Source organism: Pituophis catenifer, unplaced genomic scaffold, assembly GCF_029215685.1.
Source record: "Pituophis catenifer annectens isolate HBS135680 unplaced genomic scaffold, rPitCat1.0.hap2 SCAF_3, whole genome shotgun sequence".
Taxonomy (NCBI): domain Eukaryota; kingdom Metazoa; phylum Chordata; class Lepidosauria; order Squamata; family Colubridae; genus Pituophis; species Pituophis catenifer.
Window position 1 is genome coordinate 174821888 of NW_027256883.1, and position 60948 is coordinate 174882835.

The window sequence follows — 60948 nt, forward strand, 5'->3', positions numbered from 1 at the left end:
TGAGCCCTGATTTTTTCCTTCTAGCCGATCAGCTGGGACTCAGGAGGCAGAGAATAGATTGGGGGCGGGACCAGGCAGAGGTGGTATTTACCAGTTCTCTGAACTACTCAAAATTTCCACTACCGGTTCACAAGAACTGGGGAGAACCGGTAGCAACCGACCACTGTACATAATACATAGTAGCTTTCTTCTAACAATCATGAGTAGTAGACATCCCTCTTGGTTGAATAGAAATAAATCCCCAAATAGCAGCATTATACCATTTTACAGCAGTAAGCAAGCCCTAAAGCTCACCAGTAGTGTGATAAAATCAAAAGTTTTCTCCTTTTCTCCTAAATCATTCCTGCCCTAATACATGTCTCTACCAATCCCTCAAGATAGTACTCTTTTAGGCACCTCCCATTTCTGTTCCTTCCTTTCTCCTGTGTATATAATATAGCTTGCTAAACAGGTTTGATGAAACAGTGCAAATACCAGGCGATATGTCTTGCATATTTCTCATAGGTATTTATCCTGCACATTGGCATGCACATATCTTCTCTACTGTATAAGAAAATTACTGGGCCTGTTGTTAACCCCACTGAATTCAATGGGCTTTATGTAGACTTTTATGAATTAATTAATTAATTAATTAATTAATTTATTTATTTATTTATTTATTTATTTATTTATTTATTTATTTATTTATATGCCGCCCTTCTCCGGAGACTCAGGGCAGCTTACAATGCGTTAAGCAATAGCCTTCATACTTTTGTATATTTTATACAAAGTCAGCTTATTGCCCCCACAAACCTTAGAAAGGATGGAAGGCTGAGTCGACCTTGAGCCTGGTGAGAATTGAACTCGCAGTAATTGCAGGCAGCTAGATGTTAAATGCTACCTTAGTAGAAGGCATTAGCCTCCTACACCACTCAGGCTCCTTCACTGCTATGAATCACAGAGTCATAGCAGTAAGGTTTGGAAGTTACCTCGATTATCTAGTCCAGGGGTGTCAAACTCGTGATGACACATCGTCACGTGACTTATCACAACTTTTTCTCCCTTCGCTAACCCGGGGGTGAGCATGGCCAGCGTATGACACATCCAGCTCAGGGGCTGCAAGTTTGACACCCCTGACCTAATCTAATTCCTTGCCCACAGCAAGAATCCACTACTATATCATTTTTGATAGATCCCAAATATGCTTTTTGAAAAGGCAACCAGACTTTGTTTTTTCTTGAAAATGTTTTGCTTCTCATCCAAGAAGCTTCTTCAGTTCAAGAAGCTGAAAAAGCTTCTTTGATGAGAAACAAAATGTCTTCAAAGAAAAACAAAGAAAGTCTAGTTGCCTTTTGAAAAACTCCTTTGAGACAACCATGACCTGGATAACTGAGAATCTTCATAGACATGCTTGACAGATGACCATCCGAACTCTTAATTACCTCTATAAATAGAGACTCCATCACTTCTCAAAGCAATCTGTTTCATTATTGAATAGAGCGAAATCAGGAATTTCCCATTGGGAAATCTTTTCTAATGTCCAATCTAAACCTTATTCTGTTTAAAACCACAATGTATTGTCCTGTGTTCTGGAACAATCCTGAACACTTCTGCCCCATATGTCAGTCCTTCAGATACTTGAAGACAGTTATCCTATCTCTTCTTCTTCAGGTTAAGCATATTCAATGCTTCCAATCAGGTCTCATAATGTTCTCCTTGCAGTCATCCTGTCATATTGATTGCCATTCTCTGGATAGGCTCCACTTTGTTTGCCAAGGAAAAAAATAATGTCAAAACTGAAATGCAGCCTGATGCATGCAACATAGAGGAATGATAGCTTTCCTTGATTGTCACATTAGATTACCACTGACATATCATAGCATTTTTTTCCCAGTTGCATCACACTGTTGGTTCAAATTCAGCCTATAAACCACTAAGGTGTTGAAATTCATCTTACTAGTTTCTGCCCATTGTTCCAGCTTCTCAGGATCCTGTATTGTAAATGAATTGGCAGGATAAATATTTAGAAGGAAGGGAGTAGAATGTTTGTACTCACAAAAACACTTCCCTTCTTCATACCTCAGATGAATTTTTGTCATACTACAGAAGCAATGCATAACAAAAACATTCTGATTCCCTGCCTTTCTGAAGACCAGTAATGGAGAATTCGGGACAAGGAAGCAGATCCACAGAATGGCTGCAATATGGGTATGAGAAGCTTTGGTGCAATTCCAGTTGTGTACTGCAGCCTCACGTGCATCTGCAGTAAATCTCCTGCATGGTTGCATCTTGTATCTAAATATATATGTATCTGAAAAGTTTGCAATTACACGTGACATGTGCAAACAAATCAGAATCATATTGATGTGCCATCTAATCATAATTAATCAAATAGGCAGTAACAGGATAAAATACAACCACATGATGCAAAAATCACTCCCCAAATATTGCCAGTTCCTCAGATGTTCCTAGTTCCTCTTTCACTTGCTATTCTGGTGCCACAGATCCAAAGAAACCTATAGTTTAATTTGCTGAACCAATTTGTAAGAAATCTGGAGATTTATCCAGGAACAGTGCAGTTGCTGAGGAAAGAATGGCCACAAGAGATTCTTCTCATTAGCTATGATTTCTGGGATACTCCCACCTGGCACTTTGGCACCAATGCTGGATCACCTATTGTCCTGTCAATCACACTATTGTCACAAATGAGCAGCCAAGTCAATTTATTTATTTATTATTTATTTATTAATCAAATTTCTATACCGCCCTACTCCCAAAGGACTCAGGGCTGTGAACAGCCAAGATAAAATACAGATAATACAAATATTAAAAGTCCCTTAAAATTATTAAATATTTTGGCCGAAACACAGATTAAAACACCCAATTTATAAAATCAAACGAATTAAAAATTTAAAAGAGGAGAGTTAGGCCAGGCCAGCCTGCTGAAGTTTACTTCCAGCTTGATTGCTGGATTATGTGATTGCAATCACAAAATTGCAACTCCAGAGGAATTGCAAAATCCTGTTTTGAAACTAACTGTAGAAGTCTGTTTTCCCATTGGCAGGAGTGACTGCCTCATCCTGCTTTCCTAGCTTCTCTTTCCTGAAATTGCCAAACTGCCATCATACAACAGTGAAGGAATAGCTTTGGTGTTTTCCTCTCTCATTGACCATTTTGCTGCACTCCTTCAAAACAAGTGCATTGGTGCGGGGGACTTTATATGTCACAGAATGTAGTAGACATAGTAGACATAGAATTTCTGGTTATATTTCTTTCATAAAATGGTAACACACCAATAAGATGCTACTTCTCTTAGATCAAGTCATGATGGCCTGAATGATCACACCTCCAGAGGGCTCCTTAAGGGCTCCATCTCAGCTTGGAGGGAAATATCAGGAGTTGGAGTTATCAGGAACTTGGATGAAGGACTTGGGGTGACAGTTATAAAGTTTGCAGATGACACAAAGCTAGATGACTTTAGATAAAAATGAGAAGGTTCCACAGGATATAGATAAGTTTTAGCAGTGACCATACATTAACAGGATACAATTTTAAAGAAAGAAATATAAAATTCTGGACCTGGGACGAAAAAATGCAAATATAGTTATGGGTATCCTTGCTGTACCACGAATTAAACAAGAGCTTGCAATTTGATGCAACTATTAAAAATATAAAATTTATATTAACAAAAGCACAGAGCTTGGATCCGGTCAGAGACACCAGTTAAAAAAAGAACGGGAAAATTGGAACAAGAAGGTGCCAAGAGGGTAAAAATGTTTGCAAACAAACACTATGAGAAATGATTAAAAGATTTGAGTATGTTTAGCTTACAGAAAAGATTGAAGGGAGATAATAGACATCTTAAGATACCTGAAGGATTGTCACATAGAAGAAGGTTTGAACTTATTACTTATTGCTTCAAAAAAGAAGAACAGAACTAGCACGTTAAAATTACAAGGAAGAAGGTTCATGTTAGACATCAAGAAGTATTTCCTGATTATAAAGGTAGTCCTTGACTTAGAACCATTAGTTTAGTGACAGTCTGAAATTATAATGGCACTTTAAAAAGTGATTTATGACCATTTTGCACAGAACCATTGCAGCATCCTGATGGTCACATGATCAAAATTCAGATGCTTGGTAACTGGTATGTATATATATATATATATATATATATATATGATGGTTGCAGTGTCCTGAGGTCATGTGATCACTTTTTGCGAACTTCTGACAAGCAAAGTCAATGGGGAAGCCAGATTCACTAAACAACTGTATTACTAACAATTGCAATAAGAAAGATCATAAAATGGAACAAAACTCACCTAACAACTGTCTTGCTTAGCAATGGAAATTTTGGGCTCAATTGTGGTGATAAGTCAAGGACCACTTGTACAAGTCGATAGCCAATAGAATAGGCTATCACATCATATAGGGAGTTCTCTTTCGCTATAGAGAGATCTTTAAACAATAGCTAGATGGTCATTTCTCAGAGATACTCAGTGGTTCCTGCTCTAGCAGGGGGCTGGACTAAATAATTTCTGAAGTCACTCCCATTTCTATAATTCTCTGATTCTAAAAAGAGAAGGAAAACAACACAGTGAATAGATGCTGATTTTTGTACTCCCATTGTGCTGCTTGGTCATCTGGAGTTCTTCTCAGCAGCTACAGTGAGACAAGTCTAGGCTATCATGAAATTGCTTCACAGACCTTGGGAAGGATTTAATGAATGACAACCAGGCTGTGAATATGCCCTTAGAGTTTTTAAGTTGTTTGTTTTTACTTTGCCTTTTTAATTATAGTTATTCTGTAAACTGCCAGCAGTTGTAATAGATTGAGGCAGCCTGCAAATCCCTAAACAAACACATGTAAGTTTGTTTGATCTTAAGTTTGATCTGTGAATTCATAACAGAAAGCATTATTCGGTAAAATTCTCTGTTGTTCCCTAGACTAAGAAGTTTCTGAAGATTGCAGAAATAGTGTCTTTCAAAGATTGATTATCTGTATCTGAATTCACAAATCTGAACAATGCAGAAATCAATGTATAATTATTAGTTCTCAGACTATTTTGCTGGAAAATGTTATATAGATGATCTCTTTCCTTTTCCTGATTTCAGAGCTGCTGCATTGATTTTCTAAGCATTGGTTTAGACACTACTTGTCTAAAAAGTGTTCTTACATAGATTCTGTTGTGGAAGGTTGGGTTGTTACTTTGGTAATGGAGCACTTGGTTAGTGTGGATGGTTTTATGATAAACTTATGTTTCTAATTTGCCATCATTGCCTCTGCTGATGTGGATATCCAGGAAGGATAGTGTATTGTTGTTTTATTCTTCCCTTGTGAATTTTATTCCTTGGAATAAGTTGTTGGCTGCTTCTTGTGTCTTGTCCTGTTTCTTTTTTATTATGACAGGTGTCATCTACATACTGGATCCATATTTTGGGTTGTATATGTGGGAGAGCTATAATTTTAGACATTGCATTAGAGTCTGCTATGAGACCTGAAAGTGGTGATCCCATGGGTGTTTCTCTGATTGGTGATATATTTGTCCATCAAACTTAAATATACGTGCAAGATTCTTCTTGCAGTTGGAACAATGCTTAAAATGAAACTTACATTCTGATTGACAGTTCAGTCAGGTTTACCAAGAAATAATAGCCATTTCAATATAAATGGAACTTCCCCCCCCCCCAAATTCTAAGTGTTTCAAGTAGTCCTTGCAAATTATGGTTGTAAGAAAAAGCTGTAAGCATATGAAACATTTCTCAACATTGCATCTTAAACAGCAGGTAATGTTTCATAAATATTTAATGTCTTGAGAAATTAATGCTTTAGCTTGTTAATTTTCTAAAATATGCAGTATGACAGCATGTTTTGGTTAACAGATGTCTTTCACATTGATGCACTTTCTGCTGATGAAGTGAAGTGGAAAGGAATTGACCTCATAGCTGCATAAATATATTTTGTTCTTTAAGAACTATAACTACTACAATCTCATGTTTAACTTTTATAAACAAACACCCTATTTTAAGAGATAAATATAACTAATCCATTGTAAATGATCATTCTGGCTTAAATAAGTTTAGTGCTTTTTTAGGACTGGTCCAAATTAAATCTAATCCAGCATTTCTCATCCATCTGTAGTTTCTACATATTCCCTGGTTTCCCAATTAGAAGGCCTAGTCCATCTCACTGAAAACCTCTGAAGGACTGGGGGGGGGGGGTTGTTGCTTTAATCAAGCATTCTACATAAAAGTCTCCAGAGATGAAAGGTGGACAGAAACCTTGGCAATAGACAAATTGGGAATCATTGCCTATTTCTGCTTACCTCTGTATTTAATAACTGAAAAATGCTAAAATAGTAAAAATGTATAATCTCAAATTAAAGCAGTTTTTGTCTGTTATATTTTGTTATAAATATATTCTTTTGTGAATTCAAGAATTATTTCCTCTGTGCATATTTAGCGGGCAGTTTAAATGATGAGTAATGATTTTCAGTGCACATGGAAATAGGCATTGGAAACTAATATCTCATCTTTCCAAGTCTTTTACTCAGCATGGAATATGATCAGGCCAAAATGCTCATTAAATTGTGTGTAGCAAACACAAAGTGCCAGTGAATCCAACAGGTACTTTGCTTCCCCTATGACAGTGATGGCTAACCTTTTCCGGACCAAGTGCCCAAAGCGCACGTGTGCAAACCCCCAAAATGCAATGGGTGTGCCCCCCCCCCACACACCTTCCATGCATATGTGCGACAGAGACCAAAAGACCAGCTGGCCGGCGGGAGGCATGCGCACATGCATGGCGGAGCTGAACTGAGGCGACGGCTTGTGTGCCCAGGGAGAGGGCCCTGCGTGCCACCTTTGGCACATGTGCCATAGGTTCACCATCATGGCCCTATGGCATACTTAAAATACCGGAGGCCCTTTACTCTGGCACAATGTCTTGAAGGCCGATACAGGACGGTTCCTTACCTGGAGAAAAAAGATGCTCCTGTATCTCTGGACACCGAAACAACAAAACTTGTGTTTCTCCAGTGCCTGTATTACAGACATTTATTTAGCCGCAGCTCACCAGTACTGCACAAATACCTAGAGAGCAAGGACAATTCTACAGTTCCTTGCTGCTTTCAGATACCAACCCTACTGCAAATTCCAGTGTTGCCAGGTTCTGAGCAGTAGCACTTAAAATTCATCAGATGATGACTGAGCCATAAACTAGACATAATGAGCATCACCTTTATCAAACTACAATGGTCTCTAATTTTATAGTCTTCCACATACTATTCTTTATGCTCTCCTACAGGATTTAATGCCTCTACCCCTCCTTTTAGATTTGTGTGTGTGTGTGTGTGTGTGTGTTTATCGAACTATCCTAAAAATACGAGTTCCAGGTGTAGCTATAAAAGAAGAGACAGACATTGTGATCTCCGGAACTTAAATTATATTATCCACTTAGCTTTCGTTAGCCTCTGAAACATCGTCAGAGTGTATAAACTACCATTGAAGAGATATTCACCTTTATGCATCATTGATCAATTTGGCCATTGCGCGCGTGATAGGCCCACTTCCCACCTATAATTAGCTCTGTCATTTTTACTTCAGACATGTTAATCGATGGAGGCTTAGCTCCTGTTGCTTCCTCCCCTATCGCGCACCGCTTGGGCTGCCCATCTCCAGGGAATGATGCCTCCATCGATTAACAGGTCTGAAGTAAAAACAACAGAGCTAATTATAGGTGGGAGGCGGGTGGATGGGTCTATCACGCACGCAATGGCCAAATTGATCAATGATGCATAAAGGCGAATATCTCTTCAATTGTAGTTTTTATACTGACGATGTTAGCAGAGGCCAACGAAAGCTAAGTGGATAATATATTTTAAGTTCCTGAGATAGCGGTGTCTGTCTCTTCTTTTATATATGTTCTAGTTTTTCATAATGTTTTTTTCTTTTACTGATGAATCTACTATGCTTTTTAATTGATTGTACCCCACTCTCCTTATGCTGGTCTACGACCATAATACAGATTTGTTTCAATACATTATATTTTCTCTCTAAATGGAAAGAGAAGCTGTATATTCTTTTGTGGTTTCATCCTAATCTGGGCATATGTAATAGGAAGTTTAAAATCGCTACTTTTGTTTTTAAATCTCTACTTTTTATTCTGAATAGACTGTTCAGCTGTCACAAAATGACCATATCAGTACATTTGAGAAATAACTCTATTTGTGTTTTAAAGTGCCCCGTACAATTGTTCCTTTGAAGTGCAACAAGGCTTCACAGTCAGCTCAGTTTTCTTGAGATGAGTTCATATTTCCACAATAGATTTTTCTGATAAATGTATGATGATTTTGCTTGTTTCAACTATGTTTCCTAACCATCAAAATTGTCCTAAAATAGGCTTAATTAAATTTTTAAAACCTATCTAATATCTTCTCAAAGGCCAGGGGAAGAAGAAAACTGTGGAGCCACAGATGTATACTGTATAGCAGGGCTGTCAAACTTGTGGCCCTCGGGTCAGATGCATCACACTGTCCACGCCCATGCCCAGTTTAGCAAAGGGGGAAAAAGTCCCAATATGTCATGTGACACCGCCATGATGACGCAAGTTTTACACCCCTGCTGTATAGGGCACCATCCTTTTTTTTTTTTTTTCCAACATTGCCTTGTCTCTGCAGCTTTTGGCTCAAAGTGTTAATTGTGTCCCCTGACCAAAACTCTGTGTGCTATTACAGCAAAATGATAAAACATGCATTATCGCATACATCAGAATACAACTCCACCCCTTACATATTTGTGTGTCACATCCTGATACAAGTACAAAAGTGTGTGTCACAGTGTAATCACAATGTAATGAACTATTCCCCCTCCCAAATCTTCGTCCCTGGCAGCTGACTGAGACACAGGTCTCTGCAGAGGATAAATGATATCACTTCACAAATGCTGCAACTTAATATTTATCTCAGATTCCAGGGTAAAAATATGCAAAGGTGTCATGTGGTGACGATGTCGTATTATACATTTAGTTCTTTTGGCATGAATCCAGTTTGCTGCAGTTCCTCCTGTCTCTGCTGCAAGTTAATCTTTATGATAGTATCATTGTCCAACAGGAGTGAAATTGGGAATTTCAGTAGCAACTACTGAATTCTCACATCTATCTTAATGTCACATTTTCACACCATATTTGTACTTCATTGAAATAATTTAAAAGCTGAGTGAAAATATCCTTCAATGGACATTTTACAGGTTTTTTTTAGAGAAGAGACTTACCATTTGTTGTAATAACATCAGTTTATTTCATTGGTTTGTTAGCATTTCAAGATAGCAATAAGTATTTTGGCAATCTAGGTGCCGTTTATCTTCTCCACATTGTCATGGATCTAACGATGTTTGGGATCTGTGTTTCTTAAACATTTTGCTCTCAGGACTCTTCTTCCTTTTAGAAATTATGGAGGATCCCAAAAGAGCTTTTGTCTTTACAGATTATAATTACAATAACAACAATATTAAAAATTAAAATTCCTAGAATATGCGTTCCTACAATAATATTTAATCATGTAAAAATCTGTATTAAGCCTATTAGATATTGACATATATAAAATATTTTTTATGAAAACCCTCTTTTTAAGAAAAAAAGTAACTACAGTTAGTCCTCGACTTACAACCATAATTGAGCCCAACATTTCTGTAGATGTGAGACAGTTGTTAAGTGGGTTTTGCCCCATTTTATGACTTTTGTTGTTAAGTGAATTATTGCAGTTGTTAAATTAGTAACATAGTTGTTAAATGAATCTGGCTTCCCCATGGACTTTGCTTGTCAGAAGGTCGCAAAAGATGATCACATGACCCCGGGACACTGCAACTGTCATAAATATGAACCAATTGTCAAGCATGCAAATGTAAATCATGTGACCATGGGGATGCTGCAACAATCATAAGTGTGAAAATGGTCATAAGTCACTTTTTTCAGTGCAGTTGTAACTTTGAATGGTCAATAAATGAAATGTAAGTCGAGGACTACTTGTAATAATAAGATTAACATTATTTTAAATTTTCGCAAATATCTTGAATATCAAATAATTATCAAATAATTTTGATTTTGTGGACCCCTGAGAAAATCTTGGGGACTCCAGGGATTCTCAGAGCCCACTTTAAGAAATGCTGTTCTACATAATATGTGATATCTATGTGAGCATGACATATCTGATATTTGCATAATAGGCAAATGTCCAAGTCAGGACATTAAATATAATGATTCATAATAAACATTGTCATTTCCTGCTTGACAAGCAGATTTTCCTTCATCCCTATATTTCAGCCTGACTATATCCATGATAGCGAACCTATGGCACACAGTGCCCTCTCTGTGGGCACGCAAGCTGTCATCCCAGTTCAGCTCCGCTGTGCATGTGTGTGTGCCTCTCACTGGCCAGCTGGTCTTTGTGTCTTTGCTGGGCATGCGCGGGAGGTTGTGCAGGGGGTATGCATGCATGAGCATGAGTGGGACGCATGCACGGGGGCCATGTGCGCATTGCATTTTGGGGGTTCAGGCACGCATGCATTCACACATGTGAGCATTTTGGGCACTTGGTCCGGAAATGGTTACCCATCACTGGGCTATATGAAGAATTTCCAGGGACTGCTATCTTTCACAAAGAGATTCACCAATGCCCAAGTCCAGGCATTTTGACTTCTTCTAGTCCAAGGGCCACATTGTCAGCCCTTTGCAGGTTCAACAAACCACAGGTAAGCCAGGAGTGTTCTTTACTGTAGTAAGGTATAATAAGAGAAATTTGGAAACTGGTGTTTTTCTATACCCCATCTTATATAAATAATCATTGAGTTTCTTCTCATACTTGTTTTAATAATAATAACTTTATTGTCATTGTACGTGTATACACAGTATACCCATACAGCGAAATTCACTTAACACCCAAAGACCAGGTCCAACACACATAACAATCCCCAAACACACTCCCACCCACCACAATTTCTCACCCCTAAACTGCTTTAGTTTCTAGACCAGAGTTTTTCAACCTTGATGTTTTTAAGATGTGTGGACTTCAAGTCCCAGAATTCCCCAGCTAGCATGCTGCCAGGGAAATTCTGAAAGTTGAAATCCACATGTCTTAAAATGTCAAAGTTGAGAAACATTGCATAGACCATAGGTAGTCTTTAACCATTTGTTTAATGTCTGTACAAAGTTACAACAGCACTGAGAATAGTTACTGATGGCTAGTCGTCCCACTTTTGCAGCATCCATCCCCATGGTCATGTGATCAAAATTCAGGTGCTTGGCAACCAGCAGGTTGCAGCATTCCAGAGTCATTTGCAACTTTCCCAGCCTGCTTCTGACAAACAAAGTCAATGGGGGAAGCTATATTTGTTTAACAACTATGTTTTTAATTAACTATAGTGATTCACTTAACAACCATGGCAAAAAAAGTAGTAAAATTAGATATGACTTACTCAACAGCTGTCTTGTTTAGCAAGTGAAATTCTAGTCCAAATTGTGGTTGTAAGCCAAGGACTACTTGTACATAATTGTTTTTCTAAGTCCCTCATCAATGATTCTTTCAGGATCATGTCTAGATTCCTTCACACATAAAATATTCCTAGGGAAGCTGCCCTGCAAAATATGAATGGGATCAGGTCAACAAAATTTGATTTTACTTATTGATAGGTCCCAGTTTGTGTGAGTTGGAAGAAAAGTTTCCAATTTCATCTCCTTGAGTATGGGTTCCCCACAGGATTGTGTCTTGAGTCCGTTACTGTTCACCTTGATGACCCATGACTGCTGTGTCAAGACTGCTACGAATCATATTGTGAAGTGTGTGGATAACACAGCAGTGGTAGGTCTTATCCAGGATGACAGTGAAGATTCCCTATAGGGAAGAGGTAAAGGCTTTGGTGGACTGGTGCAATAAAAATAACCTGGTTTTGAATGAATCTTAATAAAACAAAGGAGATTGTTGTTGATTTTAGAAAGCCAGCATAATCATACTCCACTTTGTATCAAGGCTGCAGTAATGGAGGTGGTCAACAGTATTAAGTATCTGGGGGTGCAGATACTACAAATTTGATGGTCTCTTCATACATTACCTTTGGTGAAGCATGCAAACCAGTGTTTGCATTTCTTGCATCAAATGAGGAGAGCACATCTTTCTCCTCCTGTCCTGGCCACTTTTTACAAAAGCACAATTGAGGTTTCGAAGTATTTATATCAGGATTGCTAGATTCTGTAACAGTTTTGTTTCTTATACCACCTGTCTTGTAAATTTGCAGGATTCTTTTTTCCTCCGCCATGTATATGTATACATTCAAACTAGATTGTGATGTGTCTCTATGTCATATACTGTATGTGTGTGTAAGTGAGTATGTGCATAATGGTTATCCTTTGAGAGATAAATGCAACAATATTTTATTTTAATGTATGCTGATTACTGTACATTTAAAGTGACAATAAAGTTCTGTTCTATCCTATCCTATCCTATCCTATCCTATCCTATCCTATCCTATCCTATCCTATCCTATCCTATCCTATCCTATCCTATCCTATCCTATTCATATGCCATGCCATGTAGTCAGGGGTGGGTTCTACTTACCTTTACTACCGGTTTGCAATGGGAGCGCTTGCTTTGCTCATACGCACTTGTACACTTCTGCGCATGCGCAGAAGCTTCTGCACATGCACAGATCATCCATTATGACGTCTAGGCGGGTGGGTGGAGCCTTCTACCTTCTACCACTTTTACTACCGGTTCACAAGAACCGGATAGAACCGGGAGCAACCCACCACTGCACGTAGCGCTTTGGAATGTTTGGAGGTGCTCATGAAAGCACCTGTCTAAAGCTCTTTGAAGCAACTGTTCCTCTTCCCTTGACTGTGTGATTATTTTCTGCAGCTGCATTGTGCTCTCACAAAAAGACACATTTGCTTTAGGTCATTCCTACAAACAGTACCTATGCTTGTGTACCCTGAAGCACCTGCTTCGCCAGCGCTAGTATATATTATATTCATCATTTTTCCTTTTAATGACATTAAACATGACAATTTGGTGATAACTTTCGGATGGCACATGATGGCCACATTTCAGATTTTCGGAGGCTTCTGAAGATCTTAAAACCTCCACTTCTTAACTTCTGCTATGGCTGAGTTCTAATGCATGCATGAAACTTTTTAAAAAAGAAAATACAGCCATTTTTCTTTAAAAATGCACATTTAGAAATGTTGCTTCTGAACCTTTAACAAACAGACAAGGTTATAAAGTTAAATAAATATTGACCTGGCAGGCTGGAGAATCTGTGTTGCTAACAAATACATAGACGTTTACTTGGTTTTAATCTGAACATCTGGACAGTGTGCTTGTTGTTGGTGGGTTTTTTTGTTTTTGTTTTTGTTTTTTTTTGCAGTTTTCCGGTGAAGCCCTATAAAGCTTGTAGTCATATTTGGGACGTGGCACTGCCCTGGGGAAGACCTTCATCAGTTCAGAGGTAAAGAACTGTTTTGGGCTTAACAATGACTTATTGTAGCAGCAAGGAAAGAATGTGACGGAAGGAGTGCTGTGGGGTGTGGCCAGGCAACAGCAGCCAGCCCTCTACCTGCTCAGGTGGTTTAGCTTTAAAGCAGCTGAAAAGAGAGTTCCTCAGACTAACACCTGCTGGAGCTCTGCGTGCTAGGTGGTAACCGAGAAAACTGGAAATATGTTTTGCTAAACGGAGGAGCTAAGAAACATTAGGGAAAGCAGAAATAAGGATGAAGAAGCATAATTCGGTTCAAGGAACTTTTAGCCGACTCTTTGGGAAAAAGCATGCCAGCAACAATTCCACCAGCTCTCTCTTTGTCACCAACCCTCCTTGGATCTTCACGCAAGAGATCAACTCTGACAGCCTGAAAACCTCAGGTCAGTATGGCTTCTTCGAGTTTTCAAGGGAGAGTGGGAAGGAAAAGGAGAATTGATTTGTACTTTAGCTGTGGACTTTCACTTGAACAGGCTCTGTACTGTAGAACTGATTCAGCTATTAGAACTTTTACTGGGATGGCAGTGGTGTGTACATGTTTAATTTGTACTCCAAGAGATCTATATTAAGCAACAATTCAGCTAGAAATCTACACTAAGTATTTGGTAAGAATGACTGGATGAAATGGAAACATGTTGTAACCTGTAAAACCAAGCGAGCAGCCTGGTTCCTTGCACCGTCTGAAATAATTAAACATAAGAATGAGTACAGCAGATTCCAATTGTAGCTCCTGTAAAAGCACTGTTTAAAGAGCAGAATGAGAAGCTGATTTCCTGAATCAATTTAATAAAATGTTTGTCATTTCATATGGGATTAGAATTGTTCTGATTGCAGCCATCAGGAGACCTTTAGATGGATATGTGCTAGTGGCCTCTGGTAATGACAGCAAAAGACTTGTTCTGTAGGTGGTAATTCTCTCTTGTAGCCTGTAATTGTGGTAAAATAGCCTTCAGGCTCTGATGGGTGGGTACTAACTCTGGATTCACTTGGAATGCAGAGTGTCCATGATATAGGATTAATCTGGAAAATTTAAGATCTCTTTCACCAAGTTAATCATGCAACACTTAATTGCTTCAGCTAGGAACTGTCCAGACAAATTGAATGCAAAGGCCAATGGAATAGATGGAAACTGCATATTAAAATTCTTCATGCCTTTAAAGGTTACCAAATTATGCAACTTGTGCCCATATGTTAGCTCCAGAGATAAAATGTTTTGCTTCCATAGTATACAGTATATACTGTGAGTATTTCAGTATCCAGGAATGTTGCTTCTTGTTTAGGGCTTCTGGTTCTGAGCTGCAAAAATTTGGACAATCATCAGATGGCAGCAAAGAGTTAGAGGTTTCTTTGCCACTTTCCTGATTTTTGCAGCCCAGATCTGAGAACCCCCTTTTTCTTTTTTCTTTTTTGGTCAAAAAAAGAGAGAAAGAAAGAGCAAACCCAATGAAATTAAAGAAATGGGAAATTTTATCCTTTGACTTATTACCTAATTAACTAAAATAGAGCTTGCTAATTACACACTTAAAACTATTTCAGTTTGAGATAATATCTGTTGACATTTGATCTATTCTAGGTATAACAGTTAGAGATATATGTTTTGAGATGTCCCGATTACATTCAGACATTCTTTCTTTGGTGGGCTGGTAAGCTGTCAAGATTGAATAGATGTGCATATTTTGACTGAAGAGCTAAGGAATTAAATTTACAAAGGACATCTTTGTTGCCATTCTTCACATTCCCTATCGGTAGTTCTTATTCCTGTCCAGATACACTTTCAACCCTCAGCCGTAAGGTATACATATGATAATATGTCTGTAAAAATGAAAACACAGTTGAATCATGAGAGGCTTTAGTATAACCTATAACTTTGAACAGCCTAGGGGGCAATGCAATGTCTAAGAGGAAGGACTTCTGACTGCTTGCCATGCAGCCTAATTATGGAATTAGTCCTGAAAAAATATTTAGAGGGCTCTGCTTCCTTCTTACACTTAATTTTTAACCCAGGATCCACTTTCCTGTGTCATTCCAAAATAAGCTCAAGAAGAAATGAGGAAGAGTGGATCAATGTTTGTTTTCATTCTTTGTTGCACAAATATCTAAAACTGGTTCCATGCTCTGTTTGTAATATATACAAAGCCGAGCAATCTGTCCGCTACACATGTTTCCATCTTGTGTCAAGATAATTCAGTCTATGCGATATCAAATCTTCCCTGTGCAAGGAAGAAGAGCAAAATGGAGTGAAATATAAATGTATCAATGCATAGATCAATGCACTCTTTTTCACAAAAGGGAATTATAGCTGCCACAGGGAAATGAGATTTAAAAAGGCAGTATCTAGGATGTGGCTCAATGTAAGCAAAATTGCTAACGTGATTTTAAGTTCATATCAAGGATGGAATAAACAAAGGAGTCCTAAAAATTATTCTACTTTAAATTTCTTTGTAAATATTTAAGAGACAGTTTTTGCTAACAAGATTTCTAGTTGTTTACCTGAGATCTTTGTGTTGATCTTAAAACAGAAGTGAACTTTTTTTTTTGCCAGCAAGGACCGTGTATAGTGTGGATAATGAGTTGAGCAAGTCTGTGTGCACTGGGCAAGGTTGACAAAGGGAATCAAATGTAATGCCTCCTTCCTATCTATCACATACAAAAATGCACAAAACATGCAGTTTGAGCTCTCTCTTTAGGGAGGTGAGGCAATAATACTCAGTTGGAAAAATAACAGCATCCCTCTTTTACCTTTTGCTTTTGAGTCCTATAAAGCCATTCATAGAAACATTGAAAATTGATGGCAGAGAAAGACTTAGTGGTCCATTGAGTCTGCCCTTTAGGTTTGGGTTTTTTTTTTCTGATTTATTTATTGTTTTTAATTGTTGTTGTTGTTTTAATTTTTGTCAGATGATGGCCATGTGTTTATCTCAAGAATGTTTAAACTCAGTTATTGATATCCTACTGCCTTTGCTGGAAGTCGGTTCCAAGCTTCCACTATTCTTTCTGAGAAGCAATACTTTCTAACATTACTTTGTCCTTCCTGCCAGCCTGAGGTTATGTCATGGGTATCCACAGATATGTATATGGTACATAGACTGACCTGCATGCCTTCAGCTGATCTGCTGGCTTAGCTATATTACTCCAATACTGGTATAGAAATAAAATTCAGTCGGTTGTTTTCTTGTATTTCCAATAATTGTCTCTGTATTCTTCTACTGCTAACATTGGACTGCACATCTTTTGAAAGAGAATATGTTATTGCTATATTTCTATGATCCCCTTTCCCAATTTGCATACTTTATTTGTCACGTTTCCTCAGCCAGTTCATATACCACTGAGAATTTCGAATTTGCATACTGAGGTTGAGGACATTTGCTCTATATGATATAACAATGCTCTGGTCCATCCATGCTTGTGATTAGCATGGAGTAGTGTGGAAAATTACATCCAAAGCTTTGGTGCTTTCTTTGAGAAAGCTACCTATCTGAGTTAAATGAATAGGTAAGCATAACACAGAAGATGCTCCATGCCTATATATTAAACAGCTCCTTGAATGAAATGTTTACAACATTTTTATGCTGCATGGACTAAAAAAATAGTTGAATTCAGCTTGAACCTCACCTTAGTTTTGCATAAATGAATTGCAAAGTAAACACAAGTTACCCAACTTGCAATGGGTGTGGACTTGTGGGTGTCACTGACTCAAAGATTTTTGGATCTAGTCTCTGGCCCTTCCCTCTCTCCTATACTTCCCTTAAAGCTATGGATGTATTCAGCATAAAATACAGCTACACCTCTCATGCGTAATGCAGAAAAATGACACAACAATGTTCTACATATCTGAAAAATATCCCTTACCTACCAAATTAATTATATAGCGATTAGGAAGATGTTGTCACTTTTGCAAAGACAACCCATCAGGAATGTCCAATTTTGTAAAAAGATCCTTGTAAGTTCTCGATTTAACTTTTCTTCCATCTTATCTCCATCTTATCTCTGAGAAACTAGTTGAAATATAGCCAAGTTTATCACTGATGAATTATTTCCACAAATGTTCCTGGGATGTAAACCATTCTGTTGGTTGGTGCAATGTGTCTCAAAGTTGTCAAGTTTGACATGTTTGGACTTCAATTCCTAGAACTCTGCCAGCATGCTTACTGGGGAATTTTAAAAGTTGACAAACTTCTTAAAGATGTCAAGTTTGAGAAACACTAATTTAGTGGTTAATTTTTAACCTTGACAGCACACTGAGGGGAAAACTGAGTTTTCATTTTACAATTTAATTCCAGTAGTATAAAATCCTGAACGTTTTGAACTGACTTGAATAAGTTTTGTAAGAATAACTGATAAATCCTCTTAACTACCAAATTCTATTTGTCCTTTTGCATTCCAAGTCAAATAAGCCCTCAAATGAGCCATTTAGGCAGCTCTGAATTTATATACACAGTACATCTATCTCCTAATACTCATCTTCGCTTGTGGGAGTTATTCTCATTGATTCCTTATTTACTGCTTTCATTCTGCATAACCTTAGAGTTAGAGGTTACAATTAGAGAGTTCTTTGGAAGATGTTGATAACGTATGGGATACAAACATTAGAATTCAAGATTGTTTCCCAACTAAATACTACTACCAATGAATCTAGAGCATTAGGCAAACACATGCACAGCATTTTCAGTGCCAATCACAACCAGAGGCTTACCTAATTAATGACAGATCTCAAAGTGTAGCATGGCTAGGAATTCTGAGAGCAGCCTACATTTATTTCCAACAAAGCTGGCTCCCTTTTAGCAAAAACTGATATAAGCTATATCATACCAAAAATTGTTAGAACCACAAGTCCATTCTGATACATTTGTATGAAATGAGATGATGCAATTCAACATTGTTGACTAAAAATCAGCAAATCACATATCTTAAATTAGGCTTTTGCTTTTAAATGTTCTTCTGAGTCTGGTGCAAGAATTATTTTTCATAATGATAAGAGGAAGAACAGTTACCAAAATGATGGCCATAGATACAGATTGTCCCACCTTCCCAAAGAGGTCAATCTCCACCTGTCAACTTTAAAAAAAAGTATAAAGAGACGGACAGCGTTTTTACTGCCTATAAATGAGCATGTCCTTGGAATTTATTGGAAATTTTGTTATATACTGTATTAAATAAATTATTTTTTGCAGTCCTTATAATAAATACTATTAATTAGAGCTTTGGGGTTCTTGTTCTTTGAGTTAAATGTTTCCTGGCTAAATTGTAAAGAGAAAAGTCTAACATCTGATTAAATTCATATAAAAGAGGCATATCTTTGTCATTCCAATATTTCATCTCAACCTCAAGAAGATGGCTTTAAAAAATCTCTAAAGAAGGCTGTTTGTGAATCCTTACTTTAAATAAAGATTAATTGACTTGAATTAATTGTGTTGCCATATTCGTGGTGCATTAATCCCCTAACAGTTTGATGTGCCTATTAATTTTTACTGCTTTACTGCTCTAAAAATGAAAAAAGGATCAAAAATTCCAGTTCTGAAATAAAATCATTACATCACCATCATAACAACTCTGCATCTTCTTGATCACTGAAAGAAATCTATTAAATGCTGTGCTCTCTGGGTGCAAAAATATTCTCTATCACCCCCTGTTTTATGCAAAGTAGACCAATCAACTGATGTTTGAAGAAATGAAGTTGCTTTATAGAAGTTAGAGCTGACGGGGATTCTTGCTTCTTTTCAGTGTAAGAACATTTCATAGTTTTGGCAGTCTTTGGGTGAGAGATTTACAGACTGTCTACAACCTCTAAGGTATACATAGTGTCCAAAACCAAAGAATAAACTAACTGACTTATCTCATGTTCTTCCATTTGAATAATCAGCTGACTAACAATATTGAACTTCGCCATGCCCATATTGCTGTCAAATTTTTACACAACATATTCTTTGGTTTACTGGAGTATTTTAATCTAATCTCTCAGATTTCTGGCCTTCTTATTCTTTGCTACCTGATAAGGAAGAGGTCTTCGAGACATTCTTATTTTAAATTATTATAACAAGGGGATATGTTTAGTTTAGCAAATCATAGGGGCAGATCAGCCTTCCTCAACCTGGTGCCTTGCAAATGTGTTTTGTAATCAGCATGCACAACTATCTTGGTTCAATAGAAGTTGTTGTCCAGTTCACCTTCAAGACACCAGATTGAGAATGACTAAAGTCTTCACGTGTGGGAAAATTCATTCCTTTTATATTTCTTTCTTCAACTTCTAACTCCAAATATCCTTTATTCCCATTTCAAATTCATCTTTTTCTTTGCCAGGTTTTATTTTGCATTCCTGGAATGAAAAGGCTCTCTTTCCAAAGTTTTTCTAGTCTGAATTCCTCTCAGAGAAATGTTGCAGTAAAAGCAGGCATTGAGCATCTTTAAATATATCATTGTATTATATATTTAGCAACCTTGTTTATGAATATATATACCATATTTTTCCAAAAATAAGACCTCCCCCGATAATAAGCCCTCCCCGAAAATAAATCCTCCCCAAAAATAAGCCCTCCCATGAAAATAAGCCCTCCCCAAAAATATTGGGGTGCAGCCAGTCACCACCATTTCCTCTGGTTAGGGAGACAGAGCTGGAAATCAGGTAAGATGGCAAGAGGAGCCCCTTCTTGCTCCACACACCAGAAAATAATAAGACCTCCCCAAAAATAAGGCCAAGCTCTTATTTCAGGGTTCAAAAAATATAAGACAGGATCTTATTTTCGGGGAAACATGGTATGTATGTATATATATATTTGTTTTCTGAGGTTTTCGCGGGTGTTTGTATGTAGGTCTTTGGTTATTCGGGTTTTCTCCCGCGTAAAATTGGAGGTTTCTTGGCAACATTTCGACGAAGTCTCATTCGTCATCTTCAGGCTGGTGTTCTCGGCTTCGTGCTTCTAGGAGCAATGTGTGTGATCGCAGCTGTTTCTTCCTTTTAACTGCCAGTGGAGGTGTGAACTGATTGGGTGGGAGCTCGGCTGTGTTCTGATTGGGCAGAGGTGTGTTCTGATTGGTTGGGGGTTTGGCTGTGCTCTGATTGGCTGGGTGTGTGTTTTGTTTAGGTGGGGGCTTGGTTGTGCTCGGGTCAGTCTGAGTAGCAGGGGGATTTGAGCTGGTGAGCTGTGTTGCTGTTGTTTGGCTAAACAACAGCAACAGCAACACAAACAACAGCAACACAGCTCACCAGCTCAAATTTGGCATCCTGTGGCTTCCTCAACTCCCCCCATTATTTGTGGATGCATTTCGATTTCCAAGATCATATGTATTCTAACTACTCAGAGTTAACCTTTTTAAAAAATCGTACAATTTGCATAGATACTGTCTTCCAGTAAATGAACAAACTGTGTTCAATGGCTGGTTACTTTAGACTAACTTAATCAGAGATGGGAACAGATTGGTAAATATAATTTGTGCCTGGCTTTCCCGGAGAACTATGAAGCTAGCTGTGGTTAATAAGTTGCAATACAGAAGCAATAAAGAAGTTACCTGAATAGAATCTATGTGGGCAGCGGAGATTGAATGATAGGCGAAGGAAAAAAAGCAGCTCCCATGGGGTGGGGATTGTTACACCTGGAAAATCTTTTGATTATGCAAGGAAGAGATAAGGAATGCCTTGTAGTATATGAAACATACAGATCTCCATGTACAATTAGTGCACTTAGTAAACTGAGTGTGAATCTAGTCTTAGATGTAGGCTGGACAATACACGTATTGCAAATGTAATGACTATTGACGGTGGTCTTGCCTTACAGGGCAATCCTATGCATGTTTGCTTACAAAGAAATCCCATCATAGGCCTTAATAATATGATGCAGGTAACCCTGAGGAATCCTCAACTTATAACCACAACTGAGCCCAAAATTCCTGTTGATAAATGAGACAGTCCTTAAGTGTGTTTTGCCTCATTTTACAACCTTTCTTGCCATAGTTGTTAAGTGAATCACGGCAGTTGTGAAGTTAGTAACACAGTTGTTAAGTGAATCTGGCCTCCCCACTGACTTTGTTCATCAGAAGGTCGCAAAAGGTGATCACATGACCCAATGACCACATGCAGGACACTGCAACCATCATAAATATGCCAAGCATCTGAATTTTGATCACATGACTGGGGATGCTACAAGGGTCATAAGCAGGGGTGAAATGCTCCTGATTCAGACTGGATCAGCCGATCCAGTAGCGATGGTGGCGGGTGGTTTGGAGAACTGGAAGCAAAAATCCTTGCCTCCCCCCCATGCCCAGCTGAGCCGCGTGATAATCAGAGGCTTTTTTTTTTTACTTTTAAAAACATTTTTTTCTACAACCTCTACATCTGAAAAAATGCTTTTAAAAATAAAAAAAAAGTCTCTGATGATCATGCGGTTCAGCTGGGATCGTCAGAGGCTTTTAAAAGCATTTTTTCTACAACCTCTTCAGCCGAACAGGTTGTAGAAAAAAAAATGCCTTTAAAAGCCTCTGACGATCCCAGCTGAGTTGCCTGATCTTCAGAGGCTTTTAAAAGCATTTTTTTCTGCAACCTCTTAAGGTTGTAGAAAAAATGCTTTTAAGAATAAAAAAAAAAAAGTTGGTCATGCCCACCCAATCACATTACCTCCACCACCACCAAGCCACCCCTACAGAACCGGTAGTAACAAATTTTACATTTCACCACTGGTCGTAAGTATGAAAAAAGATCATAAGTCACTTTTTTCAATGCTGTTGTAACTTTGAACTGTCACCAAATGAACTGTTGTAAGTTGAAGATTTCCCTCTTACACTGTCTTATTGCTGTGATATCACCCCCCTAGAGGATTCTAAAGCCCATTCTAGGATATATTTTCTGGTTTGGTAAAATTAGCTATTGTGTGGCAAGTTAGCAACTACGTATGATTTATTAGGCACAGCTTGGTTGTAAGCTGTGAGAAATGGACATCCAAATGAAAACTTGTCAAGCTTTTAGAAAATTTCCAAAAATAAATAAAGGAGGTGATGAACTGCAATTTGGGGATGTGTTGAAAGTATCATACAACCAACTCATTCCATGTCAGTTTGGGTTGACTGACTTCTTAGAATGCAGTTAATTTGGACAACTGTTTTGAAAATGTTTCTATTTTGGTTGTATATTTATTCTTTCTCAAATGTTTTGCATTATTTTTTGTGCCACTGAACCCTTCTTAATTTTAACTCTAGCACTGATTGTCCGATCTATATCAATAACTACTTAGATCCTAATATTTTCTGATATTAGGTGCAACTTGATACACAGCAATCCCAGAATTCCCTGTATGGAATAGCCACCCTGAGAATCCACCTTTAGAAAATATTAGAGAATTGTGACCCTTTGGATATTTCCTGACCAGATTCCTTAGTGCCTTTAACAGTAGCAGAGCTTCTTATGGTCTTGAAAAGCTCTTGAAAATTCAGGGAAATAGTCAGAGATGTATCTGCCTTGAAAGTAGCTCATAATGAATTGTCAAACATCAGGAGTTGACCACAGGAAATGTTTTATGACATTTTGTGTTATGTCATAAAAAGCTTCTTGATAATTTTATGTCGTAAAATGTTTTATAATAATCTTATGCCATAAAATGTTTAATAAAATTTGCCAAGTTTCAATTCCATGGGAATTGCCCTATGATACACCATTTTAATCTGTTAAAATTTACGGACATAAGAATTTTAGTAGTATATAGATGATTGTCAGGTATCAATAGACCCGTGATCGTGAACCTATGGCACGTGTACCAGAGGTGGCATGCAGCGCCCTCTCTATGGACACGGAAACCATCGCCCCAGTTCAGCTCTGCCACACATATGCAGTTACCTCCAGTTGGCCAGCTGGTCTTCGGGTCTCTGCCACCATGTGCGGAGGATGGAGCGCATGCAGCGGGAACACCTGCACATGCACGGGGAGAAGGGCACATGCAGGGGAAACATGTGTATGTGTGGGGGCGGGGCGCTTGCACCGGGCGCACACGCATTGCAGTTTGGGGGTTTGGGTACGCTTTGGGCACTCAGTCTCGAAAAGGTTAGCCATCATTGTAATAGACCATTAGAGCAACTGGCACTTAACTCTTTTTATCCTACCATTATCTATATTCCCTATCCTCTTCCTACCATTTCATCATTTTTATCATTTGCAGAAATTAGTATTTATTTTGAATTGAAAGGATCTTTCAAATGCTTTGCATTTCTGCTCTTTGTGAGTCTACCCTGTTAGCTTGCCCTTGCTATGAAATACTAAACTTAGTTTTGGATGGTAAGAAAACACTGGAACAGTGCCAGTTAAGATATCAGTTAAATGAGATTAAAATATATATCATTCATGAGAAAAGAATAATATTTTATACAAGAAATAAGGTGTTGATGGTGCTACAAATTGTTTGCTGGTTTTCAAAGCTTATTTTGGCTATCTAGATGGAAATTTGGTCCAAGAATTCATAAGTTAAAGGGAGAGATGAATTTAGTGTGTATGATCTTTATTGACATGACAACCCAGAAGAACAGGTATTTGAAGAATTTCAGGTGCATGCTCATTGTTATAGAAGAAATACTCAGATATGTATTTCCATAAGAAATACATTTCTTCCAGCTCTTTCCTAATTAGAAAGGGCTACATCTGCTAAACAGAATAAAACCAATTTTTGAGAGACAAGTAGAGACAAGTATTTTGCAGATGTTTCCACTTCTTTTGTATGTTTGTATAAGTGCGTGCAAATCATAACTTTTCCTATTTATATCATGACCCAGATGCTTAAAATGGGCGGAGCTTAAAATGGTGCAGTGGTGCTTTAATTTATCTGACAAAAACAGCAAGAGCATACAGATTTGCTGGTGGGTGGAGAGGGAGAGAAAGCACACATATGCAAATGCCCTTTATGTTATGAAATTATATTTAATTCTTTGTCTATTTCCGACTTTGAATCAATAATGGAATTGCAGTGGGCAAGGATTTTTCTGCTTCCTTTACTGCTGATCGTGCATACTCTGTATGTTTCCCTTCTTTTAATGTGCTTTAATGTTTACTTTCTTTGCAACAACTTCCTGCAGAGCTTTCCAACAGAGGTGGGGCTTATAGATTATGAGTGTGTCTGCTGATCATACTTGTTAATTCATGCTGTTCACCTGAGAAGCTTGTTAAAGTAAATTATGGGCTGTATTAACTACTGGAAAACACAGCTCAGAGAGGTATGATTATGTGGCAAGAATGTGAGGCTGGAAGCTAAGATGTCCACAGGTTCTGATTCGAGAATGTTCCAACATGATCAAGATTTCTTCCTTCCTGTTTTAATAGGCATTTAATTGTGTTTAGATCCTAATTGTCATTGCAAAAAACATCTGGAAAATGTGAGGTCTTGAGAATAAATATGATCTAATCTATATTATTGTCTTTCTGAACATGTTTTTTTCAGTCATTTTGAACATTCATGATGATGCTAGCAACAAGGTGATAATGTTCCCCAAACAATCCCTTTCTATGAAACAATAATTCACATCACACAGCTGTGTATACTAAATTGAAGTATACTTCAATAAAATATAAGTCTGAGGACACATAGTAAAAGAGAAAGAGCAAAAGGGCCTGTCTTTCAGAAAACTGGTAAAATACAAGAAGTTTGTCCTTGGCGTTATGTTGGTTCAGGACAGTCTACACCATTCGTTCTCATCTGTCAGGCCCAAACCCAAGAATGACATGTGGTCATTCTTCTAAGCTTAGTTCTTTATTGTTTAACACTGTAGACAAAATCTTGCCAGACTAAGGACTCTGCTATCTTCATCTGCAACAGAGGTCTTCAAACTTGGCAGCTTTAAGACTTGTGAACTTCAACTCCCAGAATTCTCCAGCCAGCATAGCTGCCAAGTTTGAAGACCTCTTATCTACAATATACATTGTGAACTATTAGGAAGGGGCTGACTTCATCCTCTTTCTCACATGATATCTGAGCTGAGTTGCCCCTTAGTCCTCTGAAATACACCATGTCCCTCCTGGGAGTCCACCTTCTTACTATAATCCATCACATTTTCTTAATTCCTATTCCTCATATTCCCACTTTTTGTTGCTGTTTAATTTTATTTTCCTCATATTTTGGGCCCTGTAGTTTTGGCTACAGAAAAATAGATAAATTTGAGAGCTGAAAAAGGAAAGAAAAATGGAATATTCTGGTTCCTGCAGTCTTTCCTCCATTTTGCTAACCTCTCCCTTGTGATTTCCTTCCCTTCTCCCTCAAGAATCATGAGCTTGCCTCATTTCAGGAGCATGTCAGTCCCTGCTGAGCTATTTTGGGATGTCCTCCCAAAGGCATTTTTTCTGAATATTTATCAGGTGATGGAGATTTCTACAAATCTTAGATTCCTGTCATGTCTTCAAAGTGGGCTGGGTCAAAACATAGACACCACAGAGTTTCCAGGAATGCTATTTTATTGTTGCAGTGTATAAATAACAGAATCTTGTCCAAGTTTCTCTCTGTCTCATCTTATACAAAACAAGAGTAAGTCGGGGTTATTTTGAGTTTCATACTTCCTTCTGTCTCGGTATTTCCAAGACCCCTTTTAATGCCTTGCTTATACTTTTCCTGAGGTCAGATTTAAATTCCTTTATATTTCTCATAGATTGTTCTAGGAAGGTATGCAAAAAGATAAGGGTGGCTTCTCCAAATCTTCAATATATTTATATTATTCAATTAGCACTATTAGTTTGGATATGTAACCAAGTGTAAAACAAAGGAAGAGATACTAAAATTTAGGTTGCTGATGTTTGATAGGTTAAACAAACTGGGCCAAGTAGCTGCCATCCAGATATACCAAACCTCCACCATCTAGACTAGTTTTCTTAACCTCAGCAAGTTTAAGATGCTGGCTAGATAATTTTGGGAAGTAGAAGTCGCTGTCTTAAAATTGCTGAAGTTTAGAACTCTGATCTAGAATGCCAACCCAATATGATCAAAGATTATGCTAGCATGGCATTCTAGAAGTTGTAATTCCAACCCACTTCATCTTCAGAGGTACCAGATTGTAAAAGGTTAATTTAAATCAACATTTAAATTTAATTTAAATGATAAAATATATCATTTACAAAAACATGTATATGTTTTTAATGTCTTTTTATGGGGCTATTTGAATAAACAGATTATATTAATTCATTATAAACTATGCAATCTAATACATATTAATTTGAAACTATTATTTATTTTAATGAAATAATTATGCACATGTAAAATTGTAGCCAAATAAGTAGTTAAAGTATCCCAATTTTAAAAATGCATTAATAGAACTTCTTATAAAATAGTAGGTGGCAAACCTAACTTTAAAATTTTCATTTCCTTGTTGGTTTTGCAGACAAATGAATTTGTCTTCTAAAGTAATGCCTACTGCTATTTATGTGCTAGGATCGTTTCAAAAAATTACATATATTTAAGTACACGGACATACATATTCAGAAATAGGCTTGGTTTACTCATTTGCAAATATAGAAACATATAACTGAATTAATCAATCTATTAAAAGGCTAAATCACATATATTAAGGCTATAAATATAGATTTTCTTGGAAATAAAGCCCTGAATTCTACTTGTAGACTTACACAGGATTATGGTTCCTTTAGTTAAAGTTCCTTGAGTAATTTAACAGATTTAAATCTGTATTTCTTCTGTCAAATTGTCAGCCAATTTTGAACTCCAGTTGAGAACTTAAGATGAGATACTATAGTGTAAAAATAGATCTAATTATTGTTTTTTAAAAAGGTACCAATTCAGGAGGAGAAGACCCTTTAAGGTGAAAACTAAGGAACTAAGGGCTAAATTATTTGGCAGAATATTAAAGACAAGTCTATTCTTTGATATGCTGTTACATTTTTATAATTGTGAATACTCTCGGTCCTGGTACCAAAACATAACTGCCTCTGATCCGCAGACTCTGAATTGCGTGCTGTACTGCTAAAAGTTTTGTGTATGTAACCTTTAACTGTGCAAAATAGTGCATCATAGGGCAAAACCTTTTCAATTAAGGTACCTAAATGAACTAATTTACACAATGCATCCAAAATCTGGGATCCATAACACCTGGGTAATTGAAATTTGGCAAATTTTGTAAAACATGTTATGACATAAAAATATTATAAAGCATTTTGTGACATATATGTGTGACATATGACATATTATGACATATGACAAGTGTCATAAAACATTTCCTCTGGTTAACTCCTGATATTTGACTGTGCTATACAGTTCAACATGGGCTACTTTCAAGGCAGATACATCTATGAATATCTCCCTGCATATTTTAAGAACCTTTCAAGTCCATTAGACGCTCTGCCATTATTGAAGGCATTGAGAAATCTGGTCAGGAAATATGTCTGAAATAATGATCCAAGGGGTTACAGGTTGTCTAGTTGTGTCAGGCATGAATAACCAGACCCATACATGAAGAATTCAAGCTAAGTATTTTATTAAGTTTTGCCTATCATACAAGAATCTCCTCAGTGTAAGAGATTGATGGAAGTTCTAAGGGGGATAAGTCGGTCCTAGCCCTTTTGTGGTTGTGCAGGGATTCCAGGCTAACTCCATACTTGATCCCTCCTCTCTGCTAGGCTGGGTGCTTTCCAGCAAGGAAATAGGATTCCCAAGCAATAGGAATCATTTCATCTATATGCCCAGTTCATCTTGAAATTGGTCTTCATGAGATATTACTATATTGGGATAATGGATTTATTTTATCCAGCGAATGAACCAGGGTGAGCATTTCCAGGAATTTATACGTATTGTTGTTGTGACTATGAAAGATTGCCTTCTAATTTTTACTGTTCTCCAATGCCTTACTTAGTAAACAAAATGAAACATCAAGATAAAGAGCAGGTCTCTTTCAGTGAAATCTCATCCTTTGAATGCACTGAATCCATATCTATGATCCTGCTTGATGTTTCCTTCAAAGACGCCAGACAAAAAGCACTATGGTGGATCCAGGTTGTAAACTTGCAGAACTGAAACACTGCCCTTCAGTGTTCTGAGCATAATTAAATGACCAAGATCTGTTGAGGTGATAAAAGCAGCTAAAGCACTTGCGTATGAGAAGAGAGTCCCTGTCTTTGGGATTCTGCATTATCAATGGAAGGATATAAAGGAAACACTGAACTTTGGGTTTGGGGAATGTGGTCAATAGCAGGTTGTTGCTTGTTCTTTGACACCACAGTTTGATTGGTTGATCTGCCAATACCTGTCAGATAAGATAATGGGTAAAAAGTGGCGGAGTCATCAGTAGGATTAGCTACTGATTAGAGCCGAGGTGGCGCAGTGGTTAGAATGCAGCACTGCAGGCTACTTCAGCTGACTGCTAGCTACAGTTCGGCAGTTCAAATCTCTCTGGCTAAAGGCTGACTCAGCCTTCCATCCTTCCGAGGTCGGTAAAATGAGGATTATTGGGGGCAATATGCTGACTTGTAAATCACTTAGAGAGGGCTGTAAAAGCACTATGAAGCAGTATATAAATCTAAGTGCTATTGCTACTCTACTTTAGACAGGGGTGGGTTCTACTTACCTTTACTACCTGTTCTATAGAACCGGTGCAAACCAGGGGCAACCCACCACTGACTTTAGATGGAAGGCTGATAAGAATAGGAACACATGTTTTCAGCACACTTGAAAAAGCTTTTTTGATTTCATTCTTTTTTCTGTTGCCACTAGGGATTAATCTGTCCTCCATACTGCAAATGGTATTAAACTGAAAGTCTTATAGCTTAAAACATCTATTCTCATTTTTTCAACTTTCTTGCTTCTCCTGTACCTCCTGTTTTTATATCATCTTTCCTGCTAGGACACTCTGAAAAACTCAAATTTGCATATGTTCTTGCTATTTCTGTTAATCATATTAGAAATATCACCCAGCAACATTTGGACTTTTTTCTCATAAACCAACAGGGATACAATGGTTTTTCAGAAACATGGGATACTTTGAAATTGTAATGCAGTGTCTGATACTTCTGACTGGGATGCAATTGCAAATGCCCACATTCCCAGCCAGCCAGCTAGCTAGGTAGAATTGTAAATAAGGGTGTGTTATTTTGATAGGGATATATTGATTTGCATCTCTTTTAACTCACAAATCATCATTGGTGCTTATAAGGAAGTAACCAACTTTGATTTTATTTTTTCTCACAAGGATTAGTTTGTAAATAATATGGTTTGATCTTTAAGCAAGGACTGAATATCAGAATAAGACAGACGTATGGCATGTAGCTGTTATAGAAACTGTTCATCTACCAATATAAAAACTAAGCAGGTATATACAAAAGCATGAAGGCTATTGCTTAATGCATTGTAAGCCGCCCTGAGTCTCCGGAGAAGGGCGGCATATAAATCAAACCAATCAATCAATCAATCAATAATAGTTCCAAGAGTGAGTGTCCATTAGAATCTCTATATACTTCTAAAACTCTCATATTTGTTTGTTTGTAATGGTGCCTCAAAGCAGGGGAAGAATTTTTAAACCAATGAGCTAATTTACAAAATGTGTCTTAAATCCTGGATTTGCTCCCCATGGGAGCAAAATTTGGGGAAGTTGTAGCCTCTTTAGCACTGCTGTGCTACTGCTGCTTCAGTTCTACTGCCACACTGCCAAGGTCAGCCACAGTCATGTGATCGTCATTTCCATTTCCATGTCCATTCCTGACAGCTTCCTGATAGCAAACTCTTTGCTTATGGGAAGTTCGCAGGGTGAAAGTCAATGAGGACACTGGCAGGTAAGGTCGCAAACTGTTTGAGTAAGTTTACTCCACCAGTGAACTGTTTCCCAGTTCCTCTGCCCTTGTGCTACACTGGCTACTCATACACCCCTTTGCTCATTCCCCTACCCAACTGGTGGCCTTGGACATGCAACTTCTTACCAGCTTCATCATCCTGAAAGTTAATGTGAAAGCCTGCAGGAACTGTAAAGTCAATTGGGATTGCTGACACTCCCTGCCACCTGCCCACTAGCAAGGGAAATTGGTCGCCAAAAGGAAGCACAAAATTGAATGCTCCAATCAGTCCACTCTCTTCTATTTGTTTCCCTCCTACTTTTCTTCTAATAATAGCAAGCAGAAACACCATCAATTAGTTCTGGGAGGAGAAAGATTCCCTGCCCAGTTGCTTATGCAGAACAAACGTTGATGTTATGGTGACCAGGCACATGGCAATAGGGTGCTTTTGGAAATGGAAATAGTTCCACACCATAGCCCAAGAGGAAGTCTTTACAGTCTTTTCTTTGGATCAGGAATTGAGCTCATAGTTAACCAGCTCAGTTTTTAATTTCCACACAAGTTCTACAATGGTTGTAAGGATGCAAGGCTGAGAATGAAAGGCTTTACATATTTGCTGGTTCATCTTGTATCATATTGATATAATCACAGAGAGGCTTCTGAGTACATGTTGAGGTTGTATTTTATGGCAAGTTTAGGCTGCATCTTTAGAATGATTCTAATGATTTTTAGATTCTATGCATAAAATAATTTGAAGTGGCCTCCAAGTGTTTGTGAAACCATGGTGACCTTTGATGTGCTTCTGTTTTTAATGCCCGTTAGTTAAGGTCCTCTGTCAAAGGTATCTGCTATATCTCATGGATAATTATTATTACAAACTATTTAGGTGGTAGGAATTGCTAGATGAAAAAACACAGAGTGGAATAATGTATGAAGTTGAGAGCTCATCTCAAACACAACATTTGGTCTTCGTTCCTTTGCTTATTTACTTATATTCTTTGTTTTGTTTTAGGTGAACTGGATGGCATTTATTATGGCGGTAATCGCTTTGGGTCAGTGACAGATTCTGGAACAGCCACACTTAAACCACGTCCAAGAGTCCGCCCTCTGCTCACTTTCTTACCTCTAGTGAGTATTTGCTACACATTACATGCTGTTGCATGGTATCCATCCATCTGACAATTTTATTGTTCTTGTAAAGGAAGATTTATTTGTTTCTGTTTAAAGATTTTCAGCTTAATATAGCTGCTTTGAAAGTAAGATGGGGGTTTTATTGGAGGAGAAGAGGGAAGTGAGAAAATTCCAAAGCTTTCATATATCAAACAGATGTTTATAAGTGAGATCATATATACTAGTTTTATGTGAATGAAGGGAATAATCACAATCAACATAAAATATAAATTGATGTTATGGGAACTGAAAAGGGCTTCAGTTCTCATATTACATACATGCTGAAAATAATTTAGAACCAGACCAGGTTCTTCTAAATAAAGAGAGTTGAAAAATTCTTTCTTTTTGCAACAGTAGTTGGAATGAGAGACCCTTTTCATCAAGACTAAAGGGGACACAAATGTTACAATCTTCAGCCCACTTCCTAGGGTTTTGATTCTGCTCAGGGTGTACTATTGCAGTATCGTGCTTTTTCTCTGCATTCATGCAATTAATGTCTCAGCTTGGCTTGTCCTTAAAGTATTAGAAAAATCTTTGAGTATGACTTTAGTAGATGCTGCAACCCCTTTGGATTGCAACAGGATTTTTCAAACAGGAATGTTTGAAGAACTATTTTGAGCATCAATTATAGCTATCAGCTTGCATGACTGGACTAGCATCCTTTCTGCAAATACCATGAAATTTATTGCAGAACATATGGTTCATAGGTATGTTGAAGGGATCATTATTAGGTACATCACTACTTGATCATCTAGTTTTCAAAATGAATCAGATAAATGATGAAAGCTGTGGCAAGAAAAAACAAAAGGGCTTTCGCCTGACTCTTCTTTATAACAATTTTAGGAAGATAATCAAGTTATTTTGAGTTGTATTGTCTTCAGTGTATTTAGTTTTGCTAGAAAACGATTACTATTAGATAGATAAGCCTCCGAACAACTTGGACCAATATATTTAAATTTGGAAACAAGCAGAGATGAAGCAGAGATGTTCTGATACCATGAATGTTAAAGGTGCATGTATGTATAGAATTAAAAAAAAAAAACATTTTTTTTTCAAGAGAGATTTGACAAATTTCTCTTTTCAAACCAGACTGGCGATCAGCTATCTGACTTTCATTTTGTGACAGGTCTATATAACTGATACATCCTATTAACCTTGTCACAAAGCTGCCTCAGTAACTATTCTTAAAGAACATCTCTTTCCATCATCTCATTCCCTACTAAACATGGAGGTGGCTTATGCTCATCATAGTTCTTTGGATGTTAAGTTAGTGTTCGTTTTTTTCCCTGATATAAGCCTTGTAGTATGAGTGAATTTGGCCTTGGAGTATTGGCTAAAGGAATTTGGGATGTTCAGTATGGAGACAAAAAAGAGAAGGAAAGACAAGATAGCCATGTTCAGGGCCATAAAGGGAAACTACAGTGAAAATGATCAAAAAGTGCTTTCAATGACCACATAAAATAATGTCAGAAATAATTATTAAAATAACTATAAACTGCATCCATCTAGATTTCATTTAAAGTAAAACTTACTAAGAAATTTGCAATAGCAGAAAAATGTACCTGTGAAGGTTGTTGGTTTTTAAGAAAAGGCTGGACAACTTACTTTCGTGGTTGGTTTATTTGATTTTCCTGCACATGATAGAGGTTGATCCTTCTGGTCCCTTCATTGACAATGTGGTCAATGATACAATCAGATCTGTCTACCTTTCACTGGCTATTTTAGGCTGTTGAATGCCTCTATGTCTACTGCCATCCATTCCCCGGGCAGGTGTTGTTGTTGTTGTTGTTGTTGTTGTTGTTGTTGTTGTTGCAGGAATATTTTGATTTTGGCAGCAGGAGAGTCTGGTCCTTTTCCTCTGGACTCAAAAGCTATCTCTCCTGACTCCTCCTGGCAGTCCTACAGATAGGGTAGCATGTAGAGTGGGAAGGAGGAGAGATGGGGAACTGATATTTTCTGTCAATGGACATCTGATGACATGGCAATCTGGTGGTGAAAGAGTTTGCTGCGTACAACCAGGACCTGTGAGCCAGCTTGAGAAGCAGCTGACTAGCACTGCTGGGTTACCATGAAATGGGAGATCCTGCTTCATTACATGGTTTCCACTGCACCCATCAGACTGTTTTAGACACAAGTTATGCAGTCTCTCTCCCTGAAGTGGGAAAGCACCTTCCCACTACAGCTACAACCTCAGATCTGCAGGATGGGTGAGGCACCCTGGTAAAGCAATTGACAAGGGAGAATTGCAAAGTGTGGTGGGGGGGAGGGTTCCACTTGCCCTCATAACAGCCACTTCTCTCCCTATAAAGTTTGGGCTTATCCTTTGGGAGAACAATTTAGTGCTATTCCAAAATAGAGCTATTCATAAATCAGTTTGATCCTTGTTTAAAAGGAGCCAGAGTATCAGCTGCACACCTGTACAAAAACACTTAAGTAAAAACAGAGCAAGCCTTAACAAGTCTAAACACCTGTCAAAGCTCACCTCCTGTCCAGATACAATCCACGTTAAAGAAAATGATTGGTGGATGCCCCCCCTACCTCCAACAGCTGATGAGATTTGGTGGAAAACTAAACAGGGGTAGAAAACCAGTTGCTTTCTTTAACTTTTTCCACATTAAAACTGTAAGGACCGCACCCCTTCCTTGCCTCATTACTGAAGCAAAATAGGACTTGGAATTGAAGGTAGTGCAAAGTCGGCAACCATACTTTACTGCCAGCTGAAGGATTAGAGACATGATAGATGTAACATCATTGCTGACAGATGTAACTATCAGAATATTGGTATTCTAGGAATAAGGCTATCTAGAAAGAAAATAGCGTGGAAAGTAGTGATACAGATCTAGTAAGTTGTACGTTAAGTTAAAGGGCCTGGTAGCTCAGCAGACTGATAGCATTGTGATTAACATCAGCTGTCTGCAATTACTGTAAGTTCGAATCTCACCAAGCTCAAGGTTGACTCAGCCTTCCATCCTTTCTAAGGTAGGTAAATTGAGGACTCAGTTTGTGGGGGCAATAAGCTGACTTTGTATAAATATACAAAAGTATGAAGGCTATTGCTTAACACATTGTAAGCCGCCCTGAGTCTCCGGAGAAGGGCGGCATATAAATCAAATTAAAAAAATAAAATAAAAAAAGGGAATGACCTGGTTCACATACATAATTAATTTAATCAACAACCTTTCCTTGTTCGTACATAACCACACTAAAAACTTGCTCTGGCAATATCAATTTTTCTACTATGACTGCATGATATTGCCTTTTTTTTTTTTTTTTTTTGCATTCCTCGTCAATTATAGACTTGAATCATCCTTTGCTCTACCTAAAGCAATGTTTTCCTCTTTATTCATCATCCAAGAGAAGCCTCAAGACATTATAAATCTGTTGGGCTTTGTCAATTATTATGTGAGAGAAAATGAAATGACCGTTGTTGATCAGGAAGAGAGGAATCAGCAATATGAACAATGAATTACATGCCAATATCATTTTCTGCCAACTCAAGGATAAATAGTGCTAAATCAGCAACAGGGGAAAAAAGGCTAATTGCAGGTTTCAGACTTTTTCTGACTTTCAGAGACAGACTGTACTTTTGTGCCTAACCCTATGTCCAGAGCAGCCTGCAAGTTTTGCAATGTTCACATAACACACTGTGTCCAAACAAATCAATTATATTGTTGCTTAGCATGATGGTCTGGTTCGCAAAATATAGATATGCAGATTGGAAGTGACTGGTGCTCATTAACCTTAAGGATGGAGGCACTTACGGGGATGTGAGGTATGTGCACAAATGATGCAAATTATGTAATTGAGGCAAATTACAAAATTCACATTTGAATGATGAAGTTACAATATCTGTGTGACATTATAGTCTACAAATTACCAGGCTCCAATTATCATACTTCAGACACATTATACAAAGACTTAATTCTCTGGAGAATTCTATAATGCTGGGAAACGTGCAAGGAAAAAAGAATATAATAACCAACAGCAAAGTGGATGGAGTAGATGGACTCAATTAGAGTAGTTAAGGGAGCACCATGAAAGCACCATAGAAGACCTAAAGTACAATGTTGGGGACAGATCCTCCTGTAGAATATTTATCTATATGGTTGCTAGGAATTGACAACTTGCTCTAATTTTTGACACCAATAAACTGAATTTACCTACTCTCAGACTTTGACAGGCTCTGAACTTTAACCTCAGTCACAAAGCTTCTTTCCTATCTTCTTACAAGTTTACTGGACAATATTAGGCATTAAATAAGGCAGGAGATATTTGCTTGCCTTACTTGTTGCCTCTGGTTCCTGATGTCTATTCTTTTCTACTCCAACTTCTGTGACCCTTACCCAGTGAAATCAAATGTTTCTAACAAAGAAACAGCATTTGAAAATTTGGAGGAACTTCTTTCTTAGGGCACAGGAATGGCAGGGGAAAAAAAATCTGTTTTCTTTTCTTTCTTTCTTTTTTTCTCCTAATTTTTCAGAGAATTGCTCTGCCCCCTGAAAATGTGCACATGCTTCAAAAATATTTGTGGATATGTGTAGAGTGAATCAAAAAAGTCAAAATGGTAGCTGTGAACCCAAGATCAAAGTCCTGCCTACTTTTTATTTGTGTTGCAAGCTTTCAGTTATGCGGGTCACAGCCACTATCTTGACTGCTTTACACACACACAAACACACAACAGATGCTCCCTGACTTGGAATAAATGCAACTAAGAGCACGATTCTGAAGAGGAAATGGCTCATAATAAATACTTTTGCATTCCTTTCAGCTGTTTCTTCTACTCAAAAGTATTTGGTTACTTTTAACTTTAAAAAATTGGCACTTCACTATATGTACACATATTTACCTCTCAATTCATGTAATTCTACAAGAGGAAGTGTACAGTGTTTTCTTTTTGATGTTGCTTAGCAAATATGAAAATATTCTTATCTTTTTCCTTATGCATTTGCTTTGTATGTAGTATGCATAACAAATGAGCAGCTTTCTAGACTGAGATGTGGATATATGTGGTACTACCCTCTTATTTTAAACAGGTCTGACTGGGCGTTAGTTTTTGCTTTACCTTTATTATTAGTCAATGGGCATTAAAAAAAATACAGGTTTGAATGAGTCAGCAACACATTAGTTATTTTCTCTTGTCAGTGTCTACTTCTTCTTCTTTACATAAAGTTTATATTAATTCAGTATGCTATACTTGGGATATTGTTTGAAGTCTGTTCCAAGATTTTATTTAGAACATAGCAGGAACAATGTTAAACTATTAAAAATAAATAAACAAACTTGCACCAGCTGCCAATTATTTTCTAGCCATACTTCAGAGTCATAACTTGCCTTTTTAAACTCTGAATAGCATTGGCTATTGAAGATTTGAACCAGTGGTGGAATTCAAATTTTTTTCACTACTGGTTCTGTGGTGGTGATTTGGTGGGCGTGGCGTGGCTTGGTGGGTGTGGCAGAGGAAGGATACTGCAAAATCTCCATTCCCATCCCACTCCAGGGGAAGGATACTGCAAAATCCTCATTCCCACCCCACTCCTGGGGGAAGGATATTGCAAATTCTCCATTCCCACCCCACTCTGGGGCCAGCAAGAGGTGGTATTTGCTGGTTCACTGAACTACTCAAAATTTCTGCTACTGGTTCTCCAGAACCTGTCAGAACCTGCTGAATAGCACCCCTGGTTTGAACTCCTTTTCCTGGGCTTTATTCCTTGTGCCTCATCTCTAGTATTAAGGACATATGTAAGGGAGCAAAGTTTCCTGCATTGTGGCTCCATATGTGAAGTCTCTTCCCAAAATATGTTTACATGCGTCCAATTCTTTTCTCTACCACAATGTTTCTCAATCTTGGCAGCTTTAAAACATGTGGACTTCAATTCCCAGAATTCCCCAGCCAAATATTTTTTGTATATTTTCAATTTTATAACAAAATAAAGTTCTTTGCTTAACTAAGCAAAGAAACTGAAAAGCAAGGTATGGCAGGCATTTGCTTACTGAAACAAGGAATTAATTATCTAAGGGAAGTTAATATCACTCAGCAGACATGAGATGCCTTTGAAATGTTCTTTGGTAAGAAAATCACAGCTCTACCCAATGTGACATCACCACAGAGAAAAGATGTCACATTGGGTAGAGCTGTAATTTCTGTGTTTACTTGGCATATTTACATGTGCTATGACTTTCACATTTGTTTTCTATTTTCCATTTAAAAAGTGGCAGGAAACCAGGAGATGGAGATCTAATCCTCCCTTAGGTATGCTTAGGAAAGCTGGCTGGATGACTTTGGCCCAGTCATTTTCTCTCAGACCAATCTACCTCACAACATTGTTGATGTGAAGAAATAGGAGGCAGGAGCATTAACTATGTTTACCATTTTGAGGTTTCCCCCAAAAAATAAGGCTAGGATAAAAGTCTAATCAATAAATAAATTCTGGGGCAATTCACTTTCAAATTATGGCAGGTTTGGAGATTCCCAAAAAGCATCAGTAACTACATATATAGAAATCATATGCATATATCTGCCTATATATACAATTCATGACCATATTCAGACTTAGATTTTCAGACTTACTAAATAATGTAAATGACTAACATATCTTCAACAATTGCTTGTAATAAAAAAAATATGTATGTGTATAATGTGTGTGTGTGTGTGTGCGTGCACTGTATGTGTGTGTGCCTCTCTGTGGGTGTATGTGTGTGTATTTAAAACAAAAATCCCCAAAGGTTAATCTATGATGTGCTTCATCTATTTCCTTTGGGCTTGCATGGGCTATTACTTTTTCATTAGAAGTACACTAAGAACAAGTAAATGATCAGGAAAGGAGAAAAGAGCTGGTAAGAAAAGAGTTGACATTCCCTCTATCCTGTACAATGCATTTTTCTGGGGGCCCCCAATTCATCAGAACCTGGTCCCTGCCACCTACCCTCCCTCCCAAAATCCAAGTATGGCTTCAGGTCATGTATTCTTACCCAATGCACAGGTAAGCTCTTATATGATGAGCAAATTTAATAAATGAATTTAAACTATGAAGTACGTGAGTCTCAGCCCATGCTTTAGCTGTGCATTCTTGGAAATGATTGACCTTGAGATTTTCTCCTTATGCAGGCCTTAACCCTTGTACAGTTCTACCCCAGAAAGGAATGAAGGTTTGACCAGCCACCTTGAATGTAGGAGTGAGTCAATATTTGAAATTGCACAGGAATTGTGTACACCCAACATTGGACAGAAGCCCATTCGTATTATTGTACAGTACTCTGAAAATACCTAATAAGAATGAAGCTTTCTGGCCCTACCCTGGGCCAAACTTGGCATCTGCCTTACTGGCTCACAGTTTAGAATCTAAGAAGCCTATTTTAAATTTGGAAGCACTTGTTATGGTTTAGCTTTATGTGTGAATCAGACCATTATAATTGATTAAACCCTGGTTTAAGAGGCATGGCTTTGTGTTATACCAAAAAAAAAAAAAAGTATTTTTACTTAAAACTGTGGGCTTCTTTCTTTTTTTCTTTAAAAAAGAGAAAAGTTCAAAGCAATTATGAAAAAAATGTATTATTGATACAATAAGCTTTTTCAAACTTGTGCGGTTTAACAGTTAACAATCTGGAAGCTAAAGTAACAGCTCCAAAACCCATTAGTACAAATCAAATTTCATAACTATCAATTATTACATGAACACAGTGATAGGTTTCTACCGGTTCGCCCCAGTTCAGGCAAACCGGTAGCAGCAGCGGCGGCAGGCTGCACCCACCTGCCCGGACGTCATCATGGACACTCTGCGCATGTGCAGAAGCACCATGTATGAGCAAAGCAAGCGCGCACACACACATGCTCACAGTTCTGAACTGGTAGCGAAGGTAAGTGAAACCCACTACTGCATGAACAGCAATGTAGTCAGAGGGATCTCCTTTAGGATAAACCGGATGAAATCATTATCTTGGAGCTTGGCAGAAAAGGCCCGTTCCCTCATATCCTTTCAGAGCCTCATCAAATGCAATGATGAATGTCTTATATTATCAGAGATACAAATCCAGCCTTCAATGCTAGCATTATGAAAATCTGACTGGAAAGATGATTGATACATTCAAATGGCTGATTTAGATTCCACAAACCTGAAATACTGGTTTTGCTGACCTTTTTTATTCTTTCCAACCCGACAGAGTGTTGGAAATAAATTATGCTCTGTCGGCCTGCCCATCTTTTATCATCAGTAGGATGATAGAACAAAAAAGGATGAAATCTAATGTAGCAGGAGAAGCAAGCGAAAGAAAGATAAGAGTTCCAAACTAGGTTGGATCAAATGAAGGAAAGATAGAAAATTTACCCCTCTAAATCATCCTCTGGGAAAGGCAATTGGGCAATAGCTTGTAATACTTTCAAAATGAAACTGTCTGTCTCTTTGGCATATGACCCAAAGAGGACCATATGGAGTCCACTTTGTGCAAACGGACAATAGTATGTAGAGACAAAGACAGCACATATGAAACCATCTTTATTAGACCCAAACATATTCAAAATATTAACAGATATAGCCATCCCACTCTCTCTGTGTGTGTCTCTCTCTCTCTGTCTCTCTCTCTCTGTGTCTCTCTCTGTCTCTCTCTGTCTCTGTCTCTCTCTCTCTCTGTCTCTCTCTCTCTCTTTCTGTCTCTCTCTCACACATACACACACATCAAGTTGTTAAGCAAACATTTAAGCACCTCTGGTAAATGTATATGTTTCAATGAATCTCTAAATGAATAAACGCTAATATAATATTTACATTGTACTGAATTAATACACATTTTAAGATTTTAATGCATATTATTCTTGGATATTTACAGATTCAAAATCTCTCTCTCTCTCTCTCACACACACACACACACACACACACACACACACTCACACACACACGACATATAGAGCTATTCACAGAAATAACATATATCCACAAACTGGTTAAGCCTTGGGGAACAAGTGAACAAACACTTCCCCCCAAGCATACAATATTACTGAATTAACACCCCCCCAAAAAAACCCAAAGAAATCTTGCAAGGCTACAGCTAGTTTGAAAGAATTCCAGAAGCCATTATCTGCCTACCTGTCCTACCCTGCTTTACCTTTTTTTTAAAAAAAAAAACCTGAGATCTGAAATTCCCCAGGTGTCATATAAAAATTGCATCTAGTGATGGGACCATGACAGAGGTATGTTGCAGTCCAGATCAAATCTACTTTGAGGCTTAAAAGAAGTCACAGATTTTGTTGAAGTTATACCTGTTCGCTGCAATACTAAGAAGCGAACAGATCAGCGGCGGGTTCTATTTACCTTTACTACCGGTTTGCAACGGGGCCGTGCGCGCCCTTCTGCGCATGCGCAGAAGTTTCCTGACGACATCAGGGTTGGTGGGTGGAGCCTCCCGCCGATTTTACTACCCGAACCGGGGCTAACCCACCACTGGAACAGATGGCATCTCAGCATATGGTGTTTTGAATGCCACCATGTGGAAAGGCAAACTAAACAACTATTTCTGAGTGTCTAATAAAATACCATTCTGCAAACTGTTCTAAATCTTGAAATACAGCTTTGACCCTCAGCCAGTTAACTAGAGAATTTTAAATATCCCAGATAATGGAATATCTAAAAATGTGTAAATTTGGAATTTCATAGCAGAATTTCATTGCAGAGCATTCAGGACAGATCTGAAAGCATTATTTTTAGCACCCTTGTGATATATCATTATTTTCCCATTACTTTATATATTTATTTATCAAATTTAGAGACCACCCATTTCACTCATTGAGCAACTCTGGGCAGTGTACAATTAATGGTTTGGAGTATTAGGAAATGTATAATTATGTAAGAAAATCCCCACCTTAATCCAGCATGATGTTTTTGTTTATTTTCTTCTCAGCCCAGAAATTAACTGTACTTAGAAAATGACTTCATTTGTAATAAAGGCTCTTTGGAGATAAGCAGATGTAACAAATGTATGTACTATGGCTCAAGTATTGATGAAGTAGAGTCCATCTTAGATCTTAATATTTTTGTACAGAAAAATGGTAAACTTAATTCTGACATGTTATTGTTAGCCGTGAAGTCGTGTCTGACCCATTGTGAACCCATGGACAACATTCCTCCAGGCCTTCCTGTTCTCTACCATCCCCCGGAGTCCATTTAAGCTCACGCTGACTGCTTCAGTGACTCCATCCAGCCACCTCATTCTCTGCCATCCCGTTCTTCTTTTGCCCTCAATCGTTCCCAGCATTAGGCTCTTCTCCAGTGAGTCCTTCCTTCTCATTAGGTGGCCAAAGTATTTGAGTTTCATCTTCAGAATCTGGCTTGTCAGAGTTGTTCTCCTCTAGAACTGATTGGTTTGATTGCCTTGAAGTCCAAGGGACTCGCAGGAGTCTTCTCCAGCACCATAGTTCAAAGCCTCAATTCTTTGGCGCTCAGCCTTCCTTATGGTCCAACTTTCACAGCCATATATTGCAACTGGGAAAACCATAGCCTTAACTATACACACTTTTGTTGGCAGGGTGATGTTTCTGCTTTTTAGTATGCTGTCTAACTTTGCCATAGCTTTCCTCCCCAGGAGCAAGTGTCTTTTAATTACTAGGCTGTAGTCCCCATCTGTGGTGATCTTGGAGCCCAGGAAAATAAAATCTGTCACTACCTCCATTTCTTCCCCATCTATTTGCCAGGAATTGAGAGGGCCAGATGCCATGATCTTAGTTTTTTTAATGTTGAGTTTTAAGCCAACTTTTGCACTCTCTTTCACCCGCATCAAGAAGTTAGTTCCTCTTCACTTTCTGCCATTAGAGTGGTATCATCTGCATATCTGATGTTGTTGATATTTCTCCCAGCAATCTTAATTCCAATTTGTGATTCATCTAGCCTGTCTTTCTCATGATGTGCTCTGCATATAAGTTAAATAGGCAGGGCAACAGTATACAGCCTTGCCGGACTCCTTTCCCAGTTTTGGACTAATCAGTGATTCCGTGTCCAGTTCTCACTGTTGCTTCTTGATCCACATATAGGTTTTTCAAGAGACAAATAAGATGGTCTGGAACTTCCATCTCTTTAAGAAGTTGCCACAATTGGTTGTGATCCACACAATCAAAGGCTTTAGCATACTCAATGAAGCAGAAGTAGATGTTTTTTTGGACCTCCCTAGTTTTCTCCATGATCCTGCGTATATTGGCAATTTGATCTCTTGAATTCTGTTGAATTGAGGCCTAAAACTTTTGCTATTACTCCTCCTTTTAGTGTAATCTTAATGTACATACTTTTCCTTCTTTTACTCCTCCTTTTAGTGTAATCTTAATGTACATACCTTCCCTTCTTTTATTCCTCCTTTTAGTGTAATCTTAATGTACATACCTTCCCTTCCCTAAAAAATCCAAACAACAAAATGAATATAAATCAACAATGAAAACAATATAGTGGAACTTTGGGAAAAGTGGATTTTTTTGTAACAATATAACTACTGCAAAAGGTTCTTCACACTTCACCTGAATGTTTATTGGTTTATTGTGATTAGTTTATTGGTTCCTCCACCCCCACCCCCCAGTTTTTTAACTCTTTCTTTGCCCTTCATCATTTTGAGTTGAGTGTTTTTATGTTCTGTTAAGTTCAGAAGACTTTGGCCTTTTGTTTCAGATAGCAAATACTCATTAGAAAGCCCAGGCTTTGTTTAATCATTATCCAACCTTGAATTCAGAACAGTGCAGTAAATATTCAAACAGAAAAAACACAAAATTCCAGTAAGATGTTTCATTTCCTAGTTACTCCTTAAACCCTAGTTACTCCTTGTTAACCCTTTTAGTCTCAGCACACCTGTGGCTTATTGGTCCCTTTCTGTAGCTAACAGTAGAATGTACAATGCACTTCACTGATTTTCTGAATCACTTCAGATGAACGTAAGCCAATAAATGAACAAAGCAGTAGATCACATCCCTGTAATCCTTTCTTAGGAACTGTGGTTAAAGTTGAAGCTTCCTAGCAAATTACATTGTTTCACTCTGAAACAGGAATCTAGAGTTCTAAGGAATCTAGTACTAGAATAACACTAGGATAAGGATACCAATTTAGCAGAGATTCCATTTGGTGTAGTAGTACAGTAGTAGTATGTATAATAATAGTTAGACTGCTGGCCTAGAAAGCAGGAAACTGTGAATTCTAGGCCTTCCTTGGACATGAAAGACGGCTGGGGGACTTTGGGCCTCTCTCACTCCCAGCCTCAGGAGGTTGTTATTGTAAGGAAAATAGGAGGCAGGAATATTCAGTAGGTTTGCTGCCTTGAGTTATATACATTAAAAAGATGGGATAAAACTCTAAACATCATCATCATTATTATCATAATAGCGAATGTGAGTCTTCTTATTTTATAACTTTGTGTCTGTCATATTACAGGCCTTTCCATACTTATGCCTACAGGGGGGACGGTGTATTACTTCTTTATATTTCTTTTCTTTTTCTTTGCTATAGTTTTATTTTATTTTCTATTTTTCTTTCTATATTACTGTTTTTCCCTCTTTCCCTCCTTTTTTTCTTTTTTCTTTTTCTTTTTTATAATTTTCATTAGTTTTTAATCTGTTAACTCTAAGGTTTAATACAACTATTATAAAAAAACAGAATGAAATCTTTTGTTATAACTCAATAAGACCTTAAATACAGTTATGAGAAGACATTTTCACTTCTAGCAGAGAATAACAATAGACAACATCTAGCCACAATAGTTAATAGATTGCAGTTTAATGAGAGAGAGTAAAACTAATTAAAAAGGAGTGTGAGTGCTCTATTTCTAGACTTCTGTTCCTGTATGGTGGAGGATCATATTCTTTATTTTTCTAGTTAACTTTCAAAAGAAATAGGAAAAAGTGAAGACTCTTTTGAGTCAGTTTTGACTCCTGATGAATACATGCAAGTGAGTTTCACTGCCTCCTCACCTTCCTTTAAAAAAAATAAAAACTTTGGAACAAACACTATAGTTCTGGGATGTTCTTATGGACTCTTATTTTAGTATTAATCATGCCCAACCAAACATAACTTTTGGGAATCAACCAAAGTTGAATTGATGCTGCCATTTGGTATAATTTTGCTAAATAGCTAGGGGAATACTCATGCTGATCATTTGGATTTACCAAAACGTATAGGCCATTTTGTTTCATGGTTAGGAGGGGGCTGAGGCATAATATATGCAATAAGAGTCTCAGAGGGTTGGTCCCTGATGTGGGTCAGTTGGATTTGGGTGAAGCTGAAATGTACTGCTACTAAGTAACTCTGAGTTTACTTAAGAAATGCAAGGTTGACTCATCTCTAATTTAGATGTATTAACGTATGTTGAAAGGACAGCAGAAGCATCAACTGCTATTTTGTGGGATAATTTCAAGAGTAAGTTTCAAGTTGGGGAGGTACAAATAGACTTTTGCTCTGAGGCTAGATTATGGCAGAAGCCTGTTTCACCATTCTAAATTATTAAGAGACATTTCAACTATCAGTAATATTAGCTGAAGTTTAAAACATGTAGCAGGGAAGGTGGGCATCTAAAATGGTCCCACATTGCCTTTTCATAACCATTGAATCTATATCCACAGGTTGAGAGTCACAGGATGAACTATAAACTTACTACTAATGTTGACTATAAACTAGAAGTAACCTTAAAAATGATACCAGTAATTCATCCCCGAGCCAATTTGCCCATCATCACTGTAATCTGTCTGCCTCACCTATTTCCTCTTTGTTGTTTCTTATCCTGACAAAACATCCTCAACTCATTTCAACCTTCCTTCGTACTATTATTAATCCACTTGTTTTAACAGTATATATTATTATTATAGTTGGCTACACAATCAGCCAAATGTTTAGACTGGATTTGGCACTTTTATCCACCTAGGAGTCTTCAAGGACCTAGGATAGGCAGATTGAGATTTAATGGTGTTAAAAGTATCATCACAGGATGTAAATTGTTCCAAATAAAGCTGCCTTTTACAATTGACTGATGGTAATTTTTGTCAACGTAGATAGCATTTAAATGGTATTCTAGATATTATGGGATTGCATGCAAAGCACCTATTCATAGTAGTACTATCTTTGCTTTCTTTTGCCACAGTCGTTCTACTTCTGTCTCCAGGCTTTTGATTCTGCTCTCTTCAGGTACTACAGCATTCTTTATCCAGACTTTGTCTTTCTTATCAACACTTGTTAAGTCTGGAGTGTTGTGCCAGATGCTTATTATTGTTGCTGTGATATTAATAAATAAAAATTATAAACTTAGTTTGCTGGATTTAAAAGATGAGGAAGTTTAAATCCCAACTAACTGCAATGTGGGCTTTGAGTTTTGCAATAGTTTAAACAAAAATGTTGCCAGTGGTGCTTGCCTTATTATGCAAAATGTTATATAACTGTATTAAAAGCCAGGGCTGTCAATGACAAGTCCACACCATTGTTCCTGTGAATACCATTTGCTTATTTATTTAAATATACCATTTATTTAAATACCATTTATTTAAATATACCATGGGTCAAAACAAAAGAAGTGCATACTTCAAATGGATTGAAGGACTTGGATATCCCTAAACTGAATGATCTCTTTGCCTTGATTAGTATATCCAAACCATGACATACATTTTTTAAATGCTCAGATTTCAAAAACTGTTTAATATGTGACACTAGGGAATAGTAATTCAAGAAATGCTAGTCTAGAGTTTCTTGAACCCATAGAAATAATGGCAGAATTTCTTGGATTCTGTCCAAAATATTGTTGTACTCCATCCAATGTCATTTTCTATGAGATGGGTGATAATTTGATTAATGAATGGATGAATAAATATCCTTAACCTTCTTATTTGAAGGGCTATAGAGACAGCATTATCAGGCAGACTTTGTACTCAAGGATTCCAAGTCAAGATGAAATGCAAACATATTATTTTTGCATTTTCTAGATTGATTCAATAATTATGTTTGTGGATGCTTCCTGAAGTCTCCCTAGTTACAAACGTTGGGGAGAGTTTAAAAGATTGCACTTTGTGGATTCCACTAATGTGAGTTAGCAATGTAATAGAGTGGATTTATGAACTAAATTTGCATTTTCACTACAGTTTAAATAATATTTATCTTTTTCTTGAACAATGATATAAACAATAAGCAATTTGTAAATATCTCAGGAAAAAATATTTTGGAATATTTAGAAAAATATTTTTTAATGGAATAAATAATAGTAAAGTGTGTCTCTGTGTGTGTGTTTATGAAAATTATCTGTGGGATGTATGTGCATGTGCGCATCTGTGCATCTGTGCATGTGTGTATTTATTAGTTTTGTCTAATAAGGCATTTGTGTTTACCACTTTTTATGTAATGTTAAAGTCCATCTCTCAACCTTTTCAGGATGCTCAAGAAGCACATGGGGTAGCTGTACCAACACCATCTGTTCCAGACAGCTTTGAGGACAAGCTACCCGCAGGTAAAATGATAATTGAGATGGACGCTCACCATATCTATTATCTGCATATCATTAGCTATTGTTCACTATCTTATTTGACAGTGAAATCATAAATTTTGCTTTGGCATCAGTATATCATCTTGCAGTGTTAACACAATGTTGTTTTTTGTGGTGTTCCTGAACTTTTGTGAAACTGTACAATCTATCATTCACATTTAGAAACTTAGGACTGAAACAAAAGGCAACATATTTAGATGTTGACCACATTTTATGGAAAGGGTCTTTCAGTGGCATAAGTAGGGAAACCATCTACCAGGAGGATAGAAAGAGCATTTCTGATTTTATTATTCCTCTTAAGGTAAGTTAGCCATGTAGAGGCTATAGACATTATGACAACTATGATTACTTTTAAGTAGTGACCACGAAAAAGCATTTTTTAAAAAAGGAATTGTTTTCAGCTTACTGTTGTTTTTGATTTGGTACTGCTTTTATTGCTGTTATTTATGCTGTCTTGTAGTTTTAGATGATAGCATGGATGTTTTAAATACCGTATTTTTCAGAGTGTAAGACGCACCTTTTTCCCCCAAAAAAGAGGGTGAAAATCTGGGTGCGTCTTATACTCCGAATGTAGCCCCGCCCAGCTTCTCAAACGGAGGTTTCAGAGGCTGAAAAAAGCATCAGAAACGAAGCTTCAGGGGAAAAAAGCCCCCAAACAGAGCTTCAGAAAAGAAACCCTCAAACAGAGCTTCAGAGGCTTTTTTTCTGAGAGGCTTTCAGAGGCAGAAAAAAAAAAGCAAAAAAAAGCAAGGCCCAGAGCTCACAACCAAGGAACCTGTTGCTAAAATTCACCTCTGAGAATAGCTGATTGGGGGTATTCCGGGAGGCCAATTCACCTGCCAATCAGCTTTTTTCTTATTTTCCTCCCCAAAAACTAAGGTGCGTCTTATACTCCAGTGCATCTTATACGCCAAAAAATACGGTAGTTCTTTTATAGTTTATACGGTGGCATGCTGGAGAAAATTGAAGTCCTGGCTCCATTGCCACCTCTGTCCAGGTAGCCACAGAACAGTGTGCTAGGCATTTGGCTCATCTGTGCTCTCACCCAGCTTGTAAAATTCCTGAAAATATAAGTTTTTGAGAGCTCGCTTCAGCACACTACTGAATCTGCAAGCCACCAAAAGTGAAAATGAGACCAGTGGTGGGTTCCTCCCGGTTCGGTCCGGTTCGGCCGAGCCGGTAGCGGTGATGATATGACATCACCGAACCGGTTCTCCCCCCAATCCTCCCATCCCCCCCACCCACCCACGTTATTCTTACCTTTTATTTGGTCCCACCCCCAATCTATTGCTGCCTCCTGAGTCCGAGCTAATGACTAGAGGGAAAAAAACTGTTTAAATTCTTGCTGCGGGGCTTCAAAGGGCCGTCCTACAGCTGAACAGTGTTAAAAACAAACAAATGAGTCAGGTCGTAAGTGCGAGGACTGGTCGTAAGTGCGAGGACCTTCCAGAAATGACTCTGACCAGCTAGCCATGCCCACCTAGTCATATGACCTCCAAGCCACACCCACAAAATAAGCCACGCCCACAGGACCGGTAGTAAAAAAATTTAGAACTCACCCTTGAACGAGACCTGAAGCTTTGCAGAAGGTTTCCACTAGATCTTACATGGATATTTCAAATTGTTCTTTTATAGTCTATATAGTAGTATGCTGGCAAATGTTGAAGATGGCTCCATTGCTGCCTCTGAGATGGGACCTGAGCTGGGGTGGGATGTCTGGTGTGCAGGAGCAAATGGAAGGATATTCAGCTAGGAGAGCTGGGAGTCTGGAGCTGAAAGGGAAGCGTAGAGAAGGTCAATACATTGGTTTATTGATGGTGGTGGTGACAGCATGGAATGTTTTGATGGGAGACAGAGGGAGGTCCATTTGTGGGGAAGGCCTTCCTCGTGTTTAATACTGATGATAGGTTGTAGCCATCCGAGTTCCAGCCCATGCCTGGTCAGCAGACTTACAGAAGCCTGGATTTTTGACTGTTACTGCTTAATACCAGATTGAGTAATAATAAAGCTTTCTTAGTTGTGATCTTATCAGGGAGGAGTAGGACAACCTGGCAGGTGTTACCGAAACCTGGCTGAGGCCTTAAGGGGGGAGTTCCCCTTTCTGAAATGTGTCCAGCTGGGTTCAGGGTATGGCACCAGGCAGGGTAAGGGGGAAAGTAGTTGTCATTTGGGAATTTCTGTTGGCGTTTGGAGGTGCTGCTGCCCCAAGTTGCCAGATATTAGACCCTTATGTTTTTTTTTGAAGATACGCTTGTGGGATCATTGGGATTGTTGTTACTGTAACAGCATCCTGTGGCAGAGCAATTCCCCTACGTAAATAAATAATCTATATGTTTAATTACATGACATTATTTCCTTAAAAAAAGAACTTACTGGGTTTGAGCCAAGAAGGATCTGACTATCAGTGTCTCAATTGATATCCTAGCCTTTGGCAGTTTTAATCAATCAAGAAGAATCCTACTACTTATATTCCATAACTGATAATAGCTAACAACCTACTAGATTTTTTTTTTTAATTCTGAATTTAAATTTAGTGACAAATATAAAGCACAACAACGCTCAGTTAAGCTTGGCATACCTATTGCACAGGATGCCAGTAAAGAAATGTCTTTAACCATCACCATCCCCTTTATAGCTACGGTAAGTACAATTTTCCTCTAGTCAGAACTTTTCAGTTGCATGAAGCTTATAAAACTGCTTCCCTGCCATATGTAATTTTTGTTTATCTGATTGATTACATGCCATCAAGTCAGTGTCAACTCTTAATTACCATAAAGTTCCTTCATCACATTTTCTTTAACTGGGGTCTTTAGTGCATTATCCATGCATTTGGGCCATGAGTTTTGCTCAACAAATCTGTAGGACATAAGGAAGGTCACTTTAATGACAACCAAGCTTTTTAATGTGCTATCTGATAACTTTTCAATACCCCCATATTTTGTTCTGTTCATACTTTATTTTTAAATAAACACTTTATCTTTAAGATTATGAACTCAGATTTAGTTTTCTCGCCTTCCTATTCTGAGACCTTTCAAAACATTTACTACAAATGGAAAATATTTAGCATTGCTAGCAGGAAGGCTTGGCACAGAGTTGAGGGGAGCTATCATTAACTTAAATCAGCCTCTTAAAAGCAAGTTCAGCTAGTTTCTGTAGTCAGGTAGCCATGACAATTAGCAAACTTTTAAAAACATATACAGTTACTTCCTTGTTAATGAGCAGATCTACTTTGCCACAGTTCCTGTTTGCTGAGAATCAGAAAAAAATGTATTTTGTTTGTTCTTCTTTATAGCAACTCTTTATAGGCTTTCCAGCTTCTAAAGCTCTATTATCTATGCCATCTCTGGAAGGAACATTTCCTGGATACCAAATAAGTGGGGTGCTGTGTGTAGAATAGGATAGGATAGAATAGAATAGAATAGAATAGAATAGAATAGAATAGAATAGAATAGAATAGAATAGAATAGAATAGAATAGAATTTTTTATTGGCCAAGCGTGATTAGACACACAAGGAATTTGTCTTGGTGCATATGCTCTCAGTGTACATAAAAGAAAAGATATGTTCATCAAGAATCATAAGGTACAATACTTAATGATAGTCACTTAATGAAACAGTTGGAGATAGATGGTTCTTCTGTTATCCAGATCCTATGCCATAAATTAATTTATAAATAATAACCAATACTTTGAATTGCACCCAGAAGCCAACTGGCAACAAATGCAACATGTTTAACAGTGATGACACATCAGCATGCTGAAAGGCTGATATTATTGCTTGCACTGCTGCAGTTTGTACTAATAGCTTCCAGATGGTTTCCAAGGTCAGCTCCATGTAGAACACATTGCAATAATCTGGATATGGAGACTCCAGGCTCTCCTCAGACCCATCCTTCTAACTCCAGATCTCAATGTCCCCTCTTTTAGTACTGTCCTTCCAGTACAGTGATGGTGAACCTTTTAGAGACAGAGTTCTCAAACTGCAACCCAAAACCCACTTATTTATCACAAAGTGCCAACACGGCAATTTAATCTGAATAATGAGGTTTTACTACCTAAAATAATGATAAACAAGGCAGAGTTCAGCTAATTGTTCTAAGAAAAACATGATAAATGGACTTTTATGCCCCTTCATTTTTTCCCTGCTTTTGAAATATTATATTCAGCAGCAATAAAAAAGAAATTTTTTGCAATATCATTTCTCTCTTTCTCCCTCTCTCTCTTTCCCTCCCTCTCTCTTTCTTTCTCTCTCTCTCTCTGCCTCTCTCTCTTTCCTTCCCTCTCTCTCTTTCCCTCCCTCTCTCTCTTTCCCTCCCCCTCACTCTTTCCCTCCCTTTGCTCTTTCCCTCCCTCTCTCTCTTTCCCTCTCTTTCCCTCCCTTCCTCTTTCCCTCCCTCTCTCTCTCTTTCCCTCCCTCTCTCTCTCTTTCGCTTTCTTTCCCTCTCTCTCTGCCTCTCTCGCTTTCCTTCCTTCTATATATCTCTCTCTTTCTCTTTCCTTTCCCTCCCTCTCTCTTTTTCTCTCTGCCTCTCTCTCTCTTTCCCTCTCTCTCTCTTTCCCTCCCTCTCTCTTTCTTTCTTTCTCTCTCTCTCTGCCTCTCTCTCTTTCCCTCCCCCTCACTCTTTCCCTCCCCTTGCTCTTTCCCTCCCTCTCTCTCTCTTTCGCTTTCTTTCCCTCTCTCTCTGCCTCTCTCGCTTTCCTTCCTTCTATATATCTCTCTCTTTCTCTTTCCTTTCCCTCCCTCTCTCTTTTTCTCTCTGCCTCTCTCTCTCTTTCCCTCTCTCTCTTTCCCTCCCTCTCTCTTTCTTTCTCTCTCTCTCTGCCTCTCTCTCTTTCCCTCCCCCTCACTCTTTCCCTCCCCTTGCTCTTTCCCTCCTTCTCTCTCTTTCCCTCCCTCTTTCCCTCCCTTCCTCTTTCCCTCCCTCTCTCTCTCTTTCCCTCCCTCTCTCTTTCTTTCTCTCTCTCTCTCTCTGCCTCTCTCTCTTTCCCTCCCTCTCTCTTTTTCTCTTTGCCTCTCTCTCTCTTTCCCTGTCTCTCTCTCTGTGTTTCTCTCTCTCTTTCCCTCCCTCCCTCTCTTTCCCTCCCACCCCCCTCTCCCTCTTTTTCCCTCCTCCCTGGTGTGGGGGGAAAGGAACCCCTGAACTGGTGCTGGGTGGTGGGAATCTGATGTCTGGAGGCTGACAAGCCCAAAGCTACATGCTGAAGACCAGCTGGCTGGCGGGGAGGCGGGGTGTCTCAACACAGGCAGCTCTGCAGGAAAAGCAACTGACCAGATGTCAGTTGCTTTTTTTTTTCTTCTGCCAAACCGAGAAGATGCAGGGTTGCATTGTGGCTCCACACTAAATTTCACTTTGCTGCACAAGACGCTGTGAGAGTAGGTAGCAGGCCGGGGCAGCAACAGCAACGAAGGCAGGATGCTGTTTCACACATTTTTTTTAGTCCCTCAAACTTTTGTTTCCCTGCAAACGATGGAGAGAAACGTGATGGAGAAATGCGACGGAGCTGGACTGGCGACAGCGTGCATGCTCACAGAGAGGGCTCTGTGTGCCACCTCTGGCATACGTGCCATAGGTTCGCCACCATGGTTCTAAATAGAATATAAACCGGGTAGATGTCTTCTATTACCACGCTTTGAGTGATTGTTTTAATACTTAACCATTATAGGCTATTAAAACACAGTTTAGGCAGATGGGAGAATTGAACATTTCTCCCTGTCTCCCTACTATTATCCCTGTCATTATGAAATCCTACCAATGAAATTATCCTCTTCTCCCATAGAAAAATACTGTAGCTGGGAAGAAGTCTTTTTGAGAGGGGAAGATGCATTTATATTTCATCTCTCTGCTTTATATTTCTATATTGAGTTGCATTAATGTCTGTGGTGTATCCTTTAAAGCAAAGTTGATCATGATGTTAAATGTCATGTACATGTACAGTATATAAATAATGTATAGACATTTTGGGGTACTTAATAAAAATAATATGGTAGGAAAAAACATGGTTATTAATCCATCGGAAGCAGGGGAGAAACTTAAACTTTCCTTCCTGCTGCTATTCAGAATAAATTGTGTCATCTGTTGGGCTTCTTATCTGTAATCACAAATTATTGCTTCCCATGGGAGCAGAAGCTCTTTGCTTTTAGCTTGACTCTTACGCAATGGCAGCTTCCCCAACATAAAGTTCTACAGATATTTAGGGATGCAGCTCAAAGTTCACCTCCAGAACGTCCTCTGGTCATGTTGGGATTTTGCCTTCTACATTTTGCAATCCTGGTTCATTTGGGGGAAGGCAGGTTACAGAAATCTACTCTCCTGCATCAAAAGGAACAGATTCAATTGCAAATTATAGATATGTCTATTACAGGAATAGACCTTTTTATTGTTCAATAGAGATACCAGTCATCATGTGAGCACACACTGCTCTCTTAAGTATGATAGAAAAAATTGATGTGGTTGCTGCAGTAGTGATTATGTCCTTTCATAATTTGCCTCTTAGGGCCCAAATGAGCTTCCCCTAAAGAACTTCCTACTTGTTAAATTAGAAAAAGCATCGGTGACTGAAACTTCCATTTCCATTATAAAAACATCAGTTAACTTACTGCAGCATCTTAAAGAAAATCAATTGAAAACCAAAAATTGAAGGCATTATAAATGGATTTGTACTTGTTTTTCTGAGTTTTCATGACCGGGGTGCTGGGGGGGGAGGAGCTATTTTCTCTTATTCCCTTCAAAACCTTTTCAATGTATTTCTCAATATGGTCCAACAGAAAATATTCACTTAGATAAATTTACTCTTTCTGGTGTAAAATGAGAGCAATGCAATATATTTATATATGTATGTATTATTTTCTTCCTAGGTTCACAAATCAATGGCAGTTATAGAAAGTACAATTCAGTCATTGATCTGAGGACAAAGCCATTTGGGGAGGATTATTTGGATGATGACTACATTCCACCACCACCTTCAATTCCTCCTCCTTCACCACCACCATTTTCAGTTGATTTACCACCAGTTTCACCTTCTGTGGTAGTTCCACCTCCACCTTCCATGGTAGCTCCACCTCCACCACCAATGACTCCTCCACCTCCACCACCAATGACTCCTCCACCTCCACCTCCACCAGCATTGCCAGCTCCATGTCTTTCAACTATGGCTCCACCTTCATTCCCATATTCTGATGTGCCTTCTCCCAGTACTCCAACTCCACCAGACTTCATTCCTCCTCCCCCTCCTCCTCCCCCTCCTCCTCCAGAGTTTATGGATTCTGCGGTATCTTCTATTCCTCCAGTTTCATTACCAGTTCATACACAACTCTTCTCAAATGGTGTGTCCAAATGGAAATCAGAGACTTCTCTCAATTCTCCAGCAATACCTATTCACAAGGAGACACAGTTACCGCAGTCCAGCCCAGAGCCTCATCTCACTTTCCCCAAATCATTAAAAGTACCCCCTCCAACTCCCATGAGAACATCATCTATTTCCTCAGGAGAAAAAGACTCCAGTCCCAAAGAATATTTTCCTAGAATGGTACCTGACAATCACACTCCTCTGTTACCTACTGTATCATCTGCTACCATAGTTTACTCGGAGGCAGAAGCTAGAGCCAAAACTACTACGGAAAAGCATTCTGCTTTAGTCACAGAATCTGAAACATCAGATTCCAAAAGACACCCACGGAAGAAAAAACAGAGTTTATCTTGGTCCACCGAAGAAAGAACAGAATTTTCATCTCCAGATCATGCATCGTCTGATGATGATATCTGGAAAGAACGTTGCAATTTAGATAAGTTGAAGAATGAACTGTCAACCCTACTGTCCTCAACTTGCAGAAAGGAAGACCGACCAACTGAAAGAATTACAGTTTCTAAAGCTAAAGGCACAGATATTGATAGCAACAATGTTACTACAGATGAATTAAAACTAGTTAAGCATGATGTGAAAAAAACACACATATCACAAGGAGCCGAGAATGAGAAGAAAGAAAAGAAATGTGCCAATAATTCTCCAGCCAAATCTTTCACCAAAGATGCTTTCTCAACTACAGACAAATTTCCCACCACTCAAGCAAATTGTGCTATGAAACTGAAAGAGGAGTTGGAAGCTTTATTGATTCCAGTCAAGGAAGGAGGCCCACCTTTGGCACTTGCAAACCTGAAACATAATCCAGAAACAAGAAAACAAGTTACTCTTCATTTTTCCAGCAATAAGGTCAATAATGGTGAGTTAAAATTTTCAACAGCAAAATTGGAAGGTACAGAGAAAGAACCAACAATGCCTAGTTCTTCTGTCCACACACACAAGTCACCAGTTTCATCTTTAAAACCCAAAAGTGAATATTTGGCTCCAGCTACATCTTCCTCTTCTAATTCTGAAGCTACCTTAGTCACACAAACTGCTCCTCCCATCAAGGATCCCTCTGTGCAATATAAGACTCATAGGTCGAGATTGGTCCCTGTTGACAGCCTTGTCTCTGCAATGTCTTCCCAAGCTACACATGATGGACCCAGCAGCCCAAGTAATAATGAAAATCAAAGAGATTCTATTGGAAACATGCCCTCAACAACATCCAAATTATCTAGGAATCCAGAGCAATTGAGCAGTGATATTCTGTTCCATCCTGTTACAGGAGAAAAAGTAGAGAAAGGCTCTCCAATGGCTCTTCTTCTGGCTGCACAACTGCGGGCCAATAGAGTTAAGTGTTCCACTTCTGCCTCTCAAAGTAATAGTGCTTTATTGGAGAAATCTCAGCTCAAGTTGAATAATAGCAGCCAATCAGAGAATGGGTTATCTACCATTTATTACAGCAATTCAAAACCCAACTCTATCAAGGTTGTCCCAAAGTCCCCACACCCACACAAGGATTTATTGGCAGTCTCCGAAAGTAAGCAGTGTAATGGATCAAGTGCACCCAACAACAATATCAGGAGTTTGTCAGGACAAAGTGAAAATATGCCACAAATATTCTCCAATGCTACTGAACAATGCAGGAATACAGTGAAATTCAGGGAGATAAATGAATCTCAGAGTTTTCCATCAAATAAGTGTGGTTCTTCTATTTTGCTTCAAAACTCAAACTCCAGTCACTTGAAGCAGCAAGATCCACTGAGCACATCCGAAAGTCCTTTTCATTTTTTCCCTCCACCCCAAAACCATACAGTTAAGAAGGATCAGGTGGAAGAAGGATTCAATTATGAAATAATTCCTCCACCACCAGAGTTCAGCAATGATACCTCTGAAATCCGAAAGCTTCCTTCAGATACTCAGATCTCAGATATGCAACTTAACTTCAACAACTCAAGCTATAACTATGGTAACAGTTACTCTCTGACATCAGCAGTCCAAAGGCCAAGTGACTATAGTCACCATTATCCAGGTGGCAGCTATACCCCCAATTACCTTAGTAGCTGTTCCAATAGCCGCCCTCTAATTAAAAAACGCCTTTATCTATCAGAGACTGATGACTTATATAGTAGGACAGCTATGTCTGCTCGCAGTATGAGCACACCTAGCTCCTATGGCTACAACTCTTCAGCTGTGGAAGGGATTCATCGAGCAAATTATTCTCACAGAAATGTTCCCAATGGTACACAGGGTCGAAGGGTATCCTTGGAATTACCTGGAAAAATTGTAACTTACAATACTTCTGTCAATGATGTCCAGTATAAAAGCCAAAATGGAGACTATTCCACCAATGCCTCTGGCAGGTATGTTTCATTTGTCATAAATATAGGAGTTGTAATGTGAGTAGGGGCTGCATGGAAATATTTTGGCCAGAAGTCAGTATGCAGGCTGACATTCTGCAGTTTCTTTTGTCCAGTATAATGTAAGCAATCCCTCCTTTTTAGAGTTACAAGCTCATTTTCCATTTAAAATCAAGTTATTATTCAGTCAGGTGACCAGATGACTATCCCTTCAGCCAAATGCCTGCTTCTTCCATACTTCCATACTTATTCCTACAGCTAAGATCACTATCAAAATCACCAAGAGCTCAGCTGAGAGGAATATACTGTATTGCTAGTGGGTAACTGTTTGATCTGTGCAACTGTTCATTTCAAATTATATTTAGAGAGAAGACATGGGTACCAAGAAACTTATATAATTCAACAGAATTATTGTTTCCAGGTAGACTGGCACTTTAGTTACGGTATTTTTGAAACAGAAGCAAAAATATTCAAACCATCCAGATTATTATTTATATTGGTAAAATAATTAGAATTTAGCTTATTAGAATTTAACTGAGAAAGCCATTATGCCAAAAAAAAAAATCTGTATTAAGTATTTCATATTTGGTATTCGTGTTTCTGGTAATCAAAGTCTATCTCACTAACAAAATCTACTTTGATTTGAAAAGTTTCTGTCTTTAACAGTTTTATACCTCTTAATTGAATCTTATTTATTGCTAAGAATTTCTATTGAACTAATGATAATTTTTATATTTCTTCTGTTTAGGCCTTTCCACGTTAGTCCACAATATGGAACTCTAAATACATTTACTGTCAGGCCTGGAACAAGACAACCCATTTCTTATTCCTACCAAGGCCTTCATTAAGACCTTTCTGTCAGAAGCTCTGCATCTGCACACAGCTTGGCCCAATCTTGTTACTACTCAATCTGGACCTCATTCTTTGTTCTGTATTATAACTCGCCTCTGTAGGGTCTGTATCTTTTTGTAAACATATTAGTTTTAAGTTATTCAGACAATGTTAAGAATGAGTCTTATGAAGCTATCATGGTAACAAGCGTCTTTGCATAATGTAAGAATAGCTATGTGATTCTAGGGCACATTTGACTAATAGGTGTATGCTTTGAAAAGACGGGCATGGAGTAAATTTTACCTTACTAGCACCATCTTTACAAACATGCATTGGTCATTCAGGGAGCGCAAGCAAAGGAGGAAGAATGCAACAGAATGGTGAAGCAGATAATCCATGATCCAAGATGAAGAGTGTAGTTCAACAACCCACTCATGGCTACTCTAGATCAGCCATACATGGCTTAGAAAGCCAGCTGTTATCTAGAAGAAAATGGCGCAGTTGTGGGAAAAGAAAGGAAGAGTTCGGAGGAATAAAGGATGAGCAAGAGAGAAGGATTAAATTTTTGTGATACTTGCAGTTTCAATAGTGCTAGCACCAAAGAAAATTGACAGGAGCTTTTGTCTATGGAGATTCTCATTCATCCAGGTCATGGTTATCCCAAAGTTGTTTTTGAAGGAGCAACTGACCTTTTGCTTCTCATCCAAGAAGCTTTAGCTCTGAGCCCCTTGAAAAAGCATCTTTGGGATGACAAGAGTTTTTCTTAGCAGTGCATCTCTAAGTTGTACCCACTAATTTTTTGTTTATCACATCATTGTTAGAATCCTGAATAGAAAAAAAAAATAGAAACCCAGGGGCCCTTGTCAAATAGTCTTAGATCTTGCAAAATATTTGAGACTGAACTTCTTCAAAATCATTTTTAGATAGTCATTTAGGTTTTGCATTTTCTACATTTACAAATAAAAATGATAGCCATTCTAAAGACACTAATATAATTCTTGCAGTCCCCTTTAAAAACACACAGCTGAATTTAATTTGGGAGTCATTTTTAATTAAAAACTGTACAAGATTTAAATGAACCAAACAACATATATCTGCCGGGATAACCTGGCGATTCATTGCTGAATTGTTTTAGTTTTCAAGAATGCCATTATTCTGTCTGCAACCTTGTTTTTCTTGTGGTTTCTTATTGTGATTTAGGAGTTAAAAAATATTTAATAGATATGAGAGGTGTTTAGTAGAACAGGTGCCGGCATCTATACAAATTAAACCCAATTATATCTCTAATTGAAGGGGAAAGCAGTGCATGCTTAAAGGTCACCTTGGAAAATGTCAAATATGTTTGTTTGGAGGTAAATCTTATTCAATGGGATTTACTGCCTAAGTAGAGGAAAAGAGCTGTAATCCATTTTGGCTTGTACTGGTTGTACATGAAAGTTACAGGTAGTTTTTGAATTACCATCATTTGTTGAGCAATTGTTCAAAATTACAGCACTGAAAAAATGACTTACAAATGGTCCTCACACTTGGGACTATTGCAGCATCCCTGCGGTCATGTGATCAAAATTCACCTTGCTAGCTTGACCACTGGCATGTATTTATGACAGTTGCAGCATCCTGGGATCATGTGATTGACATTTGCGGCCTCTCCAGCTGACAAGCAAATCAATGAGGCAAGTCAATTTGCTTAATGGTCACATGACTCAATTTAACAACTTTTAACTGTTAACAACCATGGGCAAAAAGATCAGAAAATTGGACACAGCTCATTTAAGAGCCACCTTGCTAAAACAATAGAAATTCTGTTTCCAGTTGTGGTTGTAGTTAATGGATTACTTGTAGTCCAATTATCTATGGATTTAATTTAATTTAATTTAATTTTTAAAACTGAGTGGGAAAATGGCCTTCTCAATTTATTTCTGTTAGATTTTGCAAAGGAACAAGTATATAGCCATTATTTTTATATATTTAATAGATAACTTAGTTTAAATGATAAAGCATCCACGAAAGAGACCTAAAAGAAAATGGATTGACAACATCAGCAAGTATTGCAGACTCAATTGGCAAAACAAAGCTCAGGACCATATTGGTTGGAAAGAGGCAGAAGAGGCCTTCATCCTGCTGTGGACAATGACTAAATGGTGATGAAGAAGAAGATGATGATGATATGATGAAATTATAAAGCATGTAACTTCATGCTGAGTTTGCCAGGCAGCAGATTCATTTTTAGAGAAATATTTTGGCAGTATTATGGTGTAGTTTGAGTTCAATTTAAATCACTAAACTAAGGAGATGGTTATCTGTGCCCTAGGGATGCTTCCCATTTAAAGCAATCAAATGTATCAAAACATTTAAGTCAAAAATGGCTTAAATAGGTGTAGTCTGCAAACCATCTTCTATATTGTGTTTATTCATTCTATTTACATATTACTTTATTTCTTGCATATATATATTCGGGAAAAGACCTGAATAGACCAAAACTTGCATACCTCTACCCATGAAAATCTACAAAAACAATATATATATCTATCTATCTGTGAATCTAGAGTAAAGCCACCTCTATCAGGAGTCAGAATGAATTTACTTTAAACAGAAGATGGGTGGGATGAAAGGAAGTAAATGGTTAGTTATTTTGCTTATGGTTTTTTCCTTTTGATTTTTTTTTTGTTTGTTTTTTTTGTTTGTTTTTTTTGTTCTGTATTTTTACTGCCAGGATGGAAAGACCTACTTCTGTGATTTTGCTGCCTCATGTGTCAGAGGAACTGCCCTGCCATGATAAAGTATCCATTTGTTGCTCTGCTTCAGGCAAGGGAACAACTTGGACTAGCCCTGATTATAACCTTTGATACTAAGATAAACTGATTGAAAAAAAATGGTCCTCACCCTCTTGTCTATAAGATCTAGGAGGCTTCTGACCTTCAGTAGAAGCAGGAGTTTGTCCACATGTCCAATAGTGAGAGATTCTGTTCAGGAAACTCCCCATGCGTGCATTATGTTTTAAAATGGAAACATTGGATATTTCCAGTATGCAATTAAGGTAGTATTTTCAGTAATTCAGCATAAATGTTACATGAAATTGTCTTAGATTTTACCTATATTGACCATTCATATGATTAGTTTTGACCAAACTCCGGTTTCAAAGAAATAATAATTTTGATTGATTATTGCTTATTTTGGCAGGAGACATAAAACTATTTAGAAAAACAATAAACAACAGCTTTGTATTCTCAGCATCTTTTCAAAGTTCTGAAACTCATTTCAGACTGCATGTTTGTAAACAATCACTGAGATATGCCACAACATCAGCATAATAATTGTGTATTTTAAAGCCAATCATTATTTCTACACTGTTTTTAAAAACCATCTGGCCGTCTCAAATGATTTCTGCATGATGTCTATGGAAATTCTCAGTCATCCAGGTCATGGTTGTCCCAAAGGTGCTTTTTCAAGAGGCAACTGGACTTTCTGGTTTTTCTTTGAAGACGTTTTGCTTCTCATCCAAGAAGCTTCTTCAGAAATGTCTTCAAAGAAAAACCAGAAAGTCCAGTTGCCTCT

General features: G+C 38.0%; 1 protein-coding gene across 1 annotated transcript; it reads left to right on the forward strand.

The window, feature by feature from the left end:
- Positions 1-13734: 13734 nt before the first annotated feature.
- On the forward strand, positions 13735-57410 carry CUNH6orf132 (chromosome unknown C6orf132 homolog). The gene is made up of 5 exons (XM_070939816.1): positions 13735-13882; positions 31232-31347; positions 46752-46827; positions 53718-56565; positions 57311-57410. Exons 1-5 carry the CDS (start codon positions 13735-13737, stop codon positions 57408-57410), a joined length of 3288 nt encoding a protein of 1095 aa, XP_070795917.1.
- Positions 57411-60948: the final 3538 nt, after the last annotated feature.

Bases quoted from the DNA above. Each gene is read 5' to 3' on its own strand.
- CUNH6orf132 (XM_070939816.1), top strand. From the start codon at position 13,735: ATGAAGAAGCATAATTCGGTTCAAGGAACTTTTAGCCGACTCTTTGGG. The intron at 13,883-31,231 runs GTCAGTATGGCT...GTTTTGTTTTAG, and splicing joins TGACAGCCTGAAAACCTCAG to GTGAACTGGATGGCATTTAT. The intron at 31,348-46,751 runs GTGAGTATTTGC...CAACCTTTTCAG, and splicing joins TGCTCACTTTCTTACCTCTA to GATGCTCAAGAAGCACATGG.